Here is a 71,030-nt window from a genome sequence, read left to right on the forward strand (position 1 = left end):
GTTAATGAATGTATTTAGCCACCTTAACTGAAACAGGAGCTTGGTTGGAAAGAAAAACCTGGTGAAATGGGGGACAGGTGAGGCAGTCCTTGTAAGCCTTATTGATGAATATTTGAAATCGGAAAGGATCGGTTTGACTGCCGAGGTGTAATTGTTTTAGTGTACATTTACAGCTGACCATGATTATGGAGATTTGTGCTCACCTCCAGGTTGTTTAAACCTGATATTATAAGAAACCTCATAATTAAGAAAATAAATACATAAATAAATAAATACATGAATAATAGCATATCGGGAAATGAAGAAGGGTGCCTGGCGGAGGTTTTTCAGTAAACAGGAATGGCAAATATTGGCTATGGTACATCCCCAAAATGACTTTCAACCTTTGCTATCCTGTGAACTCCCTAAACCTACAACAGCCAACGATTATATGTGGTGGAACTGACAGCAGTTGGAGGCTCAAAGCTGATAATCAGTCTAAATGTTTTGTTAGAGTTTTATACAGTTTGAGGGTGGGGGAAAGCAAGGACACATTATTCTACTGATGTCCTCAGTATCAATTTACAAAATGTTTTTTTTAATAGGGATTTGTGCAAATTATTACATTTCTAAATGATCTACGTTGCTTTGATTGCTGGTTTAGACAGATTGGACAGAATATCCCCTAGTCTATTATGTAAATTTGAGAACATTTCAGTTTGTTGTATTTTGTCTCCTCCTTCTGGTGAAATATAATATTGCAGGTCTTTAGAAATGCATTCTGAAGATGGGAAGTGGACAGAATATGACCCTGAGGAGTCAATTAAGCAGAGGTTCTCAGTCTGGTACAGGGAGTTGGACTGGAAAACTCCGGGACTGGCATTAAAAACAGCTGCTCCAGGGCGAAATATGAACGGAAATCGGGGACTGTTCAGTCACTTCTAATGACTCAGTACTTCGTCAGAAGGTGGCGCCCTAATGCAGAACAACTGAGCGTCCCTCCCTGTGTTCTTATCTGAGGGCACGGGGTGACAGTTAACCTGAATGTCATATCCTTGAAGTCAGAAGCTCAAGTAAAGAGCAGGTTCTATCTCTCTCGCTCTCTCTCTCTCTCTCTCTCTCTCTCACACACGCGCACACACACACACACACACACACACACACACACACAAAGTGACAAAGATCCACATCAGCACTGAGAGCATGGCAGGTGATATATCTTTATAACAAGCAACTATAGGGTGTCACTTGTACATGGCATGTTGGGTCATGTGTGTTGTTGGGTCAGTAATACAAGACTGACTGCAAACCTGCATTCACTAAGATAAATCTGGCAACATAAGTCATTAATTCTCTTATGGAACGACCAGTTCTCTATAAACATACCCAATCTAAGGGCAGAGGTTTTTCTGACACAGAAACTCACATTGGTTGTCATCATAACTGCACAAAATACCACATCGCTTGCATATGACATAATTCAGTTCAGTTCAACTCAATTCACCTCAACTCAATTCAGTTCAATTCAGTATATGTTTATTTGTATGGCACTTTTTAGAATTTAAATTGTCTGAAAGCAGCTTTTACAGAGATTGGTGCCTAAAGAAAATACTTCCTCTCTTTGAAAATTCACAGAGATAAAATTTGCTGGAATTAGCTGAGGGGAAAAAAGACTATGCAACCCTTTGTGATGTACTAGAGGTGTACTGTTTGTCATTGTAATGGTTGCACAGTTGTTGTTTGCACTTTATTCCTGAAACCAGGTAATATCTGAACACAAATTTAGGAGAATTCTTGTGTGAGTTTCTTTAACCTAACTGAAAACCACTGAAGATTATCATGTTTGATAGAACAACACATGGTTTGATAAAAGGAACCCAATTGTTATCCACAGGAAGTTGCTAGCACTCTATTCTTTAAAGACCTTCAAAATGGTGGTAACTGTGGTTTTGTAAAATGGAGATTTCTGCCAAAACCAAAACCAACATTTGACTGCAAGCAAGATAAACGTTGTTGAACCACTGTGCATAAACATTAAAAGCAAGAGAGATCATGTAAACTCTAGCTGAGATGATATTAACATCCGAACAGCTTCTCTCAAAAGATCAAAGTCACCTGTTTAATACTACTACTACTACTACTACTACTACTACTACTACTACTAATAATAATGATAATAATAATAATACAAGAAGAAGAGGAACATCAATACTGAGGTATTTTGTCCCTTAGCCATAATCTGTGAATGAATGAACAAATTAATCTATTGAAGCATGACAGTTTAGTACATATACAGAATTCTTTAGATAATTTAATACACAACATCTGTTGTATTTTAAAAGGGGGGGTGGGGGTGGTAATGAAAGCACAATAAAATCAAACAATTTGATTTCACAAAAGTCCTCTTAAAAGTGTAAATGTTTTTTAAATCCCTTGAGCATTATTTGGTGTGGATTAGTATTACTGGAGTGTATTTTTTTTTACAGGTTTGATGAGTTCCTGTCCGTAAATGCACTCATCTCACTTGAGATATTTATCCCAGCACACGCTATAACCCATAAACTATAACTGCCCAGTCAACAGTCTATAACTCTGTAGTTATACAGAATATCAGATTATGATTCTATTCGGTAATGTCAAACAGAGGCCACGTGCGTGGTGACGTAAAAGCATGAAACGCAAGCTTCTTTTCAAACACACTTATCAGATCATGCGGGGCTGCCTCCTTCCTTGTTAACCTGTGTTCCATGCAAATATGGCAGAGGCTAGGTTTGTGTCTCTTGTGATGTGTTCTGAATAAAGATGGTTCTCTTTCAGGTGATTTGTTAACCTGAAAACCTATGTTTTTGTTAAGCTATCTCTAATACGTACAAGGATGAAACATTTATTAAGCCAAAATTTGTGTTCTCTCTTAAAAGCTTGAGACATTTGTTAATTGTTTTGTTGTTGTTGTTGTTATTGTTGTTGTTGTTTAGTTTTGTTTTTTATAATCTGGCAACTAAGGTTGACTACACAACCTTGCAAATTACCCCCGAATTTATGGCCTTTGTGAAGGTCTGATTTAGTCTGTGAGGAAAAAGGGTGAGTATAGTCTAAGTATACCAAGACACAACAATGTTAATAGCATCACATACAGGAATGCCATAAAGCAAGCAGAAATTTTAAGTAGAATTTCAGGTTATCTAAATTATTATTATTATTATTATTATTATTATTAATATTATTAATATTATTATCATCGTTATTGTATGGTAAGAGTGTTGTAATGTAAAGTGGCGTGTCTCATTATTAATATCAACGTCGTGTCCAATTATTAACGTCATTTTGGAGGGGACAAAGTACATCTACACAATACGAATTGTTTAGACCAACCGACACTATTTTTGGCACCGTCCATGGACTACTCCTCCTGGGAAAATGTGTCTGGCCGCATGCTTGCATAGACTTTTATGATCACATGACTGGAGGAGTATGAATTGAGTGTAGTTGGGAGAGGGAGCTGTTGAGAGCGGGGAACTGCGTTTTCGGGCGGGGGTTAAAAGACAGGCAACAGTATTATTTAAGCCTCCTTTGTAATTTACAAAATCTGTCCAAAGCCATCTTTTTGTTACTTGTGTTTTGCTTAATTTCTTCGGCATTGATATATATACTTAACTTTTAAATAGGGAAAAGGGAACAGAGAAAGGCACTGCTATGGAAATCCTCAGGTTTTCCGGTTGAAATATGGGGACCACGGAGAAGTAATGTTTTTGTTTCTGGCACTGAAAGAGCGAAATCAAGGTAAAAGCGGAGGGAGATCGAGGGGTTCCACTTTGTGACTCTCCTTCTGTCTTCTCTCCCGAGTTTGATTCAAAGTTAAGATCCAAGATGGCGGCCGACTCCGTGCAGGTAAGAAAACTAAATTCTGTTTAAACACTGGCAATGATATATTTTCTCAGCGTTATTTACGTTATTCCGCGGGGGCCGAATTTTTTTTTATCAGCTATTTTTCAAACAGCTGTTCATAATTTCAAATGACAAAGAAAAGAGTTTCCCATATGTCATTAAAGGGTTAACTGGGATAGAGATGCCAGGGCCTAGGAAATAATTAAACAGAACTCAACTGTTGCTCCCGTTGTTGTACGGAGCAGATTTTTTTCCGTGTTTTGCGTTTCTTTCGGTTTTGATCGGCTAAATGATAGAATCCCCCTTTTTGTCTTTTAAGACATATGTAAAATCATAGGGAGTTACAACAATAACACCGAAACTGTCACTATCTAAATTTATTGCGTTCTTTCTCTATCATGGTCAGTTCTGAATACTACAGACAACTTGTACTTAAATTGACGAATGTGTTATGGAGCGCAGTATGTTATGGAGCGCATTCCACGCTTACATACAGTTGACTAATCCCATTGGGCTACATGACGTTATACCACCTTTTAGTGATGTTGCGACAGACAGGCTACATGAAGTGCATTTCGTTACTTTAAACAAAAGTTACAGTTTTCTCCTACAGCATTGTGGTCCTCCACTGCAAACTGTCCTGACAATCAAGACTTTTCTTCGCATGGAGACAAATTGGTGGTATCTCCTAGCTTACAACAATTACATTGTTTGATCACTGACGAATACGACGATTTGCATTTAGCCTGTCAGTTCCCCGCAATTGTTTGTGTTAACATTGACTTTGTTTGTGCTAATATTATTCTTGTCGGAGATATTATGCAGAAAGCGGAAAAAAACATGTGAGCTACTGTAGGGTCATGATCAAGTAATGTTTAGTTAACACTTAAGAGATGATGAAAGCAGTTTATGCATAAGCTGTTTAGGTACTTATCTTCTCTAGTGAAAGAAAACTCCATTTGAAATCTATTAATAGCATCATACCCTGCTGGCGCCTATATCAGTATGGCAACCTGTATGCAAAGCTTCATATTGCTGGACCATATATGAGCACGACAAAAGGCAGCCTTGGAAATGCCTTGGTGTAATACCTGGTTGTTTTTATTACAGCTCCAGTGAAGTGGGTATTTGTAAGTTGTATCAAAGGATAGTGGATAAATGTCAAGTTTTGCCTATTTTTATGGTAGAAACTATGCCAGACTCCTTTCTGTGCAAAATGGCTTCAAGAAAAGTCCATTTTTCTTGTGGTTTAGTAGCCTTGCTAATGAAATAAGAACACACTGTGAGTCTACCTTTATATCTTCTGATCTCCAAAAACTGCTGCAGGTTGCACTGAAAAATGCAAAGGCCTATATTCAATTTATTGCCTATATTTTTATCAAGCTTGGACTCATTTAGCTGTGTGCTTGTGTTCATTCCAGTTGTTTTGTTGAGGATCTGGCATTGCCCTTACTAGATAATAGGGTGTTGTGCTGTATTTTATGTGAATTTTGGCCTTGACATTGGCAGCCAATGTGGTGCTGACAAGACTAGCTTACATGAAAAGCCCAGCTAAAGTGCTAGTTGCTGCAGTACAGCTTTGAGTTTTCCGCTATTCAACACAGGGAACAAACGGTTTACTCCGTCTAAATATGGAACAAAACTGGTCATTAACAAATTACAAGCACTTTTCGCTGTGATGGATTCAAACGCTTGTGTCATTTTGTTGGTTTGGGTGGGAGTAATTGCAGTGTTTGGCTATGGTCTCCGCCCTCCCCCCTCTTAATTGTAGTGCAGCGCAACTGAAACTTGTAGAGTTAACTTGATACCTCTTGACCAAAATGTTCAGTGGAACGTAGGTTCCCTCCGAGATGGGAGAACTGAGACAGGTACCCATTTGAGAGCAGTCCTTATCAGCTGTAAGGTCACCTGAGTCATTTAAGGAGATGATTCATTAACTTCGAGTGACTCTTGCCTTAGGGTAGGAAGCTTTGGGTAGAGAAAAAAAGGGGAGGGTTCCTTTGAAGGACAAGGAAATGGATTGTTTCTTGTATGTGTTTCTCAAGAAGATGAAATTATGTTTGTGTGTTTGCATTCCTGATAAGGTGATTTTTTTTTTCCATAGTGACTTGCAGTTGAGCGTGTAGGTTTCAGGTAAGCTGTAGCCCAAGTGTGGACCTAGCTGAGGAACACATAGAAACGTGAACAGAAGACCAACTAAGGGATATAAAAAGGGTTATCTGTTATCTCGGAGTGACTTAAGCAATACTTTAGGTCAATTGTGTTTTATTGTGGTCGAGTCTAATGTTAGTAGAGTATTAGACTCGGTTAAGTGTAGGTAAGAGATGGCATGACTCAGGTCTTAGTCCCATCCAGAAAGCCTTCAGGCTTATCAGTTTAATCGTTCAGATACTGTAAAAACAAAGCATTCAGCATTATTTGAGGTGGTTTTATAATTACTCTTTAGTGTTACACACACAACATGGAATATATCACTGACTTAGAATCTGAATCCCTTGTCAGTTTTACACGAATCGGGCATCAGGTGTTTCAGGTTATCTCAAAACACTGTGACATTTGTGAGAAATGACTTTGCTGATTTCATATTTTCCGTGTTCTATAGGTGAACCTAGCCAGTGGACCCTAGTGTCTCTTCAAGTGTCTCTAACATGGCTTCCAGTAAGCAACTTGTTTGCTTTTTTTTTTTTTTTTTTCCCCCCAACTTTTTTTTTTGCTTGTGATGTGTGTTGTTTTTACTTCCAGTGTACTGTGTCTGTCTGTTTTCTTTATGAGGTGGTCACTAATCTTAAATGTTTTAAAGTTTAAGTTTGAAAATCTTTCAGTCTAAAACATAAAATACCAGTCCATACCAATTACAGTCTTGTTTCTCCTCTCAGTATGCATGCAAATTCTGACTCGTCATTAGGCTCAGTGTTCGACCGGGTGAAAGTGCAGCTCAGGTGGAATGTCAGAGATGCCTTGTTTTCTGTAGTCAGGGATCAAGGAAGTCATGATGAAACTAATGGATTAAGCAGTTGGCTTAGACCAAAAGGGCTCTGAACACAGCTTAAGATGTCAAACTCATTCATATGTCTATACGAGTAAGTGAGGTAACCGATAGTAAGCTTCCCTCTTAGTTTGTGATTGGATCACTCACTGTTCAAGTGTTAGCCAATGAGCTTGAAGTGCTCCATTCATTCAGCTGGTTTGAAGTATAAGACAGCTAACAAGTAGCTTTCCCTCAACCACAATATCAGCTGTTCTCAGGTACTCCTACTAAACATTGTGTGCCCTTTCTGGATTGGAAACTGACCAACCAACCGACCAAAACTGAGTGTCTTTTAGGGACCAGTCCTGTTGTTTATTACTCTCCATGTAACTACCAGTGATTTTTGGTGTGAGTATTATCTTGTTATGTAATGTCACCGCTGTTTGCCCCGGGACTCTAGATTTGTCCTGCTCGCAGGTCTTGTTGCTGGGTGGGGCAATAGGGATTCTGGGAGGGAGGCCCATGAACGGAGTTTCTTTCCCCTGAGTGTGAGTCATTCTCTTAACATGCTTCAGTACACAGGCGGAGGAACAGTTTCTGCTGGTTGTTGCCATATTTTTCTTTCTTTCCTTCTTTCGTTCTTTCATTCTTACTTTCGTTCTTTCTTTCTTTCTTTTTTTTTTTTAACTTAAAGAAGCATGGGTCTTCTCATTCATGAATTAGCCTTTCTCTCTGTCTCACCCTCTCTCCTCTCTGGATGGATGTTTTGGGTATTATAAATGTCTGGCTGACAGTAGAACAAAATTGTTCCAAAGTTCCCTTCAGTTTACTTGTGAGTCATCCCCCATGAAAACACGCCTCTTTTCTCAACGTGCGTGTTAATTGATTTAGAGCCCTCCCTACGGGAAGGTTTAGAATAATGGTAGTGAGAGGAAAGGAGGAATTCCGAGGAAAGAGTTTCCCACAGTGTAGGTAAGCATCACGGTGGAGGTTGCTCAGTCCTAAAGTACTCACTCAAGCAGGCCCCACCATATCCCTTCCTTATGATGCATCTTTGTCAAAATAGCTTCTCTGACGCCAGGAAACACCAGGCCCTTTGTACATTGTGTCATCCTGTGCTTGCCACGTCCCGGGCTAAATTCGACATGCCACTCTTCCTCGACGGGAGTCAAAGTGTAAGAAGAAGGTACGTTGGTGTTGCCACACCACTTAGGACTTGGGCACTTTTTTTTATTTTAAGAGCCACGCCACATGCCACATCCTCCGTCACCCTTCTCCATCAGTGCTTAACTGCAGTATCTGGGATCTTATCCAGAGTTAGGCTTAGCAGGATTTGTCCTAGTCAAACTAGCTTATGGGCTATTCTGATTTCCACGTTGAGAACACCTACTGCGAACTGACCATTTCAAGACAAGGTCTGAGCTGTCATGGTGGTGATGTGTCTCCACACTGAGTTTCTTTCACAGGTTTTGTGAGACTCTTTGTTTGATTCCAGAGATATTGGAAGAGTGAGCTTCCTTGGAAAATGCTTGGCTCAGTCTGTGCAGCCGGAATTGTGGATGTATTAGTAAGAGATTTTATTTTATTTATTTATTTATTTATTTATTTTGGTGTATCGAAGCTGTAAAATTGTACTGTATTTTGATGATCAATATTTGTGTACAGACGATTGCTGTCTTTTGTTTCTGCTCTCTTATGTAGGGGGTTTTGCGGTTGTGCTGTGAATGACTTCAGTGTCCTTGTCTGTGATTTTTCTGGCTTTCATACTCTTGAAAATTTAAGGTCACCACAGTCTAAATGCACCTACTTTCGGAATGGTTTTATTTTAAATTGTATAGTTTCAGTTGGCCTTTATTTAGTTCATTGTGGCTCTCCTGTCCTTGATTTGTAGATGTTTGCCTCAGCAGTCAGGGTGTACTTGTGTTTGTGTGTGTGTGTGTATGTGTATGTGTATGGGAGTGAGTGAGTGCACCACACCCTTCTGATAGCAGAGGCTGTGAATGCTAAACTCAGTGTTTACTATGCAACTGTAAATCACATCCAGCAGTCTTGCTTTAGAACAGATCTCTTTGTAAGTTACATTAGCAGGGTAGCTTCAGTTCAGGGAAACCATATGTTTGTGTGAACTCTGTGGGCCAGTTGCAATATGATGGTGTAAAGGCAGTGTACCGAACTGAACTCTCGCTTGTACAAAGTTCACTGTTTGGAATTCTCCTCAGTTGGAGTTTTTGAATGTATGTGTTGGCGTAGTCGGATGAGCAAGCAAGAATGCTTTCTTTATATCATGGCTCCTAACTGTTTACGATAGGTTAAAGAAGGAATTCTCTAACATCCAGACCAGAACTCTAAGCTGTTGATTTAGAACTTAATTTTACTATCACAGATTCTCATTACATGCAACAGGTTTGTAAAGCTAACACTTCTGATTTTGCTTTTCAAGGGGTTCATGAATGTACTACAAACCCTGAAGCAGTTGTGTTAAAGCTTGACAAGAACAGATGCCTCAGATGTTTCGTTGTTTTTTAGAACAAACTGGGGAGAGAGAATTTGTGAAGTGCTTTATGCTATGCTATAAAATGGATGTATGCTCAAAAATTGCTAGCTAACTACCGAAGCGGGGCCTCATCAGGTCAGACTTGCCAGTGTTGGCTAAGTGTGTGTGTGTGGCCCTCAGCTGTGGTGTGGTGTGGTGTGGCAACATTTCTTGGCATTGTTTGGCTGTTGGGCTTTTGTTTGTGTTTAGGTACGTGGTAGTGGCACTGAGAGGCCCTGTGCTTTCCCGATGCTAAGATTATCTTACACTAATCTGAGTAGTTATGCAACAGCCTTGTCGGCTGGACTGCCCACACGACCGTACTGACACCTGTAAAAGGTAGCTCAAGAACTTCAATGCCTCGTTTTATATGATGCGTGCATGTATGTCCTCTTGAAAATGTCTCAATTCAGATGTCTGGCTGCATTTTGAAAGATGATGACCCTCAAACCTAGATGCATTGTATAACCATTTGAGGGTGTACAAGTAGGCTGAACTTAGCATTTCTGAGGTGCAGATCTTGGCCTGGTTGCTGTGTACCTTAGGCTCTGGTCCTTGACTGAAAAGTATAATGCTCACAGCGGAGAAAGAAAATGAACATGAACTTTTTTTTTTTTTGCTTTTATTCAAGTAACTCATCCCCTCTCTCCTCCAGGGTGATGCCAGAGGTCAGATGGTTTCCGAGAGGCTCGGCTTAGGCCACAATCTGGACTTGTCAGACACCATGGTGCAGCAGAAGCTGGACGAGATCAAAGACCAGATCAAACGAGAGATCCGTAAGGAGCTGAAGATCAAGGAAGGCGCGGAGAATCTGAGGAAAGTCACCACAGACAAGAAGAGCTTGGCTTATGTGGACAACATGCTGAAGAAGTCCAATAAGAAGGTTGAGGAGCTGCATCAGGAGCTGCAGGAGCTCAATGCACACATAGTGGTGAAGGACCCTGAGGAGCTCCTAAGTAAGGCTGCATTCCAATATACTTGCTGAAAGATGATTTCAATCAGATGAGATCATAGGACGCTGTAGGGCAACTCATTGCTTAGAAGTCTAGAGACTGCAAGCTGCCATTATTGGTCATTTCCAGCTTGTGAGCTCCACACAGTCCCACAATTGGGGAAGAATTAAGTGATTGCAAGCTTTGAAGATTTGAATATTTTTTTTATTGTAATTGTTATCTGTTTGTAGTAAGCCTATTTTTATAGTGTTGTTGCTCTAAGTTTAACCAGCATGTAGCCTCTTTGAAGCTGCAGTTATTGTGTAATATTTGTGCTCATCAGTACAGGGCAAATCTTTCTTTACAAACTCTTAAAATTCCTCCAAAGTTCAAACTGGTAATTAACTGAAAGCTGGATGTTTATCCTCAACAGAAGCTGTTCATTTTTCACGAAACTGTCAAGAAGCAGTGTTCACGTGTCTGCCATGTGTGTTCACTTTTCTCTGCATCACATATTTTGTTTGAATGGTTTGTTACTGCAGGCGTAAGATAAAAAAAAAAAAAGAAAGACAAAGCTATTAATATTCCAACCTCATGACAGACTTTTTTTGCTGCCTTTTTACTGTCTTATTAATCATCGTTATTATGATGAACAACATACCTAGTGTCTTCACAGGCAAAAGAATAACAAACAGTTGCATGAATATAGAGAGAAGAGAAGTGGATCATTTTCTCTCTCTCTCTCTCTCTTGCTCTTTCCTTGCCGTTATCAGGCCGTGTTTGGGTCTGTGCCTGTGCGGTCATTAGGAGGCTGAGGAGCTATGGTTTTGTTTCAGGCCTATGCATGTGATCAGAGCTGAAACTGATTACATTCATATTCCATATCTGCCAATTGAAGGGCCAGAGTCCCCTGCTGCTGCTGCTGCTTAGGCTAACAAGACTCAGCAGGATTTACATTTACAACCAAGCGTTATCTCTGTGTGTGTGTGTGTGTGTGTGTGTGTGTGTGTGTTTTAGGGACAATTTTCTCTGTCTTGTTGGTAGAATACGCACAAAATACCACCAATTAGACTTAGCCGGTCGTTCTCGGCAATCCCCAAGACTAGAGGCACATCAGTGAAATGTCATCGCTTTTTTGAACTCTGCATTTCATGCATGGATAACCAAAAAATGAGCATTGACTACTACAGCTTAACGACTAGACCCTCTATGCTCCAGTACAAAGGTGTGAGGATAGCTGTGTTTCTGTGTATGATCTGTAAACAGTGTTCGCTCTCATTTGATCGGTAGAGCACATGTAGTACTCAAGCAGCTGTTTATAAGCCCTGTTCTCAGGATGAGGGAGAGGTCATGCAGTTGGAAGGACAGATTAGGAAGGGGGGGGGGGGTGGGTGAATTAGGACAGGAAGTATCTGTCAGTCTCAGGCCCTGATAGTGAAAAGCTAGGTCAAGTGTCGTCTGTGGTTGAAACCAGCTCCTTGAAACTGACCGGTAACAACAAAAGCCATACCGTGAACCAATATCAACTAGCGTTTTCCAGCATGTCCACAGTGTCATTCTAACCTGATAATGTTGACATATTTAATTAGGTTAGTCCAACTACACATTTGCCATTCTAATGATAGCAAATGATTGTGCCATTGGCCACCGACTTCTAGAAAACAGCATAATTCTGGCTGACTTTTCCACTGTAATTGAGAGAGATTTGTTGTCTTGATGCTCTCATTTATTTCAGGCGAAAGCCCCTGCAGCTAAAATTGACCACAACATTTGTTTAGTCCTTAGTTGTAAGAAAGCAGTGTTTCAAGGCCCAGGATCAAAAGTGACTCAATTTGCCTACTGTTACAAAAGTTTTAGTCACAGGAAACGCACTGTTTGGGTGAGAGCAAGGAGCCCCATTCCAGAAGAACAGGAAAATTCAGCTTTGAGATTGAGCAAGAGGAGATTGATTTGTGAGGGAAGACCTTGAGAGAAATATCAGTCGTTGCGTTATTAAAGAAAAAAAAAAAAAAGAGGGCAAGGCATCACTGACACACTCTTTGCATAATTTTCTCGTAAACCTTATTATTCACGTTCTTTTTGGTATTGCTCTTTTTGAAGTCATGCATATCCTAGCTTTAGTCCTGCGTATAATGACTTCTTAATTAATCATGCATTCGTAATTAATCAGGACGTCTTAATTAGACTGTTTGCCGTTTATTTCAGTTTACGGTTTATCTCAGTGCACAGGTCATTCTCTGTTGCTATCACTCATGTAACCACACCTACAAACAGACCATCAAACATCTTTGTGTACATTATCAATGTAAAGGTGGTTAATGTTTAAACGTTCTTCACATACTGAATGTCAACCTACTGTGTTGAAAAACCATGTTTTGTGAATATAGGTTTAAATATGTTCTGGTCTGTTTCTTTTACCGCTTGGATTTGGAGATTTCAGGAAGGAAGTTTAAATTGTTTAAATTGCACAGAGCACCCTGGAAGATAGCGAAGGGTAGCTGCCTGCCTAACTACACAGTCTGTACATTTTGTTAATGCAAAATATTCCACTACATACAGAGAGGGTACCACGAGCCAAGAATGCCCAGAATAGACTTTCTGTTAAAGTAAAAGAGCATGTATTCTCTATGGGAAATTCCACAAAATAACTATCTAACTAAAATGGTACCTTTACTCCGGGTAAGGTGACACTCCAGCTCTGACACTCCATTTAATGTGTGTTACTGACATTTTGGCATTGTTTGCTGTGCACATAAATGCATTCCTCTTACATGCTGTGTGTTTGTGTAAGTGAGACAGAGAGTGAGAGAATGAGTGTGTGTGTGTGTGCGTAGTTCTCGATGCAGGTGTATGATTAGTGTTTTTGTGTTCTTGTCTCAGCATGAGGGAATGATCTCATCCCTCTGAACCTCACCTCTGTGAAACAGGCAGGGGGAAAAGGCTAGATTATGTTTGTGCAAGGGCTGCAGGAATTGGGCAAATAGTTTTGGATTAATGCTGAATTTGGCTCTTTGCTAGATCTAATGGCTACTCTGTTAAAGTGCTGGACAAAAAACTGTAGATTGACATATTTCCTGTTTGTGGCTATTAATTTATCCTTTGATTTGGAATACTTTATATAAAATACTTATTATTATGCTGAGGGTTAGCAACTTGGAAAACTGTGGAAACTGGGAAACTTTTTTAATTTAGCGCATTTTTTCAGCTGAGGTCTGTTTTGTCACTGTGGTGTTTACCCAGGTTTCAGCAAGTCTTTTTTCATCTCCAGTGGGAAATTCTCACAGACAATCTTTGAGAAACCTTGGCTTTCTCTCTCTCTCTCCTGAGAGAGTTTGTGTGTGTCACTTGTCAGTACATGTTCTTGCCATGTACCACCTCATTAAATTGTCAGTTTTGTTTATTGCACAACCGTTTTGAATAACAGTCGTAGTTTCACTCTGTACAAGTTGTATTTCAAGTGAAGTTTAGTTTGATTAGGGTCAAAGGAATGCTTTTCATAATGATGCATTGTGTTGGGATATATTGTTATCTATCAAATTTATTTCAATTTTTCTTAGTATTTATGCACAAAAAACCTTGCAGTAAAATATCATGCTCTCCAAGCATGTTATTGCCACAATGAGTAGGTCTTTTAATTAAAAGCGTTATTGCTGGAATTTGTTGGAACTTTAACTATTGACAATTGACTGGTACTACCAGCAATAGAAGAATAGCTTTGTTGGAAACTGATCTTAACTTAATGATATGATTTGATTAAGTGTAATTTGCTAATAATATTTGGTAAATCTAGCCCTCAACCTACTGATGGTCTTTTTTCTTTTTTTACCCCTTCTCACTCTCTCTCCTTTTTTTTTTTTTTTGCATAAATTCTCCAATGTTACTGTTACGGCCCCATCTGTTTACAGCAGCCTAGGTAGTTTCCATCTGGTATACACAGATGGATACTTCCCTAAACTAATGATCAGTTAATATGGGTAGAAATGTCCTTTTTGGGGGGGGGGGGCGGGGGCGGGGTCGTTACGGCTTCGATGGTGAAGTAATATTTGTCTGTGGTTATTTTTTCCAGTGTCCCCATGCCCCCTTACTCCAGATACCCCCAGTAGTGAAGCACGCGTGTGTGCCAACAGCAGCCGCCTCGCAGCTCTGAAGAAACAAATTGATATCGAGCTTAAAGTCAAACAGGGAGCTGAGAACATGATACACATGTATTCCAACGGGTCCTCCAAGGTAAGCTGTGTGGGTATGGGAATGAGGGTGGGTGTGTGTTTTAAAGGGCAGCCACTAGTGGCATGAATATGAAGTTTCTCAATATTTCTTTTAATTTAAACACATTTGAATTATTATTTAAAAACATTTAGTAAGTATGTTCATAGTAACAGAATAGCCCAGATAGCACAGATACCATGATGCAGCGTAAACAGCTTAATCTATCACGTTCCATGTCACTATCCCTCACTTAAGAGCTATACCTGCCATGCCTGTAGATTCAGTGATAATATACCATACATGACCTTAATGTCCAGGGTTATTGAAAAATATCTAAACCCAGTTTCACCAGAATTATCTATCAACAGTGATATTTGTCACCCCTCACTACAAAACCACTTCCTAAGCTGTGGTCTGTACCAAGTATTCTAAATGTGCAGAAACAGTTGTTGGAAGGTCTGCATTTCCATCTGCAGCCTAGACACACTGACAAAGAGATTATTGTAGAGGACTGCAGTACTAAACCCCAAAAGAAGGTTTCAAACTCAGAAGCCGCCCAAGGAGCAGATAAGCACTTTGATCTGTAGGCAAGATTGTGTATGCTCCATCCTAAAAAATGAAAACAGATGGTACAGCAAATGTTCAATACGCTTAGCGTCGATGTTTGTCGTATAGGGGGAAAAATAGATGCTAAAACAGACAGCCATTTTCCTGGTAGACAACCTGACCTGAAAGCCATTAACATTAAGACCTAATAGAAGTAATTATACTTTTAAGTACTGAGTGCGATTTGCTGGATGTAGCTTGTTATGGGTGGCTGCTGTTAGACAGTTAAACCAAAGGAAATGGAGAACAGAGTAAGTTGTATCTCTAAGAGTTAAAGCCTGTCTTCCTCCCTCCTCCGTAAGGACAGGGCTGTTAAAGAACTTATGAGCTTTTTATTCAGTGGTCTAAAATTGCTCTCACAACTCAAATGGGTAACAACCAAGGAGCTGACGGATGATTGGGTGGTGAGGACAAGCAGAGGGAAGAAGAGACGGTGGTGCGAGAGGACGTAGGTGGAGACAGAGCAGTGGAATTTGAGTCAGAAAATAGAGAGGAAGAGCATGAGGAAGAGAGAACTGTCCCTTGGTAGAACACACACTGTAGTCTTAGTGTCTCTGATCATCTGTAGGTGAGGATCCACCCTCTGTTTCTCAACTTTTTCAAAGTACAAGTTCAAGGACTGATTCAGATCTTATCATAAGGAACAGACCTATGAAATGAATGGTCCCGAATCTGTGTGTTTGCTGTTGTCAGACTCAGTTTAATAGCTTTATTGCCCGTGTAGTGTACATTTAAAGGATACATATCTTTGATCAGGCTTGCTTAACCAGTGACTAATGGATATACATCACGCACAGAAACACACATTATATATAAAAAATACATATCACATTTTTTTTTTTGCCTCAGCTTGTATTCCTCAAATGGGCACACAACAAAATCAGGCCGTTCCCACACTAGAGCTATGAGTTATGACTCATTGCCCCCCCCCCCCTCCTTTTTTTTTGTATTTGCAAAACAGTTCAAAGTATCTCTTTGCCCTGTACCATGTGTTGTGGTTGTCATGTCTGATCTGGGTATGAAACACAGTCTAGGCTTATGGGTTCTCCCAGCCCCCATACACTTGTGCGTGTGTGTTTGTTTGTTTGTGTGTGTGTGTGCGTGTGTGTGTGCGTGTGTGTGTGCGTGTGTGTGTGCGTGTGTGTGTGTGTGTGAGAGAGAATGTAGTGCACTTCCTGCAGGAAAGTCCTGAGCCCTTACGTCAGCCCACTTATAGCGAGCTACAGGAAGTTAAATCTCACACCATGCAGCATTACCTAGGATGTTTTTCTGATTTGGTATTTGAAACACCCGACTTATTTGGGCCTGTGAGAATTTTATATTGAATGGGGATTCTTGCATGGTTTGTGCAGTCCTAAACTATGTTTTCTGATTCATTTAGTGAGGTGAATTCTGTTTCAGGGTCTTGGTTTGTTGTATCCTCAGCCTTTTGGCAGTGTCTTAGCTGGGGGATTAGATTATGGTGTTTTGGTCCAAGACATCTGTTAAACTACACTGTTTCCTGTGAAACGTACTTTACAAATAAAAGTGAATTGAACATTCATATCTTGGCTTTTCCTCTATGAACCATTCCAGGACAGGAAGCTGCTTGCCACAGCACAGCAGATGCTTCAGGACAGCAAAACGAAGATTGAATTCATCAGGATGCAGATTCTCAAAGGCAGCCAGACCAGCGAGATGAGCACCGAGAACAATGATGGCATGGGTCAGTCTGTTCAGTCACAATAGATCGCTAATGTCTGTAGAAAACATTGTTACTAGGCTTTGCTTTACATGGTTGTTTCTTCTCTGCTAAAGCATACAGTGCTGATGAATAAGTGTCTCAGTGTCTACAACTGTTTCAGCAGTCTTTGAAATTTGACATACACTTTAACTCCCTGTCTTCCAGTCTCTTCGACCAAACCTATTATCAGTCCACTAGACTTGCGTTTGGAGGAACTGCGACACCACTTCAGAATAGAGTCTGCAGTTGCTGAAGGTGCCAAGAATGTCATGAAGCTGCTGGGGTCAGGAAAGGTCACAGAGAAGAAAGCCCATTCAGAGGTCAGTATTAAAGTTGCCAAGCTCTGTACAGGCAGAATAACGTGAGGCTGTGTAGAAAGCTCCTCTTTAAGCAATAGTGTGATGTATCAGACAGACTCTCTCTATGAGTTGTGTTTCTTTAGAAAGCCACGTCAGAGTTAGAGGGTTGTCAAACAGCTTCAGAGAAAAGGTTTATACACCAGTAATGCAGAAAGCCGTTTGGTCACAGGATGGTGTAAAATGTTACAGACCCTTTCGCAGGAGTGTAAGACAGCAGTGCAGATTACCAAGAGCATGTCAAAGCTTATTGCAGACTGATATTTCACAAACACATCACCATAGTAACGTTTATTTGTCATGCAGTCACATTAATCTATTACCAGTTATTTACACTGAAGACGTCTCGTGTGGTTTTTGGTTGGCTGTTTTGCCAGCAGTGTAACTCTAAAGCTTCTGTGAAAGTTCCTGGCTGAAAACCAAGTCACTGGTTCCCAGAATGGATTGGGTTCTTCGCCATGGTGCATTAATTAGTGCGTGGCAATATATTTATTAAATGTTTTTGGATTATTTTTCGATTGTACTTATAAAGCAATTTATATATTTCTCATCTAGTAAGTCAGACTGAGCTGAAACATTCAAGAGTGAACAGGATCTCTCTTAACAGAGGTCACAGAAATACTAATAGTACAATTGGAATTATGTGCGATTTCTCAGTATCGACAGCAGCACTAACAGTATGTACCTCTGTTTGTCCCCTTTAGGCCCAGGCCCGCTACAATGAGTCCAGTCAGAAACTGGACCTGCTGAAGTATTCTCTGGAGCAGAGACTGAGCGAGCTCCCCAAAAATCACCCGAAGAGCAGCCTGATCATGGAGGAGCTGACCATGGTTGCGTCTCCTCCCCTCAGCCCTAGACAGAGCATCATCTCCACACACAACCAGTACAGCACTGTCGCCAAACCTGCCGCTCTCACTGGTAACTCCTCTATGTTTTGCCCACTGTCGGGCAACTTCTTTCGGGTGCATAGGGACAGATTAATAAATGGTGAGTGTAGACGGATAGACAGAGAGCAGAAGGATGTCGGGATGTACACAGAAAAAGAGCTAGAGAGAGACCAAGACAGGAGAGAACAGCAAAAGAAAAACAGAGTGTTCCGAGACCATTCCAACATTAGTTTTCTGACTCCTCTATTGCTCTTTTCTCTTACTTATAACTACTGCATGCTATGTTCAATGTCTGAGGACTTTTCAGGGATGAATGTGGATAAGAGCATAAGGGGATAGGTAGATGGATGGATTAGGAGTATAACAAGGATTGTAGATGGTTGGGTGTGTGTTGATGGAGAGAAGTGAAGGATGAAGGACTGGATGTGGGCGGACAACGTAGAAAGGAATATCGTTTACAGTCAGGCATTCATTTTGCACTGTGGTATTATGGTTCCTTTGCTTACCTCTCCCAGAGTTTGCTGTGTTGGTTCTGATTCCGTCTGTTTGTGGCACAGGTACTTTAGACGTTAGGCTGATGGGCTGTCAAGACCTTTTGGAGAACGTTCCGGGTCGGACAAAAGCTGGGTCGGTGGCTTTACCTGGCTGGAGCCCCAGTGAGAACCGCTCGTCCTTCATGAGTCGCGGAACCAAGAATAAGAGCGGCAGCAGCCGCAACCTCTCCAAATCAGAGGAACTGTCCAGTTGAGTAACACGTGATGCCTTTGTTATATGCCCGGGAAAAAAAAAAAAGCTATTGAATTGTGCTGCATATATTGGAAGTATTATCATATTTATAGATGGTTGTACTTCTTGACTTTTTGGTGACTACTCTGTAAAACTGTATGTTTTTAAAGTATTTGTCAAAATGAATGTGGGTGATACTTCCTGTCACTGACTCAGATGTACTGTATATTCTCCATTTCATCCACTGGAGACAGACAGGAAAATGGACAGGAAAACCACTCTAAGATCCATTTGGCTCCGAATAACAGGAAAAAATAGCTTGGATTGTTACAGTTTGAGTCTTTGATGATCTAATTGACACTGATCCTAGATGGACCATTTTCCCTGTAGCTTTATAATATGTGTCCCTGTCTGTCTCAGAAGCAGCCATACCAAGTGCTTCACACCCACATGCAAAATACTGCACTTAAGCTGCTGTTTGAACAGCACTTTTGTGTGTGTGTGTGTGTGTGTGTGTGTGTGTGCCTACACGCGCGTGTGTGTGTGTCTGTGTGTGTGTGTGATCCTGCGTGCGTTCTTACGTACGCGCGCACGCGCGTGTGTGTGCATACACTTATTCATTGCATATTTGTGTATGGGCATAGACTAAGTTGAACTCTGTGTGTATGCGTGTACCTTTAGATGAGATCAGTGCTGTACTGAAGCTGGATAACACCGTGGTGGGCCAGACAAGCTGGAGACCAGTTGGCAACCAAGCCTGGGACCAGAAGTTCACACTGGAGCTCGACCGGGTACTTCTAATGTAGACACATACATATTTAACATAATCCCCTCAATACAATAACAACCACCACACACACACACACACACACACACACACACACACACTCCATCCACAATTAACTTTTCAAAATGTTAATCCCAGATTGGCTCAGTTCTTATGAAACCCTCCAACAGGCTCCCCAGTAACCATAACAACAGTGATCAAATTTAATCTGTCTGCTTACCATGATAACATTGTTGTCCTCTTGTGATATTAATGACTTCTTCACAGTGGTATTGACCAAACAGGTTTAATGAATTTCAGGAAAGGGGCTTTTTTTTTCTTTCATGCCTGACCTCTTCCTGCTTCACATGAGTGTAAGAGTTGAAGGTGGACTGAAGGGCAGATGCCTTGTTTGTTTGTTTTTTTTTTTTGTTGGGGTTTTTTTTTTTTTCCTCTCTGAGTTTTTTTTGCCCTTATTGCTGCATTGACATAGTGACAAAGAGTCAGATATATACTGAATGACCCTTTGGGGGAAAACAATGGGACCAAAGTTTAATTCACTGAAGTGATTTCTGTAAAAATGATACAATGCATAGGGCTTTGTTACCATTGTCCGAGAGCCTAAATACTGTGTAAACTGATCGTTCATGAAAGTATTGGGTGGGGGATCAAACTGGTTTACAGATTAACACTCTAGGTGGACAGTGTAAGAGCTTGTCACTAATCTGCAGTTGTGCAAGTCGCTCTGAACGTTGCAGACAGGTGTCTCGTTTTTTTGAGCACTTGTGAAAGTCGGGCTTTTGGCCTGATCGGATTTGGACTTTTTCCAGGGAAACCCTTGTTCCAACTTTTGATATTTTTGTTATGTAAGCAAATTTGGCGTGATGAATGACATTTTATTTTACAAACCCAGGCCAGAAGGACTTCAGTACTGAACAACGTGTCTTTGGGCACTGGTCCTTGTTAACTTTAGAAGTGTTGAAATTTTTCCACATTCTTAGGTAAATATTTAAGGTTGATGTCAACATAAAGGCAAGTTAAGATATCGTCAACGAGAGTATGATGGCATCAACTAATATCAACCTTAATTTCTATAAATGATGTCACTTTTCTACATTGGGCTATGTTTTGTTGCCCACAGTCACGGGAGCTGGAGATAGCTGTTTATTGGCGGGACTGGCGATCTTTGTGTGCTGTGAAGTTCCTTCGTCTGGAAGACTTTCTAGATAATCAGCGTCATGGCATGTGCCTCTATCTAGAGCCACAGGGAACTCTTTTCGCTGAGGTACTGCCCACTTAAACGCCACAGTGGTTACTATGGAGACCAAATGTCTCAGAACTGAGAGTAAAACTTTGTTGTTTTGTGCCTTTTGCGCAGGTTACTTTTTTCAACCCAGTTATTGAAAGAAGACCCAAACTACAAAGGCAAAAGAAAATTTTCTCAAAGCAACAAGGTGTGTTTCAAGCAAAGTCGCCACTGGATTATCATGTTATGTGTTTGCCTGTTACTGTGTTACATCATTTTGCATGATCTTGGGCCATCTCTAAAGCACAGATTCTTTCATATGATCATGGACTGTCGTCATGGTTTTTGTAACTAGGATATAACATAACATGAACCTGCGACCCACACACACCCCCACTCCCCTAAACCGTCACTCTCTTCTCAGGTAAAACGTTCCTGCGTGCTCCTCAGATGAACATTAACATCGCTACATGGGGTCGACTGGTGAGAAGAGCCATTCCCTCAGTAAATAACTCCTTCAGCCCACAGGTGGCTGAACTCAACTCTGAACTAAACCCTGAAACTGGACCCCTCAGTCACCCTGAGACACCCTCATCACCCAGGTACACACACGCGTGTACAAATGTGTACAAACACACTCACGTACTCTCAGTTTCACTCAAGACCTCTTAACCAGATGTCCTAATCATCTTCAAAGTCTCGTACTGAAGCATATCCATACTTAATTATTCCGTGGTCATGTGCAGGGGTTTTTGTGTGTTGGAATTCTCTGTGAGTGTTCTGTGCTGTGGCTACGTGTCTGACAAAGATCTGCAGGAGCAGGCATGCCCCCCCAGGCTTGTGCTAAAAGTGAAATTGGCATGTTGTCAACCCTGTTGTACACTGATCCCCCCCCCTCCCTCTCCCCAGTGATCCCACTGTGACTAAACTAGACTTTGACAAAGGAGCCACCCCTCCCCCAAAACGTCATTCCGTAGCCGTGGAAATTGTGGAACCTCCCCCAGAGAACAAGGCAGAAGATGGAAAGGAGTTACAGGTCTGTAAGACCAACATCATTTTTGTGTGTTCAGCGGAAGAGAATACAACATTAGACAACATAATCCAGTGTGCCCTTTTCTTCGCTAATAAAAATGACATTTAAATTTTCATGTGGTACATATAGTTATTTATAAAAGCACAAATTTAATAAAGACCACCCGGTTCTACTCAGAAGAATGTGTTAGCAGTTCACATAGCAGATAGTAGGTACACAAACGATGTGGCATAAGTTTGACAGAGGTCACATTTTGTTAATAATAATAATAATAATAATAATTTGGAAATGGAATTATTCACTGCTTCTGTGCCCCCCGCCCCTAGGATGTCTTAGCTACTTTTGATTTCCTGAACGACAGTAGGAACAGCATCGTGGTCAAACCGGACCTCGATAACCAGGTAGAGCACCAGGAGCAGCAGCCCAGTTTAGAACTGACGACTTTAGAACAAAAAACTGAAACAAGGTACGTTTCTTCAACCTCTGACACCAACACGTTGTTTTGTTTTGAGTTTTAGCCTCAGACACTTGAAACTTTTTATGACTAAAATTGTTTGTATGGCTTCAGGGAAGAAGAATTCCAGTTTAATCTCACTGACTTTAAATGTGTGGCGGTTCTTGGACGTGGACACTTTGGGAAGGTTAGTGTCCCTCACCTCTTCTGCTCTCTCCCTGTCTCACACACACACACACGCATACACACGCACACGCACATGCATACACGCACGAAATCTCTCATTTGGTAGGAGTGCCTGAGCTCAGATTCCTCTGCTTTGATCTGTGACCTGAATTGAACAGGTGTTGCTCGCTGAATACAAGGTCACAGGAGAGATGTTTGCCATCAAAGCTTTGAAGAAAGGAGACATTGTAGCTCGAGATGAAGTTGACAGGTAACTGACCATGTGACCAAGTCTGAAAACACACTGCGCCACCTAACTTGCCACATAAGCATCAAAAGAAAAAGGAAATGTTTAACTGTTTTCAAAGGGTTTGGGTTTCTGTTGAATGCAGTCCTTTAGATCACATTAATATGGATCTCACTAATACCGATGTTGACCTTTACCTCGTACTTTGCGTGTCCTCAGCCTAATGTGTGAGAAGAGGATCTTTGAGACGGTCAATAGCGTCCGCCATCCCTTCCTGGTCAACCTGTTCGCATGTTTCCAGACCAAGGAGCATGTTTGTTTTGTCATGGAGTATGCGGCAGGTGGAGATCTCATGATGCACATCCACGCCGATGTCTTTTCAGAACCTCGTGCCGTGTGAGTGACACATTTCACTCTTGTTACCATAGAAATCATAATGCCTACCATTATGTTGCTTATTATTGCAGGTCACTGAACTCTATGTGATGTTCTACAAATTTCTGGTGTGCATTTTTTTTGTGGGCACTTGTATGTTTTAAATTTACATTTGCATTTGTTATAAGTTTGATGTTCTTATTGATCAAACTTGCAAGCTATTCTAATTTCTCTCTTCCTCCTGCACTGCCCACAACAGCTTCTATGCAGCTTGTGTGGTTTTGGGACTGCAGTTTCTTCATGACCATAAGATAGTCTACAGGTAAAGGATTACAGTCTATGACTCTGATAGTGTATCAGTACAGCTCTGTGAGTGTGCTGTTCCTTTTTGAAGTGCTGATGTGTGAATCTGTGCTCACAGGGATTTGAAGCTAGATAACCTGCTGCTGGACACTGAGGGATATGTGAAGATCGCTGACTTTGGCCTCTGCAAAGAAGGTAGGAGAGTGTGTGGGAATGGAATTAAGCTAGTTTGATATTACTTGTTTTTGTTATTATTTTAAAGTCTATCCAGCATTGTTCTCTGTGATTGTTTCTTTTTTGTGGCATGAGTCATTCAAACTGTCGGTTACTGAGTTTCCACTGTTTGTACCTCCCTCCCTCTCTCTCTCTCTTCCCTCCCTCTCTCTTTCCTCCTCTTTCTTTTCTTTCAGGAATGGGCTTTAGAGACCGCACCAGCACTTTCTGCGGCACTCCCGAGTTCTTGGCGCCCGAGGTTCTGACTGAGACGTCGTATACACGTGCAGTGGACTGGTGGGGTCTGGGTGTGCTTATCTTCGAGATGCTGGTGGGAGAGGTGAGCTGTTTGCACAAAAAGTTCAAAGGTCACCAGACACTACTCTTTTTGAATACACAGTAAAAAAACAACATGACTTTTTACTTTTTGAACGAATATTTAGATACCTTTGTTATTTTTTGGGGGGTTTTTTTGTTGGGTTTTTTTTTGGTTGTTTTCATTAGATTTTTTTAAATTAGTGTTTGGGTTCTGAGGGCTTGTTAAATGAATCTGTCCCTATCTTTCTGGCTGCAGTCACCCTTTCCCGGTGACGATGAAGAGGAGGTGTTTGACAGCATTGTTAACGATGAAGTTCGTTACCCACGATTCCTTTCGACTGAAGCCATCTCCATTATGAGAAGGGTGTGTGTTTTTGCTTTCTATATATAGAGCACTTAATCCTAAAACAATGTATCACCATATGAAATACTTTTCTAATGGTCAATGTTTATTATTTCATGTTTTGTGTTTATTTTTACAGTTGTTGCGGAGAAACCCGGAAAGACGTCTTGGGGCAGGGGAAAAGGATGCAGAGGAAGTGAAGAAACATCCATTTTTCCGAGTAAGTTCCTTTCATTCATTCTGATTTTACCCTATTTATGAACAAATACTCCATACATATACAGATGTATACGCATACACCTCACAATCATTCTTCCTTTTATCCCCAGACCGTGGATTGGAATGCTCTGCTAGCTAAGAAGGTGAAACCACCGTTTGTCCCTACTATAAAAGGTCGCGAGGACGTTAGCAACTTTGATGAGGAGTTCACCTCAGAGGCTCCGATCTTGACTCCGCCCCGCGAGCCCAGGGTGCTGACTGGCACTGAGCAGGACATGTTCAGTGACTTTGACTACATCGCTGACTGGTGTTAGCCCCGCCCTCTCCCACACCCCTCTCTCTCTCTCTCCTCCCACACATACACAACACTGTGAAGCAAACTGCATAGCCGCTGCAATCCACTACCACAAGCAACTTTCTCCTTCAAGGATTCACAGCAGTGAACGTTTTTCCTGTGAGCAGAAACTAAAGCTAGCTCGAACCTTTATGAACACGCTAAAGCAGACATGCTCCCTTAAGTCACTACAGCAGCCGTGCCCTCTTAAGCACACCGCACAGTGAACCTCATCACCTTAAGGATACACTACAGCAGAGGAGCTCTCTTAAGGGTAACCTACAGCAGACACTACCTTAAGGGCACACTACATAAAACTGGTTCCTTAAATGACTCAATCCTTCTTTATTGCCTCTTCTGTGCCATTAAAGGGAGTGGCTTACTTTTTTCCTCTCTTTTTTTTTTTTTTTTTTTTCTTTTTGAGAAAGTGAAAAATGAAGTTTTTATTTTGTAAAGTGAAACGCGTACCTGTAAAGAAAAAAAAAAAACAAAACTAATTGATCACGAGAAAACATCAGTAGCCAAACGTGATAGCGTTCTCTGGGTTTTTGGTCACCGCGCTCGGGTAATTTAAGAGGGCCCCATCATGACCGTCTCATTCCCGACAGAATCAGCAAGGTGTTTACGATTTTTACCCACACCCCTCCGGACAGGGCGTCTTGAAACTTGTGTACAAGACATAGAAATGAAGAGAATGGGCTAACCAAGTGAGAGAATACACTTCAGACTGCTAGAAACATGGCTATCATGATACGCCCACAGATAACACTAATAATGACCCCTTTAGAAGACTCACTTTTGATCCCCATATTTATTTCTTCCTTGTGATGCCTTAAATTCTTTATAGATAAAGGGCTTCCAAACAAAAGACATCAGGTACTGAAAATCCACCAAAGTGAGCTGCCAAAATGTTCATGCCAGCTCTTTGGATTTAAGGAGACCACGGCCAAGAAATTACCATTTACAGATGAATCATTTTAAAACCTCGTAAAGGCAGGTTTTCATTGAAAAGAAGGAAGTTGCAATTGAATTCTCTTCAGTCTTTGATTTTCAGAGCCCTGATTTCTCACCCATATCAATCATCTTACTCTTAGCTTTGGAAAAAAAAATGTAAGTTATAGTTTTATACTGTATTTTTAGAACATTAGCATATTGAATCTGCTGTATGGTTTGACTTTTTTTTTTTTTTAAATATATGGATGTAAGGATATGTGTATGGAGAATGATTCTGACCTTCTCAAAAGGAATGTAAAAATGTATATTCACAGACAAAAAAATGTATATTTTTGGCGTGCGGTTATGCCAAAGTGAGACTGTATTTTGTAACTTGTGTTTTTCTTTTTTTTTTTTTTTCTTTTTTTTTTTTTTCTTTTTAAGACGTTCGTTGTCAGTTTCCTCTGGACCATCAGTGGAAAAGGTGAAACACAGGCCTAGGCCTTCAGTGATTGTAAAACATAACAAATCAAAAGCCCCTCAACAGCTGTTCATTGGATTGAATTGTGCACTGTTATTCTGTCATTTGGGAACTGCTGTTATAAATGCTCCTGTCGATTTTTGACCCAAGTGAACACCCCCCCCCCCAACTAGTTTGTTCCCATTCCCATATTCTCTGAGATCCATTCCCTTGGGACTGTTTTTATGAAGCAGCAGTTGTGTTTTAGGCTTAGAGAGCTATCGTGGACTCTTGCCAGCACATACCTAGTGCATCTCCAAAAGGGTTTTTAAATACACTCTCGACATAGACTGAGGGCCTGGTAACCGTCTGTCTTCTCCTTGAAGGGTTTCACAGAGGAATGTATGCTCTGAATAAACTGACGAAGAACTCTTGCTTGGTGTACGTTTTCTCTGGACTGTCCTTTATTATGGGCGAGGTGTGTTTTTTAAATGACAAACTGTGTGAATCAGTAGAGTGGAGTTGTGAATATATAGAGACCAGACACTTTTAAGAATGTTCTTACAAGCAAAACAGCCCACCAGCCCTGGTAACAGAAGCGTGAACACTTTAGTAAACGCTACAAAGAAGTTTTTGTATCGAGTTGACTAGGATTTAAAACCTAAGGCAAACGGAAGACAAAACATTCATATGTTGTTTATTGGCAGTGGTGTGCATGCAGTATGTAAAGTGATACTGCAGATTCTGAGTGAAACAAAAACAGCAGAAGGGAAATCTCTGCTTGAGTCTTGCATTCACTGCCAGGAGAGAAGGAACTAAAAGTGATGCAGCTGGTTAAACTGGACTAGCAGGTCACGTCAGGATGTGTCGAAAGGGTTACGGTGAGTCATATGGCACCTTTGTTGGCTAGGAATTCAGCAATGCATTTACTAAAAAGGTCTGCTCTTCTCTCTGCCTGTACCCTATCCTCCCTTGTTGACCTAGAGACTAAGACCCGATGTTGGAACAGAAGGTCCACAGTAAGGCATCATACAAACATTCATGATACCTCCACTGTCAAAGTAATTCCAGACCATTTTTGGTCATGAAATGACTGCTTTTGGAATGGACTCAACCATATACAATTTGGCCAACTTTCAATACACTCCCATAGGTTTTAAAGCAGGTTTAAAATATACTATCAAGGTACCAGATTTCTATTGGTCCCCACAATCTGCTACTAAATTCAGAGAGACCTAGGGTTTGATAGCACTGAATTCGATAGAAGGCCTAACATTTGCCATGCTACAACCTTTTGGCAAACTCTTGCCCATGTAATCTCTTGGGGAAAGTCAGGACACAAGGACAGATTTCCAGACAGGAAGATGAAAAGGAAGCTGGGATCCAAGGCCAGAGAGAGAGAGAGAGAGAGAGAGAGAGCAGACTCCGCCCCACAGCGCTGGGCCTTTCGGGGGCTTGCCGTAAACTGCCCCTTTCCATCCGGCTGCAGGAAGAGAGCAGTGAAAGAGTGGGAGTGTGGGTGCCTCAGATAAATGAGAGAGAAGGAGAAAAAAAAAAGTCCCAAAGATCCCAAATGAAATGAAAGTGGTCAGTTAGTGTGGAGCCCCACACAATCCTGGTGTGGGACAGAGACTTGGGAGCAGAAGAAAAGACAATATGAAAAAGCTCTCATGCATGGACTGGATCATGTGACCAATGGGCTATTTTAAAGGTCATGCTAAATTTGAAGCCCTCAGTGAAAAATGTTCATGTTAAAACCGGATTTTTGGTTCAATCCAGAAATTCTGTAAGGAAAATGTGTTTTCTTTAATGATGTAATGCAGAATATTTGAATCAAACTGTGTATTGAAGGAAATGAGAGTCTAGGACATGACAACAATCTTGTCTGGCTACGTATACATTCGAAACCTTGAGTTCCCTTAATTTTAATGAGGGTTATTTAAGGAACTATATGAGTTCCACACGTCTACATGAGTTATTTAAGGAACTGCATCTTCTTAGAATTTTAAACACCAGAATCAAACAGAACATTTTAAAGCTAAAAAACATTCTTCTCCTGCAAAACCATTTTAGTGATTTCCTGTGTCATTTACACCTGGGACATTTAAAAATATTGATTTAAGGCATGCTTGTTGACCCGCACCTAACTTTACTGAAGTTAGAACAAATCATTTTAAAGAGAATACTGCCACCTAGTGACCAAAGAACAGAAAGTGAGAAAAGTCAGTACAGCTTTGACAAGGATATGCATTTTACTATTTGAATTAGTTTGTTGTTTAGCAGTTAAATTGATATATGAAAGCACAGCTGGAAACTTCATGTTTTATTTTCATTTGGAAACATCACTAAAAGCCATCCAACTCAATTAATCAACCCAACAAATTAATGTTTGTAATCGAAATTTGCTTTTCAAAGCACTGAAGTGGAAAGATAGCAACAACTTAGGAGAACCCAAATAAACAGTTTACAATCCCAACCAAATTTACTGCAATACAAACAGCTGAAAAACAATTATAATAAATAGGAAAGCAATTAAAAAAACACACAAAACTAATTCTGGAGACATTCTCAGTTAAACCAAGTGGGAGTGAAATTTAAACCTTGAAATCACTGTAACTGATGACAAAATAGGCACTATTTCAGCAGATGGACTATGGTGTTTAAGAGACGAAATAAACCCTTAAAAGGGAGATGATAGAAGAGCCCTTTATCTTCCAACACTACATCTGACATCAATTTCTATTCCAGTTCTTCAGTATGGTCTCTGCAGCATCCAGAGTACTGTCTTCCTGCAATAAGAGATACAAATGGACGTGTTAATTGAATGCAGAAACAATGCAGTTTAAACCACCAAGACAATGCATCTATGAAAAGATTTACACAGACACAAATAATGTACATTAAACTATTTGAAAAGAAAATTTACAGGGTTAGTAGGTTATGTTACCAAGAGCAGTGTGTGTGTGTGTGAGTGAGTGTGTTTCACATCAATTACGCATTCTGGCATTTCTCATTGCATGCTCCACAAATTGTCTGAACAGCCTTTTAAACCAGTGCTTACTTTGATGAAACACAGACGGATGTATTTCTCAAACTGCTTCTTGGAATCGTCTCCACAGAATGCTGTTACTGGAATGGCAGCCAATTTCTAGGAGAGGTAAGCATAATACAAGAGAGAGGAAAAAAAAAAAAAAAAAAAAAACACGGTACAACTCAAGGCATAATAATTTACCTTTTTTTTCAGTATTTCTTGTAGTTGAAGTGAACTGAGACATACAGAAGAAAAAATTTATATTTTACCGTAGACCGTAATATCTGCATGGTCACACCATACCTTTTCTTTGATCATCCACTTGATAAACTTGTAGTCATATGGTTCATCATCCTTAATATGGGACAGGTCCTGGTCTGTATACAACCAAAAGACATATAGCAAATGAACTGCAGAGTCTGGATTAGTGATTTATATGATTCTATTGCATTTATACAGTGAATATATGAATAACCTCATTAGCCAATCACATGATACTCATTACTTATTCAAACCAATCCTATGCACAGAATGCTTTTTGGAAAACCCAACAATAAAGAGAGACAAGTCATACTGCGTTCTGATCTTTTAGAAAAACAACCAAAAAGGTAATAAACAACTCAAGCTCTTATTGAGTCCAGCCTAAATAAAACAGTACTGAAGGGTGTTTCCACGCACTGAGAACCGTAACATCCACAATCATGAAGTATCCGCCCTCTGGGATAATTGGAGACATGCCAGCGTCCTGCAGGATGCCGGCCAGACGGTCTCTCTTCACCTCCAGTTCAGTGGCCAGGGAGGAAAAGTAACAGTCAGGCTGGCCCATCAGCTCATAGTTCTTCAGCAGTCCCTGGGCCACAGCCTCCTACTGAACAGAACATATACAGCTGGATGCACTTCATTCTCATCTCCCTGAGAATCTTCATCTCTAACAGATTTTAAACAGTGGCCATAGACATATAGACAGACTGACAAGACAGAGACAGACAGACAGACAACTAGCTGCACCTATATGGAGACAGCAATAATCTGAATAAAAAGGAAAAGGAGAACAACTATAAACTGCAATGAGCAGATGAGTAAAAATGTCCAGGAAAAGTCACTTACTATCAGGTGGGAAAAAAACCCTGTGGTTTGACTAGCACTTGCCTGTAAAGGAGTGGGACAAGTGTACAGGCTGTTCTGCATTACAGTTTGTAGATGTTTAATCAAGTGCTCTGGGCCTACGGACCAGCCAAGCTGAAAAAGAAAAACATTTGGAATAACACTGATAAAAGCCCAGCTGAAGAAAAAAAGAGAATAAACAAGAATGAATAAATGATTCCATGAATGCAATACAATGAATCAGCTGATGAGTTGTTGAGTAATTACCTTCCAGCCAGTGACACTAAAGGTTTTCCCTGCACTGCCAATGGTGATGGTTCTGTCCCACATACCAGGGAGAGTCGCTGTACATAATACACCACAAAAAGAAAAGAATGACCGAAACAGAAATGACTAGAACTCCTCCCAAATCAGACTTATAGCCCATGACCGTCATTGGGCCAAAGACAAAATCTGACAAAACGTGATACAGACCTATCTTTACATGTTCATGACCCTTGAATATGAGCCACTCATACACCTCGTCGCTGACGCACAGTGTGTCGTGTTTGATGCAAAGGTCAGCAATAACCTGTAACTCATCTCTGGTGAATATCTGGGTCAAAAAAAGAAAAATCAAGCATAAAACATTAGCACTAGTGAACGGAAAAAGTGCAAAGAAAGAAGTAAATAAATAAAAAAAAATGTAATTCCATAAACTCACTTTCCCAAGGGGGTTGTTTGGAGTGTTGATTATTATGGCCTTTGTCTTCGAGTTAAATTTACTGGCAAGTTCATCTTGGTCCAGAACCCAGTCCGCACTAGAGATGTTTTTTTTGGTGCCGGATTTCTATAGTTATGGTCATTACAATATTACATCAAAACACGACTGGAAATATATTTCAACGCAGGTCATTTCAATTGCAAACATTAAAAAGACAAACTCACCAGTCGCAATGGTATTAAAACAGGCTTAGCCCCAGCCATTCTAACCATTGGGACATAACAGTCAAAAAAAGGTTCAATAATTATGACCTAGAGTAGAAAGGAAACAGCTCATCAGCACAGAAAAAAAAACAAAAAAAAACAAAAAACAGTATTTCTCAAAAGGAACTTCACCACATCTTACCTCATCTCCCTCTTCCACCAGTCCCTGCATTGTGCTGAATAATGACCCATAACCGCCTACAGTCACCAGGACCTCTTTAAAAGGGTCGATCTGCCGGCCATGTACTTTCCCATACACCTGAGCCAGGGCCTTCACCAGGGGTGGGTGACCCTGTTCAAGGGAAAATGCTCTTTCAACTAACTTCAATACAAACACATTTCACATCACTACATATTTCTGAATGATTTGACCCATGAAAGTAAGTTTTACAGACGGGGAATAGCAATTACACAGCAGATTGTTTTCTGTAAAATAGTGATACTGATTGTTAATATCGTGTACAAATATCTAGAAAGATAAATGAGTGAGGTCATTTTTTTTTAAAACGTGTTTAAAACCGGTGTACTGTTAGTCATGGTATTCCTAATGCACCAAAAACTGGACACGTTACAGGTTTCACACTCGCAAGATACGTCAAAAATGTGCAGATAATGTCAGTAAAGTCAAACAAGGTGTTTTTGCAGTGAATGCAAAGCTGCCCTACAAAGCTTCGAGTGTACTGGTTCAGTTTGTCCACCATGGCAGCCTGTGCCAGACCCTCTTTTATGTAGATGGGCGGGGGGATGTCTGGGTAACCCTGTCCCAAATTAACCACAGAGGGGTCTGCAGCCAGTGATGTGAAGGCCACCCTAGGGCAACAGAAAGACCACAAATAATCAGATGCAATGAATATACACAAGTATAACTAGTGGTGTGGTAACATCGTCACTAAATTTCTTACCATACATTCTTGTCCAGTCCCTCAATTCTTTTTGTGTTCTTATGTTTAGAGGATGCCATTTTTATCTAGTACAAGAGGAATAAATCATCTGATAACGACTTTGCAAAGCAGACAATAGTATTCACACGACAGTAAACATTAAAGAACATACAGAATACACTTACATGAGAAGAGGAAAGGGTTCTAACTGAATTACTTCCAAACAAACGAGTAGCAGATCGACAACATCTAATAAAATGGATACTCATATCTGCAAAACAGTTTCGTTTAACATTAACCATGCTATGTCAAAATATGTGAATTTGATACATCGATCGATGAAAAGATACAACTTCCCACGTGAGTTTAACCTTGCTCACAGCAAACTGGCAACTTGTAGAAACTGATTCAGCAATAATTGAAAATGGGGCAACATATTGCATTTTTAAGATCAGTGTGCTGTCGATTATCAAACATCACAGTTACTAATTAACAAAATAAAGCTAAGCTTGCACTCTAACCTCGCTGTATTTCCACAACCGTCCGACCCCAAAGACAAGTTACCGAAGGACAGGAAGAGAGTCACATACTTAGACATTATGGAAATTTAACGATATATTACAGCCTTTTCAACTGAGAACATCCTTAAGACTAGCTGAAACAATTTTCTAAAACAAGCAATGTATTTACCCTTTAAGATTACTCACTTATTTCACAGCTATAGTAAACGTATTTTGCGATTCGCTTCGCACGATTCTGCGTGATGTCCCATATCCCGCCCTCATTTCTAACCAATTGGGTCTCGTATTTATTCTGCCTCTTATTTATTCTGGTCAAATTACGATATTAACCATAAAGTTTCAATTTTTCAATTCTCACAATTCCATTGTCTTAACATATAATGTTGTTATAACTGTTATACTGTAAAAATTCTGATTACACATGACGTAACTACGAAACGCCTGCGGACAAACCTGTACAAATTGCACAGTGATGAAAAGTAAACTGAACGAAAAATATTGCCTAAAGCGCAAAACCGAACGAAACTTAAAAAGTATTCTGTGCTAGAATACAAATGATCAATTTATAGCTTGCAATAGTGAAATTAATTTGAAAAAATCACAATGTTGCAATTAAATGCATTTATCCATCATATTTAATACATATACTCACACTAGCTCCTTTGCCTCTGTAATCCAGAATGAAAGTGGAACAAATAAATCTTGCAAAAGAGGAACCTTAATCCAGTGATCAAAGTCATGCGAGTCATGTGGACTGTGGTCAAACTGTCCGGGAAAGCCGGGTCGAACAACTCCGTTATGAACAGCATGCGCAATTATTCTATGCTCTTTGGTACAATCATCTGAATACACCGATTGGAGCTAGAGGAATGTGTAACTTCATCGAAAAATTGTCAAGTGACTGTCATAGCCATATTTAACAGCGTTCTGAAATCACAGTTAATAAGGAATATTGTCTTTCTTTCTTTCTTTCTTTCTTTCTTTCTTTCTTTCTTTTTTTCATTTTCTTTCTTTTATTTATCTTTTTTTATACTGGAACACAGTTATTGCATAAATCAGAATAGTCTCAGGGACTCTCTATGAGTGTTTGCTCATAGGTTAAAATCAGTCTTAATACCAGTGCAGCAACCTGATTGAAGCTGGGTCGACCAAGAGTCACGAGAGTGAATATGACTCAGCAACAGTATTTTAGGAAAAAATACTCTCAAATCAATCTAATGTCAACTAGTCTCAGACCGCAATCATCACAGATCAGAACACAGACGTGCACACTGGAAATGAACTGTTTTACTACCTCTCCATCTTAATATATGCTTGGAACGCAGGTTTGATTCCATAATTTTTTAAATGTTTTATTGGAGATTTGTAATGCACGTGCAAAGTTGATATATTAATGGTGATATCTGTGTGTCATGTTATCCTACTCTCCCCAACTCACTACCTAAAGAAAAGAAACTATTAGAGGGAAACAGGGCTGTAACTTAATGTGTGTGTGTGTCTGTGTGTGTGTGTGTGTCTGTGTGTAGGAAACAGTAAATCAATAAGTACCAGTAACTAAAATGCAGCTGACCCCTCGGATCCCAACATAGGATGCAGCCTTGGTAGTCCTTGCATGCTCTGTGAGCAGATAACACTGAATGGGACACTCTACATAGAACTATGGCTTCCAGGTCCTGATCTTGAGGAAGGAAAGCAAGAGCTGAGGATAAAAAAAATCCATTGAACTTTAACAGTTTTAAAGTATTTATTTGCTTAGACTGAACAATTTCCCCAGTAACCTCAAGAAAACAACTTTACAACTTACCATATAGGGGACACATTAGATTTAAACTTGAATTATTATTAGAACTATTGTTATTGATACTTCATAGTATATAGATACATCAATAAGGTTATGTGTGCCTGTTAGCGACACCAACAGCCTCTGGTCTGCTCCAGTTAAAGACAACATTATGGACACTCAGCCATCATATTCATCATATTATGATTTGCAGTGATGGGCTGAGACATAGATTGAGAAGGACTTTTTAGTTAAGGGAGAGACCCTCACAGCCAAAGAACAGCTGAAGACCAGTCCCCACGATTATGATGAACATGGTGATGTGCTACAAGTCATGATTTATCAATCTGTTACATGCTCCTGAGGTGAGAATTGACAACATACCCAGGTGTAAGAAGCTTCTGAATCTGTCCCTCATAAACTTTTGCCTTTTCAGAATCCTTAGTGTGCTTAACATCCCCTGGGGTTTGGTAAAACAGCTTCCTTAATCACTTTAAAAGTGGTGCATCTCTGGTATGAAGGAGAGGAGCAGCATGGAATGTGCTATCAGTGTAAGTTCATGCTGTCCTCACTTCCAAGGTTTCCACAGCTGTCTGGTCCTGTCGTGAGCACTCAACTAACTTCTTGCTGTGCTATAGAGCAACTATGGTCACTTAAAATGTTAGAATATGTGATTACATGGCTGGAGAGTACAGGCTCTGCTGCACTGGCATGCAGCAGCTCAGGATCTGACTGGAACCCCTCTAGCTCTGAATGCCCAGCTGCACAGCCCACCAGCTGGTTGAGTCAGATAAGTACTGTGGCTGCAGTCAGACTCAATGTGTAGGAGATGAAAGCCTCGGTTGAAGCAGGGAGGAGAAATGCTTGAAAGGTTTTTTTATTTCAGACATTTGTGGACAGCTTGATGGTGTATGGTTATGTATGACGGGTCTGCTAGAGCTTAACAAGAGGCTATTAACACTCCAGTCATGTTGTGTTTCACACCTGCCTCCGACTGAGAGGAGACCTCAAAGTCCACTGATGCTTCTATCTGACGTGCAATGTTATGGAGGATCATTCCAAGTGACAAACACTCGTCTCTGCCTCTGAGGCTGAGGTGATGAGCCACCACCAGGAGAATGATGCCTCTTTCCGGAACATCATCCTGAATGGTCTAGATCTCCATTGACTCATTGCCAATTCTTAGGGTTAGGGGAACAGCCTTCAGTTTAACTCATCTGGTGGAGGTTCAGTGTGTCAAATAGACACAGCCTATGGAAAAGGAGACCATTAGGATGCTGGAGCATTGATTAGACAGTGGACTGGAGAACCCAAGGTGCATAATGCTGTTACTGTCACAAGATTTGTGTATACGGAGTGTGTCCACATCTCCAGTGTTTCCTGCCATCCCTTATTCACTCAATGACGTACTCTGGGAGTCATGGAATGATCCCTTTACACCAAGAAAATACTCATCCTGGCTACAGAAGTAAAGCAAAGCCTACCTGTAAAGGAGTGGAAAATGTGCACAGGCTGTTTTGCATGACAGTTTGTATATGTTTAATCAAGTGCCCTGGCACTATTGACCACTCAAGCTGAAAGAGAAAAGGCACTTAGAATGATGGTAATGGAGGTCACTGTACAAATAAATAAAAGAGAACATATGAGCAAGTAAGTGGATGAAGGAGTAAGTGGATAATGAATGAATCTTTTAATCCATCAATATCATAAAATGCTTCAAATCCACACACAACAGTTAATGCATTGCTGAGTAGTTACATCCCAACCAATGACACAAAAGGTTTTCCCTGTACTGCCAACAGTGATAGTTCTGTCCCATATATCAGGGAGAATTACGGTTCAAAAATGAACAGAAAAAAAACCCAACAAAACACACACAAACACACACACATATATACACACACACAAAAGAATGACCAAACGACAAAAACTATAACCTCTCTGAAAACAGACCTACACTGTGTGATACACTGGGTTAAAACATCAAAAACGTTACATAACTATCTTTGTATGTTCATGACCCTTGTATATGAGCCACTTATACACTTTGTCACTAAAACAAAGCATGTCCTGTTTGATACAAAGGTCAGCAATAGGCTGTAACTCATCTCTAAGTGAATATATGAGTCAAAAAGAGGAAATGAAGCATTGATATGGCATCAGCACAAAGGACAGGAAATAGTGCTGACAAAGAAGTAAATAAACCAAAATTAAAATACCGCAAACTTAGTTTCTGCAAACTCACATCCAAGGTGACTGGGAGTACCTGTCCCTCCAGTACCTGGCCTGGCCGTATCCCCACCGTGGTCGTGGCCTCCTCCCACACACAATGTGCTGCCACTGACTAGGGCAAGGGCTCTTAGGTCCCCCTGGGCTCCTCACTAGAGTATCGGCAGGCAAAACGTCAGTCTGAGAACTACAACGTGCTGAGTCATAATCCTGTGCACACTGATGAAGGAGTGGATATATGACTGGGAGACAGTCTGCATAAAGTGTGAATTCTGATCCGGGTCATATTTAGTTTAGACAAGACAAAGACGAAGTTTGGATTCTGGATCGGATTAGACTTTTTTCTAATTATGGACTAAAACACACGTACAGTACAGTCCCTCAAACCCTTCTATGATCAATCTCTTAAAGTTACATTCACTGCCAGGTTTAACTAGGTGTAGAAAATTGTCATTTCAGTGCATTAAGCCAGAAAACTGAATTGTTAAACACTACATAATTAGCTGACAGTAAGCGGCTCATGGCTTGGTAAGTAAAAATAAAGTACTTATTATGTATTTTTCCAGCAATATGCTACTAGCAAAAATGTAAATCAAGGAACAAAATCTGAATGATGGTGGGTTTACTCCTCCAGTTTTCAAAACCTCCTTAGTATAAAGCCTTTTTTTTGTCATATGGATTGCAGCCCCTCAACACCTATATTTTCATTTCCCTTTTTCTGTTGGATTTTGTTGCAAATGAAACGTTCCTTACTGTATCACTTATTTCTTACTTTTTGGGAACCTCCTTTCTATTTGATCACTGACCATGAGGTCATTGTAATTGATGAGTGAAAGATCTACTTCATTTAAAGTTCTAAGCTGATCCTCGGAGGAAAATGTATTGTCTATAAACATTTGTTATGGCACATTGAAGTCCAAGGTTACATTGTCTACTTTTCTTGGTCATAGTTGAACTAGTTTTAGATTTGAATGCATTTTCAGTTTTCAGAGAACGATCATTTCTCTGGATAGACGACACAGTCCAAATTTGCCACAAAATCTTTATTTTCTTATTTTCTAACTCGAGTAAGGTTTTCGGAGATGGAGCCCTCTTGGGCACGATTTGCAGTCCTAACCCTGTTGTTTTAGGGCGATTTTTCCAACAGTGTGGAAACATTTTAGTAATATTATCTTTCTACGTAAAATTCTGACACCAGCCCCCCGCACCGACTGAGTCCAATGAGTTTATCTTGTTCTTCTAACACCTGCCCCACTGATATTCAATAAGACGTCTGCACATTTATAAACCAAACATATGCATGCACTGATCTGATCCGTCCACTGATCTAATTTCTATACCGACAATTTTCTAATAGTTTAAGATAAACGATTGGTTTCCTTCACAAAGCATTATTTTAGCTAATGTATATATCAATTCTGACGTTGTTGAGACCTCTGCGATAAACAGCTTCGTTCTATTCAGGGAAAGACTCGAGCGATGGCGTACACATGTACCGTAAAGCGTTGTATATAAATGCATTAACAAACCTAAAACTTGGAAAACTTGACCTGGCTTCCCTGGGCAGTCTCACTCCTGAAAGGTATTTGACACGAGAAATTGACATTTTGTCAGAGACAGGCACTTGACAGGCCTAGTATATGAAAAAAGGGTTATACAATCGAGTAAATGGGAGCAATAAAGATCAGAACTTAAAAGGGTATTACAATTTCAAACACCAGGTGTCTCCAAATACATGAAATGACTGTGGCACTCGAGAACATCAGGAAAATATGGGATAGTTTTCAATTAGGCACAGAACATAGTGTAGGCTATTTATCGTGGTGCTCTGTTACGCTGACAAAAGAGGTGTACTTCTATTTTCGGGAGAAGAATTGCGCCTATTCTTGTTACTTTATGGGTTTTTTTGGCCGATCAATTTAAACTGAACCATTATGTGGTTTAGCTGACTGAGAGTTGGATGAAAAGTTGGTAAAAACCAAGAACCAAGGTAATCAATCTAAAGTAAATTAGTGTAATTGATCAGGCAGTAGATGGTCTTGGCACTGTCAAAAATCTTCCCAAAAATCGTAGTCGAACCATTTGCTGATCATGTAGCTAGCTAGCTGGAAAATTCGACGACCCAAATTACAAAGATCATTTGCAAGTAAGACATATTACCTGGCTGAAATGATCAGTTGCTTAATTACTTCAATGTCAATAATCATTAAGACTACAAAAGCGAACTAACAGATTATTTTTGTCACCTTTCAAAGAGTTCCTATCTAGACTATTTGGCGGCTCAGTGGTTAGCACTGTCATCTAACAGCAAGAAAGCCGGTGGTTCGAATCCCTGCCGTCCCAGTTCCTTTCTGTGTTAAGTTTACATGCTAGTCTAGCTCATTGTGTGTGTGTGCTCACTGAGTTTAGGATGGGTTAAATACTGCTGAGTGTGTATGGCAAATAAAGTACTTCCTATCTGATAGAAGCTCGTTTCCACCACCTGAAAATAAAATATCAAGTCATAATGCCGTAATAATGAGAATGTATCTCATAATTATGACTTACTATCTCATGAGGCGTATTGTTGTATCTCATAATTGAGACTTTGTATAACTTTTTTTAATTATGAGATAGTAAGTCACAATTATGAGATACATTCTATGAAATACTAAGTCATAATTATGAGATAGTAAGTTATAATCATGAGATAGTGAGTCATAATTATGAGATACTAGCCTAACTCATAATTATGACATAGTAAGTCATAATTAATAATAATAATAATAATAATAATAACATTTATTTAGAGCCCAATATCACTATTTATAGTCTCAAAGGGCTTTACATGTCTATAACAAAGTCAAATCAAAATTATATCATGCATAAGTCTTAATTATGAGATACAACAATACGCCTCATGAGATAGTAAGTCATAATTATGAGATATGTTCTCATTATTTTGACATACTATGTGACTTTTTTTTTCAAGTGGTGGAAATGAGCCTCCACAGCAATCAACTGATCTCTCTATCCTAAATAATTTCCCACATTTCAAACACCAGATTACACTTTGAGTTTTACACTGCATGCTCGTATTTTGTTTTTGTGTTTTTTTCTTTCTTTCTTTTTTTTTTTCTTATTAGCCTATTATGTATCCATAGCAGGCATTGTAATAGAATCTGCTGAAAGGAGAGGTAGCCTAATTGGCCCTTATCTGATCTGTAGAATGAAATTAGCCAGTAACCTTGAGTTGACATGTGGCCCCAAATGTGTCTCTTCTCTGCTGTTCTTTTCATTGAAGAAAAAAAAAAAAGATTTAATGCACTCACAGCTCCCAGCATCAGCGCCACAGGATTCAGCACTAAATACGCATTAGCACTTCTAGCCTTATAGTTGAATCATTTCTACTATCACTCTATTCATATTGACAATCCATATATTTCCCCTGTTAAAAGTTATTACCAAAGTTAAATGGGCAACTTTTAATTAATGGCACTCATTTGTGAAGTTCATTATGTTACTGATTTATTTATTGCCTCAGCAGCACATTAAATATGAATCCTGAAGGATGAGTTTTCTCAGATTATCTCAGCAGTATGGGCCTTTTGGGTCTAATTATCTAAATTAAAGTGAATTCGTAATGTTTTATATTTTTTTTTTGGTGTTCTCTTTGGCATTTAATATTTAATGGGCTTCCAGTCAGCACTCTAATAAAAAAAAAGAAACTCAATGAAGAGGCAATGAAGAGCACAATGAAGAGCCTCCAGCAAAAAGAGGAAAAAAATGTTTTATTTTTTTCTCCTCTCTCTTTCCCTGTCTTGTTCCTCACTGTGGTTTTATGGAGATTAAATGCAGCTCAATGTCCCCTTTGGTACTTTCTTCTTATTATTTCCTCATGTTTTGATAAATATTGAACAATTACCAGTTTTTCTGGAAAGGCTGTTGATATGTTGTTTAGCAGTATTGATTAAGACTCTAGGCTTCATGAATGCTGCTAAAGTGTCCAATTGGTTTATTTAATAAAAAGAATAAGAAAAGAAAAAAAAAAAAAGCAACACAGAGCTTTGATGTGCCACGCTTGTTTTCTTTGTGCCATTCAAATGCTACATTAAGCTACGTTACAAATGCAGTTCATTAAGCTTCAAAGTAATACAAAAACACGTAACATCAGTTGTAACAACATGTAATATCAACTGTATGTTTGAGAGATAGCCTACATTTTTCATTCATATGTTTAGCAGTTGTTTGTTTCAGTGAAATATAATTCTGGTTCAGTCCTGTAATGTAAACGGAGTTAGACTGGTAAACCTAAAGTGGCACTAATCCCTAAATCACAATAAATTGGAAGATTTGGTTAATTTCATATTATAAGTGTGTTTTAGTGGATATAGGCATAATCTAAGTTTTTCCTAGTTTGAGCCTACGATTGTAATTGAGTTGCATAAAGTATACTTCATAAAGTTGGAAATGTTAAATAAATTGCTAAAATGATAGCATAATTTTAAATTGATAACTGAACTTAAAAAGAAGACATTTGTACCATGTCTTTTGGCATGAATCTAAATCTATATTTTAGCCCTTCTATTATATCAAACAGGTTATGAGTTTATAATTATAATGAGCTATAGTCTTTTCATATTAATATTTATTCTTGTAGGGTAATAATATCCCTTGTCATCAGTGATATATGGTTTAGAGAGTCATAGATTAATGAGTATTCAATACCTGATGTTTTTTGACTAAATGTCAGATTTGATCATTAGTTTCTCTTTTAGGTTTCAGAGATGCTTTCAGAAGGGGAGCTGAAGAAGTTTGCAGGTGGGCAGTCGCTCTACCGCGTTCTCCAGCCCTGGTGGGATGTTTTTTGCCACTATCTCTCTATCATGATGTTTATGATCGCCACACTTGGTTGCACCCTGCAGGTCACACTTCGTAGGATTGTTTGTATTCCATGTCATAACCTCTGTGAAAGGAACTGGGGCCCCAAGGGACCATTAATGAACAACAGCATCACCAAAGCAGACTTCTCGCTTATCTCTTCAGGTCTTTATAAGCTCGATCTACAGCAGTATGCTTACGTAGACGCCGTGTGCCATGAGCAACACCTACACTGGTTTGCCAGATTCTTCCCTTACGTGGTAATGTTGCAAACGTTAGCCTTGGTTGTTGTGAGCAACTTTTGGTTCAACTACCCTAGTACCAGTTCCAGGCTGGGGCACTTTGTCTCGATCCTTCACAAGTGCTGTGACTCACCTTGGACCACCAGAGCTCTGTCAGAGACTGTGGCTGAGCAGGGCGGCGCTCATCCTTCCCAGAGCGCTACTGACCCCGAGGCAAAGTTGTCTGCTACCAGCAATGAGAAGCGTTTCGGAATGGAGTTGCTTAGCGTTCTGGGTAAAAAAGAAGGAGAACAGGCAAAGGCCATATTTGAGAAGGTGAAAAAGTTAAAGGTTCATGTGGAAGACAAAGATATCATCTATCACACCTACATGAAACAGATTATAGTAAAAATGGCCATTCTGTCACTCATTTTAACCTATGTCCCATACGCAGCCACATGTATTTCATTTGAGATTGACTGTATGGTTGATTTGCGTGCATTGATACCTTATCAGTCCTTTCACTGTGTACACCCTTTGGCCACCATTTTTTGGTTTCTCTCCCTGGTCTACACAGCACTGGTAGTTGTTTATGGCTGTGCTTGCTTTTATAGTTTCTTGTGGATGATCAGAAATTCTCTAAGGCAGTATTCATTTGATGCACTGCGTGAAGAAAGCAGCTATAGCGATATTCCTGACGTCAAGAACGACTTTGCCTTCATCCTTCATCTGCTGGATCAGTACAATCCGTTGTTTTCCAAGCGTTTTTCGGTGTTTCTGTCTGAAGTCAGTGAGAAAAAGCTGAGGCAGCTGAATTTGAACAATGTTTGGCCCCTGGAGAAGCTCTTGCAGAAGGTGGTACAGAATGCTCAGGGCCAGGTGGAGCTTCACCTTATGCTGCTTAGTGGAATTCCTGATGCTGTGTTTGAGCTAAGGGACTTGGAGGTTCTGAAATTACAGCTAATCCTCGAGCCCAGGTTACCACAGAAGGTAACACAGCTTGGGAGTCTCAAAGAACTTTGGATTGACCATTCACCAGCCACAGTAGACAGTATGGCCTTGGAGTTCCTGTCAGAGAATCTGAGGATCCTGAGGTTGAAATTTACAGGGGGAGGAAAGGCCCCTCGCTGGGTTTTCAGGCTGAAAAACTTAACTGAACTTTACTTGTATGGAGACCTTCTCTCAGTGGGAAACTCGGATTTTGTGAACGACTTGCCCAAGCTAAAAAACCTGAAGGTACTTCTTCTGAAGTGCAGCATCTTTTCCTTGCCTAAGGTGATTACAAATTCAATGTCTTCACTTCAGAAATTTTACGTGGACAACGAAGGAGCTCAGCTCAATGCAACACAGAGTTTGAAGATGATGTCACAGCTCACTTGTTTGAAGTTGCTGAACTGTGACCTTCATCGTATCCCAAGTTCCATTTTTAGCCTGACTAACTTACAGGAAATTGATCTTAGAGGAAACAACCTCAGAACAATTGAAGAAATTATAAGTTTCCAACATCTTCAAAGACTTTTTACTCTGAAGCTCAAAAACAACAATATCAATTACATTCCAATACACATAGGTGTATTGGAAACCCTGGAGCAACTTCATCTTAGCCATAATTATATCAGTTGTATACCTGCTCAGCTTTTCTTGTGTAGCAGACTCTGTTATCTAGATCTGAGTCATAATAAGTTGTGTGTCATTCCTGAAGGCATACAAGACCTGAAGAGACTGCAAATCTTGACCCTTTCTCAGAACAAAGTAAGTCATTTCTTTAGGTTCACTCCTGCTAAATCAGTTATAAGTATCAGCCTTCCATTATCACTAGAACATCAGATACCACATATTTCCCAGGCTTTTCCACTTTAATTTTTGCAGAAATCACTCCTTTACTGTTATGTACCTTGTCAGTCACCACTCCACCCACAGCAATACAGTCTCTTCCTCCCTTCCTCCCTCCCTTACACACACACACACAAACACACACATACAGTATTGTTCTCACTCCTCCATGTTTCAATTCTTTTGCATTGGTACAGTGGTTGTTCCATTGGTAAAACACTTAAACATCAAGACAGTCCGATTAGTAAATTTAGCTTTTGTGTGATAGTGATTCTCTGCTTGAGGCATTATTGTTCAAAAATCGGACGTTTGACCATGACAGTATTTTTGGAGCTCAGTCTGATTCCAAGTAAGGATAATAATTGAAAGTTGAATTCTCTAGAGTTATGACTAATGCATTTATCTCTGCTTCATATCTGGTTTAGATTGACAGGCTTCCAAATGGTTTGTTCCAGTGCAAAACCCTTCAATCTTTGTACTTGGACCACAATAGTCTGTCCACCCTGCCACCTTTAGTTAGCAGGCTGACTAACCTAATTGTATTAGACTTGCGGGGAAACCAGCTGGAAAGCCTTCCAGCAGAGCTAGAGCACTGTCAACACCTGAGACCTGGTGGCCTCCATGTGGAAGAAGGCCTGCTTAATTCTCTCCCTTCAAATGTCAAAGAGAGATTCCAGAGACCAGAGAAGGAGCACATAAGCAAGCCTGAGACTGATGGAACTGCTGATCATTCCAACTGTAACCTGATGATCTGTAACACTGGCTATGGGGACACTGGACTGGCCTGTTCTCTGTGACCTTGCAAATAGAGGATACTGGACAAAAAGAAAAAATTTACATGTCTGAGCATGTTTTTCAAGTTATTTTTTCATTGTATGTAGTTCAGTTTGTGGTTTATTCTAATTCTGAGTGATTTACATATTGTTATGCTGTTTCAGGTTTAGTTAAAATACTTAAGAGAAGACTTAGAGAATTGTACTTAATAGTGCCATTGTTGTTTATTTTGATTACTTCACTTCTTTGGGCCAGTAAATGCTCTGGACCAGAATGACATAACTGTGTAACGCGATATGGTAATAAACATTACACTTATTGTTAATAATTATCATTATTACACACTGAAACTTTTTCAGATAACATGTGATTGCATAGTTTGTTTATGTTATAGTATTGGATTCATTAAAGTCAAGGACACATCTTGCAGTAGAGTTCTTCATAGTTTATTATATCAGACATACTCTTCGGATTCCCTTTCTGTTCTCTGCATTTTAATGACGTGCAGAAACAATAGTAGTCAGATTTAGAACATATAGAACCTATTGAGTGATGGGAGTGCCCACAATGCTCTGGCGAGAGGAAATGAGTATATTTAGTTGATCCTCTTGTCCGAAAGGAAAGGATGTGACCCTGAGAGGGGATATCACAATGTCTTGTGTTAAGGATTTCATATGGGTCACGGTCAGACAGAGCTTTATTTACCGTTAAAAGTCTGCTCCAAACCGGAAAGAGGCCGTGGTGGCCCTGTACACAATATTGTCTTTCAGTTTGGAGCCCCCACCCTGCCAGCGAAAGGCAGTGCAGTCCCTTCATTCACCAGCTGAAGTAACGGAGCGGGCCGACTGAGCCGCAACCGCAAGGACATGACGCTATCCTCTGTGATTATTCCTTGTCGCTGTTGGTGAACTAAGGACTGCCGAGTACAACTCAGGGTAAGCTAAAACACATTTTCGAATGTTGTCATGTCTGGTGATGTAATGGTTGAAATTAACGAACTGTTTCTTCGTTCACTTTTCATGCTCTGTCTGTATTCTTAGCTGATAAACGCTTGGATGAAATTGTAACATTTTGGCGCATTGTAGCTACTGTACATATAAAACTTCCCCCTCGTGGGTAAGGGGTGCCTCGTTTTGAAAAACGTGATGCCATTCTATTTAGATAATGTTGAAAGTACTTTAATTTTGCTTTTCGGGAGAGAATTTTAAGTTTTTGTCAGTGGACATGGAATGCTGTTTTTGCTCACGAAATCGGTATATTTGGAGATAAAGAAGTCGACGCCTCTGCTCAGTGTCTAAGACTGACTAAGAACTTCACACGCGGTTACGCATTAATAATGTCTCTGGTCTGTAAAGTATTTGAAACACATGGCGATTGTAGTGTGAGGTTACCATTTATCGTGGTTCAGTTTGAATACTGTAATGGCCTTAAGCAAGAAAAGCTAGACATTTTACATATTGTAGTCAAATTAGTAATCTCTCATGAAGTATTAAGTGTCTTAAACTTTGTCATTTAATAGTTGGCATTTGAGTTTATTCCACTCAGGCTAACAATAATATCAGTTGTGCATTTCTTCAATATTATGGCAAAGTGAAGAGGAAAAATATCACAAAGGTAGTCACAGAACTCATCTAAAAGCTTAACGGCATTCATCATCCTATCAGGGCTGCAGGACATACTGAGTGTTTTTCCATTGCCTAAATGGACTTACAATGAACAGAACAGTGCATCCTGGAGACTAGAGGTGATTCAGACAAACATTGTCTTTTAGCTCGCTTGTGTCTGAAAATGTTACTATTTCCTGTCAGGAAAAGGGAGTCCTGAGGATAAGACTTGGCTGGTTTGCTTCTGGCCTTACCTTTCTTGTAAGAAAGAAACAGCTTTGTTGGAATGACTCTTCAGAATTGACCGTAGAAATACAGTTAGGATTTATATCTCTCGGAGATGCATGTGGCTTGCCCAGCAAAGTGCACCACCGATCAAATCAGTGAAACATTTTGATCGCATCCATTATGAATCAGTTGAAATGGGCTCAGAATTGAGATATCCCACGGCATCTTTTCAGTACTTTAGATACTCTCCGCCAGGAGTCAGTCTAAAAAGAACGATTATGACAGTCTAACAAATTATAATGAAAGGAAAGGACATTTACCAAATGTCACATGCTAAAAGTTACAAACACTGTTCCAACTGCGGTTAAATTTCTAATGCTGTTTTTTATCTTGCTGTACTTTATTTGTTGTGGTGGTGTGCTCATTAGTGGTCTAGCTTATTTGCATGCTTGGATTGCTATACATATAGGAAACAACTCCCAACAGAGATATATATGTTTTTGTGCTTCTCTTTCATCAGTGAAACACTGTTGAGAGGTCCAGTGATTTTGTGACTGTTGATGTTAAATGTCTAAATATTTTTTTTTTCACATACTCTTGAGCACTGTTTAGGAAAGCATAGACCACAGAATAAATCTAGACATTTGTTTTGACCCAGATCTTAAACTTCAGGGAACAATGTGTCTTTCAAACCTAACCAGGCATGACGACATAATACAAAATAATAAATTACCGGTTCGCTTTGACTCTGCATCCTTAGTCAGTTGGTAGCCACAGCTAAGAAAAAGACCTGAGGCCTATTCTTTGAGCACATTTATTAAATGATACTTTTTATCCTCAGCCACTGCCAAAAATCAAACATTTGCATTGCGAGTAAGCAGAGTGAGGTTGTGTTTACACTCATAAGTACAGCACTGAAGGGTGATTTTTTTTCTCCCCCTGGAAAACAGCTGCATGGGGCATTAGGGTCATTGTAGGTCCAAGCAGCCAAATTCATGAGTTAAATATCCATATGGTGTTAGTGGAGTGGACAGTGGTTCTCACAGTACTATCTCACGGTACTCTCTGGTACCCTAGTTAAATGCTGGTGACTTCTTTGTATTGTAATTAATGTATGGATGTCTATACTTAAATTATACGATGAGTTAATTTAAGCCCAGCACAGAATACACAAAAAGGACGCTGGCATACTCCACAGCGAAAGGCTCTGTAGGTGAAAATACATCCAAATAAACATGCCTGGGTATTTGGGATTGCATGGAAAGTTCCAGCTGTGTTGGTTGTTTGTAATGGAAGGAGAGAGCCATTGCTGACATCTTCTTTGTAATCTTAAAGTCATTGCAGGCATGTTACATCATAAGGCAGTCACATAATGTTGAACAGTCGTCTGTGAGTGTTACACAGAGTGAGAAAGAGAGATATAGACATGTATATACTGTACCAGATCAGCCATTTGTAATTGATGAGTCGTGTTAGACTTGTATATACAGTCTTTTTATGCAGATGTGACTGCAATATTCTGCCACATTGTTTTGTCCTAGAAACACTTTGTTGTGAAATGTTTAGTCATTCCTGTGGGACTGTGCAGAGTTTGTCAACCATGAAATTGTTAATTGGATCAGCGGCCAAGAACTATAGCCCATGTAGCATTAGCCACCTTAATAAATCAAAGGGGGATGTTCTATTTTGTTTTATTTCATGTTGTGAATTGTCACTGAACTTGGATTCAAAAGTGCTTGTCGATATGTGTTATTGTAGTTTCCAAGGAACAGTGTTTTAGAAATGAGAGAAAACCAGGGGGAGAAAGAGGAGGGAGAGACTGACATAAGTGCTCTTAATATGATATACCGGAACACTCACTTTGAAATGGACAATCATTATGGACTCGTAAAGCTGTCACAGTCGCGAAACTCATGTGAAATTACTTTAGCGCAATCTTTCATACCTCAGCTACCAGAAGTCTTATCACTTTTCTGTGAACTGTCATAACACAGTGTTTTGACAGTGTTATGTCTGCATTGTGAATCTATTCATGTAGGTTTAGTTGTTCACTCCAAGATGAAATATCTTGTATGCTTGAGTCAGCACATCCACACCCTAAATTTGGTACTCTATGCTTTTAGCCTTGTAATATGACCGCAGTTCTTGGGCGCTATGCTATGTATATATATATATACTGACTGCAGCTCCAGAGATACACATAATGAAATAGTTTTGTTAGAACAAATTGCATGTATTACACTCAAACCATAATTAAGTGAGTCTGGAGGTTTGTAAAAATGAATCTGTGAGGTTGACCTTTTAACCAGTGGAGGTTAAACACTCTCTATTTCTCTTTCTCACACACTCTCTCCCTCTTTGTGTGTGTGTGTGTGTGTGTGTATGTGTGTGTCCTTTAACTTTATGCTCCATTGCTCCCTGATCCCTTTATACAATCTCACCTGTCTCACAGACTTGTGTTCTCTCAGAGTGATTAATGACTGTCTATGCGAGGCTTTTGGCAGAATTAGAACGTTATTCCTCTCTGTGGCCCTGCATGCAGCGCTCTTATTGCCCATTAAAGAGGGCTGAGAGAGAGGGAAAAAAAGCATTCTGAGAATGGTGCTACTGGAGGTTTGGGGAAAAAAACTGCTCTGCTTAGCAAGATTTAAGGTTTAAGGAAGTGCTTCAAAGGAACTTGTCTTTTTGTTGGTAGCTCAGATCTGCCCCGGTAATTTGTGATACAATTGACTCATTAAATCTTTTCTTAGGTTTACCAAAATACTCTCTTTAGTGATTTACACGATACCAGTTATAATACACATAGTATATTCTCTTTGCTTTTTACAAAGGATAGGCTATGTATAAATGTGAGAAGAGTTCTCAGAGAAGCTGGTTCCTCTTAGTGCAACATTACATAGTATAACCACCAAAAAACATAGTAATTGCTTGAGACTTCAGACAGATCTGTTTAGAAATGCTTGCTTTTGAAATATGTAAAACTTTTATTATCTGTCTGAATAACATGACCAAATTTAGAGTTTGCACAGTAAACAATGTGGCCCCTCTTCAAGGAAAAAAGGAAAATGAATTACAGACAGACTGAAAAAGAAAAGTGCAGCTGTACTGACCACAGAGTCTTTTAGATATGTCAGTCTCTGTTCCCCTTTTGTTTATTTATTCTGTTAGCACTGGCTGCTACAATACCCATATCATATAGACATAGATAGATAGATAGATAGATAGATAGATAGATAGATAGATAGATAGATAGATAGATAGATAGATAGATAGATAGATAGATAGATAGATAGATAGATAGCTGATGGATGTGGATTTAGTTCATTTTTCATACCGTTAAAAAGTGAAGTAGAGTGTGGAATTTATGCACTGTATCTGTGTCCCTACAGGAACCATGATTCCTGTGACGGAATTCCGGCAGTTCTCAGAACAGCAGCCAGCATTCCGAGTGCTGAAACCATGGTGGGATGTGTTTACGGATTACCTCTCAGTAGTTATGCTCATGATAGGTGTGTTTGGATGCACCCTGCAGGTTTGTGCAAGACTTCTTCTTTTTTTTTTTTTTTTTTTTACTCATCTGCACTCTACCTATCTGTCTGTGTCATAGCATGGGATTAACAAGTACATCTCTGTGATTAATTCCTTGGACTCAATCAGAGTTCTGTGTTAAATTAGCAGCGTCTCTTTATTCAGTCATGTAATTTGACATATATACAAACTGAGGAGCTTCAAACAGAAACCCCAAAATAGAGGCTATCCTGTTTTTTTCTCACTGGATGTTTACCGTTCCGCCTTCATCTGTTCTGAAGGTTGTTGACCTTCGTTTAATTGCAGTTTAATGTAACCCCATAAATAAACCCGTAATCATAGGTCCCTGCAACTCTTTCAAATGAGTGCAGCAAAAATTTAACTGCTCTGGTCCACAGTGAGCGACTTACAGTCTTTCACGGTGAAACTCTCAGGAGAAAATAAGGCACTCAGTCCCACAGGCGGGATTCTTACAGCTTCCCTCAATTACAAAAAGTGCAGTGTTGGACAAGGCAAACACGCATGGTGTGGTAAGAGTTTACCAACGGAAAAAAGGGGAAGAATTCTAGCGACCCTGCATGAGAAAATTACCCCCGTTGCCCCTCCTCTTCCCTTCCTCATAAACACAGAGTTATTCCGGCTGTTTGGAGCATGCGCCCTTACCCTGTGCCCATCTGGGATGGGCGGTGCTTCAGCTGCTCCTCTCACACACCCTACTTCTGAGTAAATTCCTGTAGATAATCCTAATTATTTTTAGTTAAGACAAACACCATTGACAGGAACTTTGTGTTTGGGTGGGAATATCCCCTATTCTCCCTAGAGGGGTCTTTCCAAAGAGTTGAACTGTTTAAATTGCTTGATTTCAGTTTGTAAATAATGAGATGACTAGTGTCAGATGACTTTCAGAGTTTAAGTGGTCAAAGACAGACCGGTCAAGACAGTTGTTATTGTCCTAATTAATATTTTTCCTGCTATTATGTGGCTGAATGTCAGCAACGGAGAAGGGGAGAGATAAACACTAAGCCCAGTTAAAAGCCGATGTTAGACTGGACGGAGCGTGCGTGGGTGTGAAGTACGTAATGCAGAATTCAGACTGAATGGCGACATTAATAAATGGCGCGAAGAAAAAGAGAGAGAGTAAGGACAATAAGGAGAAAATGAAGGAGAGAGAGAGAGAGAGAGAGAGAGAGAGAGAGAGAGAGAGAGAGAGCGAGAGACTGAGACAGCGATATGATTTTGCTGATTTTGTCCCCCGAGGCCTTGCTCAGCAGACTGATATCCGTCTCTATTCCTCCCTCCTCTTGTTTATGTTGCTGTTGTTTGCCTTTTATCTCCATGCCAGTCCCAGACAGACCTCCATGTTCTACATAAACCAGATGCTAATTACACCAGTAGACAAGGTTTTTACACTGCTAACAACCTCCAACCATGCTACAAGAAAATGGCCTCTTTTATCTAAAACATTAGGGAGGTAAAGAATCGTGTGTGTGTGTGTGTGTGTGTGTGCGCGTGTGTGTGTGATGAATATGATGTATGTGATGACCCACTCCTTTTTCAGAAGGGGAAAAGGGTGCGTATGTATGACTATGTCTCCCTCTGGAGAATTCAGCTGTAGCTCGTGCGTTCATCATCTATTTCCTGACTGAGTCATTGTTTTACCTTTGATGTCACCACACAGAAATAGACTCTAAGTGGGAGGATGCTCCAACTGCAAACTTATAGTAATGATAAAGTGTGTCATTTTACACTTTTGTTTTTATAACAGGATGACCTTAAATATTACAAAGATTTATGGAACACCATTTCTGTCATTCACTTAGCAGTCACTCATTTGTCCTGGGTATAACTCAATGAATTAGATTGTTGAATAATATTGCATTGTCTTTATTTCCTGACTGAGTCATTGTTTTACCTTTGATGTCACCACACAGAAATAGACTCTAAGTGGGAGGATGCTCCGACTGCAAACTTATAGTAATGCTAGAGTGTGTCATTTTATACCTTTGTTTTTATAACAGGATGAACTTAAATATTACAAAGATTTATGGAAATCACCATTCTGTCACTCAATGAATTAGATTGTTGAATAATATTGCATTGTCTTTATTGCCGTTCAATTGTTGTTGTGGCTTGTGTGATCTTCTTTCTCTTGTTGATATTTCTTTTTCTCCTTTTCAGGTAATGCAAGACAAAATCATATGCCTTCCTCAGAGGACATCATCACCAAACCAAACGGTGCCATTACCAAATCAAACAGAACTCATCGAACCATCAGCCCCTGTGACCCCAGTGCCTTTGGTCCATGAGATGAAGGGTCTGAAGACCAATCTCGACCTACAACAGTACAACTTCATAAATCAGATGTGTTATGAGAAAGCATTGCACTGGTATGCCAAGTATTTTCCTTACTTGGTTCTCATTCACACCCTTATATTTATGGTATGTAGCAACTTCTGGTTTAAGTTTCCTGGATCCAGCTCCAAAATTGAGCACTTCATCTCCATATTGGGAAAGTGTTTTGACTCCCCTTGGACTACCAGAGCTTTGTCTGAAGTCTCTGGAGAGAATCCTGAAGAAAAGGATAGCAAGAAAAATGCAACCAGTAGGCCTAACCCTAATACATCTGCTGGGGATGGTAACCTTGAGAGAACCCAGTCTCTAAAGTCCATTCCAGAGAAGATTGTAGTTGACAAACCAGCACCGAGTGTCCTGGACAAGAAGGAAGGTGAACAAGCTAAAGCTCTTTTTGAAAAGGTCAAAAAGTTCAGACTGCATGTGGAAGAAGGTGACATACTGTATGTTATGTATGTTCGCCAGACCGTACTCAAAGTGTTGAAGTTTATACTTATTATTGCTTACAACAGTGTCCTGGTATCCGAGGTTCAGATCACAGTAAATTGTAATGTAGACATACAGGACATGACAGGCTATAGACACTTCTCTTGCAATCACACTATGGCTCACCTTTTCTCTAAGCTCTCTTACTGTTATTTGTGCTTTGTGGCTGTCTATGGATTTACTTGCCTTTACACTTCTTATTGGCTCTTCTACCGCTCACTAAAGGAATACTCATTTGAGTATGTAAGGCAAGAGACAGGAATCGATGATATCCCAGATGTAAAGAATGACTTCGCTTTCATGTTACACATGATCGATCAGTATGACCCCCTCTACTCCAAGAGATTTGCGGTGTTCCTGTCTGAGGTCAGTGAAAACAAATTAAAACAGCTCAACCTAAATCACGAATGGACTGCAGAGAAGCTTCGACAGAGGATGCAGACCAACACCAATAATAGGCTAGAACTCCAACTTTTCATGCTGTCCGGACTCCCAGATACCATTTTTGAGGTGACAGAACTGCAGTCCTTGAAGCTGGAGATTATCAACAATGTCACTATCCCTGCTGCTATAGCTCAGCTGGAGAATCTTCAGGAGTTGTCCCTTTATCAATGTTCCCTTAAAATCCACACCGCTGCCACGTCTTTCCTGAAGGAAAATCTGAAAGTGCTGCGAGTGAAGTTTGATGACAGTCGGGAACTCCCACAATGGATGTATGGACTGCGTAATTTGGAAGAGCTCTATCTGATTGGTTCCCTGAGCCCTGATGCTTCCAAGAATATAACCCTGGATTCACTGCGGGAACTGAAATCCCTTAAGACCCTGTCCCTGAAGAGCAACTTCACAAAGATCCCCCAGTCTATCGTAGATGTTTCTAGCCACTTGCAGCGGCTGTACATCCATAATGATGGCACCAAACTGGTCATGCTTAATAACCTGAAGAAAATGGTGAACCTCACTGAGTTAGAATTGGTGCATTGTGACCTGGAGCGCATCCCACATGCCATATTCAGTTTGATCAACCTTCAAGAGCTGGATTTGAAGGACAACAATCTCCGTTCCATCGAAGAGATCATCAGTTTTCAACACCTGCGCAAGCTTACCTGTCTCAAACTGTGGCACAATTGCATCGCCTACATTCCCGAACACATCAAGAAGCTGAGCAGCTTGGAGCGCCTGTACTTTAGCCATAACAAGATCGAGATCTTGCCCTCCCATCTCTTCCTCTGTACCAAGCTGCGCTATCTTGACCTTTCCAACAATGACATCCGTTTTATCCCCCCAGAGGTAGGTGTCCTTCAGAGCCTACAGTACTTTTCTGTGTCCTGCAACAAGATCGAGAACATCCCAGACGAGCTGTTCTTCTGCAAGAAACTTAAAACCCTCAAACTAGGTCGGAATACGCTTTCCTTGCTCTCACCAAAGATTTCAAACCTGGTTTCATTGACTCACTTAGAGCTGAAAGGAAACCATTTTGAGCTTTTGCCGCCCGAGCTCGGCTTTTGTCGAGCCTTGAAGCGCAGCGGTCTCGTTGTGGAGGACACTCTCTTTGAAACACTTCCATCCGATGTTAGGGAGAAAATGAAAACGGAGTGACTGGTGGCATCTGCAAAAATATCAGCAATTTGAATCTCACTGTACCCTAAGGGCAACAACACTCTTTATCAAACTCGAGTGTTAGACTCTTTGCTGGGTATTGTGTATATGGGTGAGTACCTGCTTTTACATATATAAAATAAGGGACAATATGTTGAGGAATATAAAATGTTCAGCATAAGAGTTATATCATAGGATAGATGGAAAAAATGCCTTATGTAATGTACCATTTGTGTGATGCAGTTTCTTCATAACAAGAAAAAAGGTGTCACACTGAATGTAATGTACACCCATGAAGTTACTTTGACACAGTATAAACAACATGAGCCTTCTTTCTGATGACAAAGACTCAAAGGCAACATGGTGCATGTACCATGTACGCAAAGTTTGTTTGCCAGTCTTTTGTGTGTTTGTTTGTTTATTAATCACAAATACCGTTGTAATATGAGTTGCAGTATTCCTTAAAGGTTTCACAAGTCAAGTACTGTACAGTTATTGTTATGCACTGGAAACTTCAACATTCCATGATCTCATTCTGTGATTCCCCACATCAACATTCATCAATTCTTTGGTGCAACCTCTCTTAGTCACATAAGAGAGACAAGCGAATTATGTTTTTTCTACCTTAATCCATATAAGACTTCAATTTAATAAAGGTAAATCAAAATGCTGGAGGTTAGTTGAAACCTCAGTAGGGAGTGCTTGAAGTTTGCACTGGAATTTCAAACCTCTGAGCTCTGTTTGCTTTTGTCTATCATGTATTACCACAGTTATGACCTGCATTGGTTATATGAACTCCAGCCATTCATTCTTCTGGTCCTCGTTTTATGAAGAGCCTGTAATTAGAGCAGTGCTTATATTGGGTAGCTGTCAGTAGTAAAGTACTGAGATGCATCAGGCATAAACATTCGATACTCATAACTGTGGCACAAGTATCAGAGATAATCAAACAAATCCTAAAAGGACAGTGAAGTCAAAAGCAGTGATAACATAGAAATGATATATCATGGAGTGCACGAAAGGCCTCAACTGTATATGCTACAGTGCATTATGTTTTACTATATGGACCCTGTCTTTACCAGAACAGTGAGTCACATTTCATACTGTGTTTTGAAATTGTAAAATGGCAGAATGGTGCAGTGTTATCAAAATACGTCTGTATGTCCTGTTAATTTTCTATCATAATGACTACCATAACTTGTAATATCAGAGGTAGTATTGTAGTCACGCTCAGTATGCAGTTTAAAAGGACTCAGAGTGCATAATCCAGCTTGTTCCCAAAGTCTCACCGCAAAAGAATATGCAAAAAGATCCAAAATGCAAAAAGATCCAAAACAGAATTTTATAGCCAATTACAGGAATGTATTTACCAGTGAAACCTTTCGGTTGCCATGTGTGCTTTCTGAGTCACCAACCGGTGAATTTGATTGTATGGCATTTAAACTGATTAAGGGCTACAAAATGTGCCTACAAAATTTAGAGCTTTAATCATTGACTCTCTCATGCCAACAACTCTTTATGGCCTTACTGCCTTTTTAATGTGCATTTTTCTACTGTCTTGTCCTGCTGCATCCCGTTCATTTGCATCAGGTTTCACATACACAACATGAAAAGAATAAATATGATATTTATCTGGAAAGAATGTGTTCTCTGTATCTTCTTTGCGTATCGCTGCTTTCATCTAAGTCATGATGCAATTGGACAAATATGACCTATTGTATGATAAAATGTATTAAGTGCATTCTAACAGATTTGTAGCACAAAAAATAACATTGTACCAGGCATAGTGTAGTGGTTGTTTCTTTTCCTACTGACAACCACTATGGTGGCTGAGCAAAAATGTCTGACTCTCCACATCCAAAAAAGTCCAAGAGAAAAGTCCACAGAAGGATGTTGCCCAAAAAATAAAGAACTATTTATTTCAAATGATAAAAGAATACAACGCTTAGAAGTTCAAAACTTGAATGAAAATAAGGATTGCTAAGATACACTAAGGATTGACTGAAACAAATCAGGAACAGTGGCAGTGGCAGCCTGGGCCTGAGGATGTGAGGTCAAAGACTGTCTCTTCCTGCTCTGGCCACACCATCCAGTAAGCATCACCTGCCTTTATCTTCCAATGACCCATCCATTCCAGCCACTAGACTGGGGTTGACTCAACAAAAAAGAAGTGTGAGACACTGCAAACCCAAATATAATCATTTTGGCTCCTAGACATCCGGCCCCTAAATGTTTTAGGCTTAACATAAAACAATTACTCAATAGGAGCCAGTAAATAATTTGGAGAAAAGACATACATTACATATTTTTTGATCCAGTCATTAGTGCTCTAACACGTATGTTTTGACTTGTGGGTTTTACTCTGTCGTGTTTCACGTTTGTTCCTTCAGTTTGTCTTGTCATTTCACAGCCATCATTTTGTTTCTTTCGCATGATGAATCTGCATTCTGTCTTCAGAGTAAACAAAGTACTTGCTTTTTTTCATTCAAAGATTAGTTTATTTCTGAAATATCATATCTGTATTTCTGAAATATCATATCAGTCTGCTGTTAATATTTTACATGTGATCCCTGTAGTGCTCTCTGAGAGACAACGCATTGACGTGGTGCTTTTGGCTGTCTGCTGTTTTGCAGAGCTATTACTGAGCCCAGTAATTTTCTTATGGTTAATCAGATTTTAGTGATGCAGTGTTGTATAAACATAGCTTCCCCCTATGCTGCCAAAACTGGCGCTGTACCTTTAAGTAAAGCCCATATGATACATAATGTCATTTCCAGTTTATAATATCTTCATTAGCATGTGAGCTATCGTAGGAAGAAGTCGGCCACAGACAGCAGTTAGGTGTTTTAGGAGTATAGCCTCATGAGGTAATGAAAGTGATCTCTAAAATATGTTATTTTACAACAAAGGACCAAAAACACAGTAACTCAAGGGGAAAAAATGAGAGAGATGGGCCTCCTATTATACCCAGCTGAGGATCAAGTTGGGACACTTATTAAACGGCTCTAAAATAACAAGCTTCTCCTAGGCCCATTTTTAGCTGTGGGAAGGGGAAGGAGCTGATGGTTATGGACTGTTTCTGACTGAATAACCAGCTGTACTCACTATGTGTACATGTATACAACAAAGGACAATGTTTACAAAAGGGTTGTACAATATAGCCTATTCAATATTTGATTAAGGGTGACAGAAAAGTTTGCTGAGAGAGATAATATCAGGCACAATCGTTTTGTATGTGAAGCAACTTCTCCTTTATCATTTTCACTCATCTGTTTGGAGAAGTGACAGAAGGCCGCAGAATGTCCTGAGGGCTCAGCCTGTTCCATGTCAATGGAATTTCCAATATTATGAAGGTATGCTGTATTTTTCATTAGCATTACCAGTATAGCCTGTTTGTTGTTGTTCTTTTCTGATGCACTGTTGTCCTACATTAGACTCATAATGGATTTATTCCCAAGAGAAGGTGTAGAAAACAAAGGGACAAACAGGGAGAGTTGAGCAGGAGGACTGAAATAGTATTAGCACAGTGGCACTTTTGTATTTCATGTATGTAGAGTGTAAGGAAGTATGTTAATGAGGTATATTAGTAATCTCCCTTTTTTTTATTATTTTTCTTCTGCAGTTAATATTATGCAGCCTGCTTTCCTTTCCAGAATGTTCATGTTGCATGGCCACAGTCTCCATTTATGGATTACTGAGTTTTTAGCAGACAAACCACAGGCTATGTCTGTGACGCCTTCCTGAAGCATTCAGTCCTTAATTGACTTGTATTGTATCATGTCCTACCACATTCACGTCTTATTGTTTCAATCCTATCCCATTCTATTTTAGCCCATCCTCTCCTACCCTGCCCTTTTCTGAATCTGCCTTATCCTATTCCATTATGAAGTAAAGGGCAAGCCCCATGTATGAAGATCTGAATCTCTGAATGTTGTCATCTACCAAAGACATGTACCTGTGCTGCCCTCAATAGGCCAAAAGAGTCAATGTGTCAATGAGAGTGCAAACTTATGGACAAGCCCTTGTGGTTGAATGGAGTCATTTTAGATCTCTGCACAGCAAGCAATTGAGTTGTGGAGTATGAGAGATAGACTTTGAGACCTGAGCGTATGGTGGATTAGGTGGATTATTTTGCATTTGTAGGTAATGTGTGTGTGTGTGTTTGTTTTGGAGGTAGTTGGGCTGAGATGGATCATAGTTTCTTTTTGAAACATGGTCAACAAAGCTGCCACTGTAGCAGTCTCATGAGTGTCATTGTGCAAATATGACAATGTGGTTGTACTCCTCTGACACACATGCAGATATATCACTGAGTAAAAATTATTATCAAATCCAACATGAAAAACATTACATCAGTAAAGATGGACATTGAAAACAATTTTGAATCGCATACCCATAATCATGACTCTATTCTTCATTCTCTAAATGCTCAAGAAGGTTAGAACTTTGTCAGAAGGTATAAATTTACCTGCATCAGTGTCAGTTAGCATCTCCAGAGTTTGATAAACTGTAGGCCATTAATGGAAAGTTATATTTTCACTTAAAAGAAATTAGGGAATTTAATTCCCTAGGTGGCAGTGTCGAGCTACTAATTGCTCCCTGCTATTTTGTACAGAGTACAGTATGGTTTCGTTCCATGTTTTTCTGAGCTTGGCTACTGACTTGTTTTACTGTCCATGTATCTTTTAAAGTGCTTTTAGCAACAATGTAAAAACAATGCAGAATATCATAAATGATATGCACAAATGATGATTTATTCTTTGTGTCAACTGTTGTTTACTGTTAGTTTTATGGTTGAGTTTTGAAGCAGACTGTGGTGTACTGAGTGCATTTAGAGTATGGGTTAATGACAAGGGCTCAAGTCTCATTTATAGAGATCTCCTTACCACAGCCTGTCATTGGCTTGGAAGAGCTTTTCAATCAATATTTCAAAGACATCTTGACAGGAACTGTGTGTCTACCAGATCTAATCAATGAAAAGGGAAACAAAAGCTTTTCTGGCACATGTTCTTCACATGCCTCTGCATCTTCTTTTTCTTCTTCTATTGTCATTACTATTTTCATCATTGGCTTCTTCATGATGAACCCTTGTGGATGAAGAGGCGGTAATAGTAGTAGAAGGATCATATTTTTATTATCTCTGCACTTTCAGTGTTACTGATACCGCGACCTACTGAAATTAGAATGCAAAATTCTGTCTATGAATCATCAGAATCAATCTCAGCAGTATAGGTGTGTTCAAGTGGCAGGTGTGTCTGGTGTGTCTCTGGAAACTCTGTGCATTCTGACTCTTTGCTGTCACTCTGGTTGTCATTGCAATACTGAGTCTCACCCCTGACAGCTCTCATCACCCGGTACTCACCTTTAGACATTATGATTTCAGACAGGGTGTGTGTGTGTATGTGTGTGTGTGACACACAGAGAGAGAGAGAGAGAGAGAGGGAATATGTGTGACAAAGTATAGATGTGCATGGTGTGTAGCATGAGGAAGGTGAGTTATCTGTCTCCATAGAGAGCTAACACTTTGTACGTGTTTCACCGGGATGATGAGCTTGTCTCGTTTCTTGAAATAGGAGAGAAAGAAAAGTAAGGATGTGATGTCGCAGGTATGAATAAGTGCTGTCAAGTGCACTGGGTCAGCAATGGAGAGATGAAAGATGTATCCGTCCATCTCTGATGAGAAATGTGATGCTTGCAGTATGGGGGCTTTCATCTAATACATCGAACAAGACTGGTGTCTCACTGCATCAGAAGAAGTAAGATCAATGCTCAGCCTGCTGAGGAGAAACTGGTATAAAATGACAAAATACTGGGTGTAACATACTGAATACATCAGCACATTTGGAGCTCAGAGCCATAAAGTTGCGTATGTCAGGTTTTGGAGCATGTAATTGATAGAATTTCACTGTTGTCGTCATATATTTCTCTGTCGTTGTTCTATTATTGTATGTGACTGATTTGTGAGTAGCCAGACTACTGTGGGGCTGGCTGGACATTTCTTTGTCCTGTTCTTATTCTTACTGGGGGGAGGGGCTTTTATAGTAATCCCAGCCCACCCTTTCATCTGCTACAGACAAAACAGAAGCCACAGAATGTGTGCCCCTCACGACGTAATCCTCTTCTGTAGTCAAAACAAAAGCATCCATCAGTTCTTGACAATATACTCCTCTTATCATGGACGAAAAAGGATGGTCTTAAAGATGCAGTTATGGGATTGTGGACTCTGATTTACGTTTCCTTTTAAATTAAGATCATTTATTTCTGATTATGATTAATTTTAGACCAAAACTAGCCCCTCTGTTGGAAAATTTGTCTTTGATTAACATTTATACCTCACACACAGACAAGGATGACTAGTCTCTTACCATCCCTAAGGCCTGGCAGTTAGATTCTATGATTGTACTGAATCCAGAGTAAACTTAAAGGCTGCAAATAAGCTACATCTTTCAAAGGCAAGTGAACAGCTAGCTCCAACTGGACATCTTAGGACTGAAACAATGTCTCTATCAGAGGCGATGCAGTAAAAGTAACTGCAGAATGAGAAAAAGCCTCATTTATAGCTCTCCAGAGTGAAGCCCTAGTGAAGCTATCATTACTGAATGGAGCACTAGAGCAACCATTAAAGAACAAATGTAAAAAGGAGGGCTGTGGTATTACTGTTGAGTTAGCATAACGGACAGTGCAGCAGTGCCACATTAAAACATGACAGGTTAACAGAAGTAAATATGCAGTTTGTTCACCTTGAAGAACAGGCATAGAGAACATCATTGTGCAGAATATTATATAATTGTACATAACAAGTCAGACTTTGAGCTTGAATTTATAGGTAACTGCCAAAGTAAAGGAAACACTTACATAGGGTTAAAGTCTGATCCTTGGCCACCACAAAACATCTGAAGAGCTTCAGTAGATCTTGGAAGAGACTCCACAAATGTCTGGAACTTTATTTGAAGGAGACATATTTCTTCCTTGAGATGTCCCAATATTTGGAGTTTTCATAGTAGCGGTGGAAAAAAGGGACCACAAGTGACTACTCCTAAACCTTATATAAGTGTGTAGCTGGGTTCAGATCAGATGACTGATTGACTGATACATAAGGTTTACATAACATACGGTTTACATTGTTTTCACGTTTACCAAACCTGTCGGTAAGCACTCCCCTCATGTGTATGGTGGCACTGTAGTCTTAGGAGAGACTGCCGTCATCAGAATAGAACTGCCTCTCTGTGGTATGAAAGTGATTGTTGAGAATTGTTTTGCATTCATTGGCACTTATCTTAAGGTTGGACCATTCATGATGACACAGCCTACTCATTCCCTTGATTTGTATTTGCAGTCAGCTGATTCACAATGGCTCATTGCTTTTGCTTTGCATTTCAAATCGGTTCATGAAAATCACAGTTGAGCAGTGTATGCTTTGGCCCAAAGCTGACACTGGTTTAAGTTTATCATATCTTTCCCTCATATCTTCCACGTCAATATCACCTTAACCGCTGCTCCACATGACATATCAGTAAGTTGAGTAGTCTTCATAATTCCACCTCTAGCTAACTGTGTCCTAGCAACCACCCCTCTTTAAAAGTCACCGAGGGCGGTTTTGGAACCTACCTGCATAATTCAGAAATGTTCTAAATGAATTAACATCTCTAAACACAGCTAGTTCCCAAGGCAGAGAAATCTCCTTTGCCTAAACTTGTACTTTGTTTTGCAGTAGAAATCTCCCCAGCGATGTAATTCCAAGAAGAGCTTTCTTGTCCTGGTAGATGGTTTAAGAGAAACTCCCTCTCTCCCTCTCTTTCTCTGTCTCTCTCACACACACACACAGTAACTCACTCTTTCACTCTGTTTCTCTTTCTCCCTCCCTCTCTCTGTCATTCCTTCTCTGCTGCCCATGGCTTCTGTGACTCTCATTTAAGTGTGGGGTTTTGGCCTGTGCATTATTTAAAGTATAGCAGCTTGAACAAGCACTGCAGCAGGTTCCACAGCTCTCTTTGGCTTGATTAGATAACTGATGTCCCTGAAGAACACAGCATTTGCTTGTGAAGAATAAGCTCTTCCTGAAGGAAACTCTGACCACACACATGGAGACAAGTTTTAGTCTTGAGTCTCTTTACACTAGACTGATCTGCTTAAAGGGCACTGGAAAATAACTCGCTCACTGGTAACTTCACTTTAAAATCAGGATTAAAACATATCTAGTGTTCGATGTGAGAGTGACACTAGACATTATTGTGTAAATTTCTGTCTGCAGACTTGGTCTTCTAATATTTCTGTATATCTGAAAGTGTTGTCAAATACTGTAAACTTAATCAAGACTTGCCAAAAGTTAATCTTAAATATGTGAATTAGCATAACGAGTAATTTGCAAGACCTAGTAAAACTGAGTGAAAAAGGCCATGTGGCTTTAATAATATAGAGCAGTTTCTGCCCATGCTTCTTTACAGTCTTGTCATATTTTTATGGATAATTTTTAGGGTAATTTGTGGTTATTGATGAACAAATTATGGTTAATTTTTTAAACTTCAAATACAGGAATTCAGACTGATTACAGTAATTTCAGTAAACACAGTAAGCTCATTCTGGGGCTTTTTTTCTGTTTCATGGACATAAGGTACCTGGCAAAGCCATCTTTTTCAGCCCAGTCTTTTTTTCCCTAATCTTTTTTCAGTGTTGACAACTGGCTTGAGATTTTCATCCCATACAAACATGTATCTTGTATTCTCACTCCCCTCTGGGCCTGCTCCCAGCCTAGTCTCTCTGTACCTCATCTAGTTTGAACTGGCTGAAACCTGCCCACTCCAACCTAACAGATGAGGGCTCAAGTGTGTGAAAAACCACACACTCACAGGATACAAGCCATGTAGAGCTGGAAGTGGGATGTAGGATTCACCTTGTCACACTGTGTTCCCATCGGGTCCAGAGACAAACACTTAAGAGTTGTTTTTTGTTGTTGTTGTTTTATTCAGTCTTTTGTGTTTTTCAAAATGGATGAATGCCCATGCATTTTCAAACCCTATATCAGCCCCATATGTTCAGCATGATCCCCATCCAAGCTGTCTCAAACACACCTTCCAGTTAAGTATTCACACACTAAACGCATGACAGTTCTAACAGGTCTAACTGACCTAGGGGCATGTTTACTCCAAAACAGTAACATTTTCACTGCGGTGAAAAGAACCACTAGAGAGACACCTACCAGTAATGATTTACGGTAATGCTTTTTTCTTGAAACGTAACTTTGCCATAGCTGCATACCCAGTCGTCTTTAACCAATTAGTCAGCCTCAGCTGTGACGAGCTAAGAGTTCGCCAGGATGTCAGACAGAACGGGAAAGGCAAAGTCACCATAATCTTCTTATTTGTAGCCATATGGTTGACTTGGGGTAAAATATAATGGATTTTTGGACATATTAGCGAAGCATGTTGCAAATAAATGTTACGTTTAACCTGGGCTCCTCTTTGCAACACCGAATTTGTGGACATCAGAAAACTCGAAGACCAAGGCTGGCCATCCTATTCTAATTGTTAAATGTCAGTTAGAATAGGATGGCCTTCTAACTGTCGGCTCGGAGTGGCTACAGAGCCTGCGGTCAAGCCTATACCTCGGTCTGTCAGATATATACTCTTAGGTCAGAAAATGTAATACACAAGACAGTCGTCTGCACTTGCAATGGAATCATCTTTCAAATAATCTGTTAACATTATGCTTCTCGTGCTAAGAGTATACCAATACCAAATGAAACATCAAGAGTACAATCGGCAATATTCTGCGACCAAAATAACTTCCTGGAAATTATAGCATAAATAGATTACAACACATCATAATTGTAAAGCCAGTATTAATGTGAAGACAAATCCTTGAAAAACCTGTCGGCATTTCTGAGCTGCTCCATAATGAAAGGGCCTAGCGTAGACTGTTGTTTTCGAGGAGGCAGGACAAAGTTTCACTGTACAATACGTGTTTCGTTGTAGTCCCAAGGACAACGGGACTTAAAATATTGAGTACTAATAATGTTACAAGACACATGTGTCCTAAACCGGCTTTTGTTGCTTGGATACTTCACCGGAGAGGTATCAATGCGTACCATGCCGCTTAGAAAACTTAAAGACCGCCCTCGCAGACTTCCGGACTGTTACTGCCAATATAATGTTACTTATTATAGGCGGTCGCTCAGCCTGTCAGCGCCGAATGACTATGGACCTACACAAGAATTAATTTTTGACAATGATCACTCTGCCTTGAGGTAAGTGAAACAGTGTGTTTTATACGCATTTTCTCTATACGATCAAGACGGAACTAGGCAGATTGGTCTGAAAACTGGCGCAGACTGGTTAGTTGTGTAGTCGGCGCACGACGCTGACTGTACGCTACATGAAACGAAACGGATGGATGGTTCGGAAACCTGAAAAGATAGAAAACACATAGAATGTATGAGGCCATTGGCTGAGAGAGTTGGTTATTCGGTAACATAATATCCCAGTAAATCTTGGTTAACCCGCCCAGATAAACAACCTTTATTATTTTAGACGTTTATATTAAACAAACGTGGAGACAGTAAACGGGCATCTTGATACAGCTAGAATATTCTACATGAAATAACGCGAAATGTCTACATTTTAATCGTGTTCTAAGGTATTACGTATTGGGGTATTGACGTTAATACTTCGGAGTGGAGCTGTGTCACATTGACTTGCACCCATTAGCTTACAGTCTATGCACACTGACAACACTGGCGAATCACAATGGCGATGATGGTTTTGCAGCACGCACGATTTCCAACACCTAGTCACGCAATATGGTTTGGTGGATTTCTGAAGAGCGGTATCATTGTAGCTGTCACGGAACATGTCCGAAGGAAAAAACTGTAAATGTAACACTGGGTGTATTTTTTCCTGAAGTCCTTGTAGTCGCCGTTTGATACAGTGAGTATAACGAACGGTACTGCTGCAACAAACATGTATTATTCTTGTATTCTAAGTCCGTTAAAAGTGTAAATAGTATAACACGCCCTGCTCAAACAGGCAACAGAATCCCCACCTCTCCTTCCAAAGCACAACGTTTTTCCTTTGAATAGTCTAAAATGTTGTGGAGTTACAGTTACACTTGTTACAACATGGCTTCGGCACTTTTTGATGTAGCGTAGCCTGCTGTAGGTTGGTGAGCCATACAAATCGCTAACACAATGCAGAACGGAATTCTTAATCATTCAATTTATCATTTGGGGTAGTTGCATATATAAAAGACAACGTAGAGGTTTAGATACAATTTAGTGATCTTCTCCTCTAGTTGTAGTCATGCAAACTTAACATGCAGAGTATTCACAGTTGTGTAATTTTGACTGAATCTATAAATGATACTTACTGACTTTCTTGAAGTAGTCTGTGGTTTTATTCTGATATTCATAATCATGTTTTATGCCTTGCACTGACATTGAGATTTGGAGTAATATTACAAAACACTGAATTATTTATTATTATTATTATTATTATTATTATTATTATTATTTAACACACTAGCCTGCTAAGTTGTCTCTGCTGAATTGTTGACATTTGTATCCGACTGCTTTGGGCCTTAGTAATTTTAACGTCATAAACTTAATCTTAAGTGTGAGTATCCTGTTCCTTATTGTTGTGCTGCCCAAAATGCGGCTTCAGTTGTTGGTCTGGAAGTACTTACTTTATTGAACAAAGAAACTACTACTTCAGAATCAGTTTATTTAGAAAAAAGATCATTATTGAATGAAAAGACTGATCTGTACTTTGACCCAAATCAAATTAGATTTCTTTTAACAACTCTTTTTCAGTCCCTGCCGGCACTGTGGTTTTTACACGCATGAGCTGACAGTATGTACAACACAATATTTTCATTCACGTCCCTTGATGGCTTTTGCTAGTCAAGACCCAGGACTGATAGGACGAATCAGCCTCATACTTACTGATGTATTAAAGCCTTGCATTGGTAGACATATGGTAGGTTCAGCCTTGATCAAATCTGTTTTTGTACCTGAGGCACTGATTGGATGTTGATGCTGTCACTCTGCTGCTGTTGTTGGATGGGCATGCCTTATGTACAGCCCTACCACCATGACCTACTTAAAAAAGAAAAATAACCACATTGAGGTTAAATGAAGTTGACCATGAAGGTAATGGCTTTTCTGTGGATATTGTGTTACCCAACAGTGATTACCAAATGGATGTATTCAACACCACTAGCTGGTTAGAGGTCTTGTCCAAAGTACCCTAGTACAAAAGAAGTGAATTGATGAGCGTGAAACAACATATTAAACCATTTTGTTTGGTTACACTTTGTAGGCCATGCCCATTTAATGGAAAACTAAGTTACTTTTTGGCCTACAGTTTCAAACTTTGTTTCGTAGGTTGTTCTCAATAGTGTTCACAGATTTCTTGGGTATTTTTGGTCTTGCTATAGAGCTGTGACTCTTAGACTCCATTTAACAACTGTGATGGTATGCTCTGAATCACTGTTGTAGCTCAGATAGGACTGATAAAACTACATGTTCTGTTAATTCAAAGTCCTGATGTTTGTCAAGGTTGTGAAGTTGTTTTATCATTCTATCTAGTCAAATGGTCCCATTGCAGGTTTTGAAAGTTAACTTCCCCAAATTCTCAACTGACGCATGCACCAGTGGCTTTCTCTGAGGTCCCTGATCACAGCGTTCCACCATAGCAGCTGAGAGTCAGATTAGAAAACATGACGCAAGCATCCACGTGACTGATCCAGCCACACTAAGAACACATATCAGATGAAAGATCTTAATATACATCTGGAAATGATTCGAGCAGACGCAGAACTTGGGCACATTGCTGTGGTTTTTATTGTCTCCCATGTATGTGGAGTGGAGAGCAACTGCAGCATCTGGGAAATGATTGTTAGCTTCTTAGCTTTTGAACAGAATTTTGTGTGGAATGGTTCAGGACATGTGGTTCAAATGAATGGCCTTAAGAAAGTGTTTGAATATCTGTGTGTTTGTGTACAGTTTAATGACAAATTATTGTCTACTGGAAACATTGTTTTTCCCCATAGCTAAGCATTTAGGTGTTGCTATGACTCCTGGATGAATGAGTTTTCAGAGCAGGACGTACATGTTTAATGAACTCGACTGTAAAATGGAGTTTCTGGAATTTCATGCACACTTTGTGTCTGATGTTTTTTCTCAGAAATTGACAGGTGTGTTTCACACGTTCAGACCAGGGTACACAGGTTGTCCTCAGTTTTATGATGTCTTGTTCTGGCTAGTTCTGCTTATTAACAATTGTTCATTTAGGTTTGCATTTCTTTTACTGTACTCTCATATACTGTAATATCAAAATATCATTCTCAAAACACTTGCAAATGTGCTGCATAAGCAAAAAAAACAACCAACTAAACAAACAAGCAAAAAAAAAAACAGTGGAGTATCAAGACACGTGAAACACATGTATTAAGCCAAGTATGAGTCATAACATAATGTTATGGTGATTCGGAAAAGCAGACTCATTAAATGTCTGAGACAAGCCTGAGTCACTATGGCAGTTCTAAAACAGAGTATCTTTCTCTGTCTACTAAATTGTTCTAATACGATGGTGTCTATATAACTTTTCCATAGAGCCCGAGATTTTAAAGAAAGATAGTGTGAATATTATGTTGTGTGAGTTGTGGGGGAAACTATGAGTCAGATGTGTCCTGGAAGTCCCATTTTAATTAAATCTTGCACAAGTTCTCTGTGAGTTCATATATAGCCTGTTTGGTAAGTCTGATCCAGTCCTCTGTCTAGACTTAATTGTGTTTTGCTGGTAGACTTTTATTCATCTATTAACTGACGGTGTAGTAAAGGGAACTTCAAGGACTTTGTGTCATATATTGGTTGTACTAGAGTGAGGTGATGGGTTATACAGAGGTTTGGACTCATGAACACAGATGTTTTAGTGACCTAATGAGCTGACAACCAGATGTTCCCTTAGGCCAGCCATTTGGTCACTCCATGAAGAGCCAGTCCTTTTGATTTAAAATAACTGATCTCTTGCATTCAAATGGACTTTTTTGATTTAAAATGTTTTCATTAAGTGGCAGTGCAAAGTCATTGGAGCCTACTTTTAATTGTCTCAATCTCTCATTATTTAAAAAGATACAACACAAAGAATCTTAAAGGTAAAAAGCCTGGTAAAAACCCAGTTGGAGAGTAATTCTGTCTGCTGGTACTGATATCAGTTTGAGTTAGCTAAATAAGCTGTTGTAGACTGCAATCAAGTTAATTACAGTAAATTACAGATTAGTTTCACTAGATTCATGACATGGAGACTTTGCTTGGTACTTAGAATGCATGCTAGAATCACATCCAATGTATTATTCACAGAAAAGATATCAGTGTGTTATTTATGTTTTGAACCTGCTATGAATGGTTAATGTCCCTCTGGCAGTAAAATGCCTTACCAGGCTCACCATCCAGTGCCATTCATATTAACTTCATTTTAGAACCAGACATCCCAACTAACTGTCCATTTTCCCATTAGTAAGTCTTAGACTGAGCTACTCCATTGTTCCTTACGGATGATATGCTAACATCAAAGCCAATATGACATCCCCCCCTCCCCCAAGCACGGATAAAGCTTGAAAGAAAAATTTCCCGAATACACAAAGACAAAGTAGTACAAAGTAATGACTTGAATAGTTGATCCGCTGAAGGGAAGGAATGTGATTATTGTGAGTGAAGCAAGTCTGAACTCTTATTTCAGTAGATTTCAGAAGCTTGAAAATATGCAGCACCCTGTTGAGCTTGGTTATGCCACTCCCATAAGCACCTCAAAGCATTGTTTAGCCTTCTAGGAACATATCAATCAAGTTTCAACAAGTTTCTGACATCATCTAGGTACAATAAGGATGAATGTGGGAGGCTTCTCACAGGAATTATCTTCTGTTTTGTTTGCATTCTGAGAACATTCTAATAATTTCAGGGTGCTGGTACCTTAAAAAAAACCCCACACATTTATTATGATTAAGTCAAGTGAGAAGTCAGAAGCAGGAAGGAATGTTCAGTTTGTAACTCCAACTGTCATTCACCAAATTAGGAAAATGGATTCAGAAAATTAGCAATGGCTATAGGTAACAGAAAAAAGAATCACAAGATATAAATTCTAACACTTCTTTAATGGCAGAGTAACCTGTTATCTGGGTAAACCAATGTAATGGTGTAAGGTTGCCATGTAGTAATGGGGTTTAAACCTGTCATCTGCTATGCCAGCTGCATTACTATCTATAAAAGAGTTCAATGCTCTGTAGCACTGTATCCCAACTGCACTTACTTTCACACTGTAAAATGGATAAATGACCTTTTGTAACTTCACTTTTTCTCAGAGAGTGAGAAGGTCATCCATTGTTTACTGTCGGATCGTGTTTGTGTCTTGAGTGTTCACGTGTAAAGCTCAGCCCTGTGAGAGAAGAACTGCAAGCATCAATACTGCCCATGAAACAAGGTGGAAAATAAGAGCAGAGACAAAGAACCTGATATTTAAGAAAACATTATTTTTGGCCACAGTTCATTTTGGAGAAATGTTGGCTTTCGCGCACTTTAGTCTACGCCCATAGAGAGCGAGAGATAGATAGGCTTAGACAGAGTTTTATAGTTTGATGACATGATATTGTGTGTGAGGGAATGCAGAGTTTTGAAAACTGATAAGCACACACTAGGCAGACTGTTGCCTCTTTTGCGAAAACAAAATATATAATCTTTATTATATTGAAATGACACAAAATACAGGTAACTGCCAAAAAAAGGGAAACACAAGTACAGTGCATTGACACAGTTTTGACAGCATGAGCATCTGCATAGGTGTGGTTCTAAGTCCATTTAGTAATAAACATCTCAACATGGTTGGGGTCATCAATAAAAATGCTGAGTTAGACTTATCACCTATAAATTTGGCTCTACTTTGACTAGAAGATGAGATCCCAGTGACTTTGAAAGACAGATGGCTGGAGCCTCTGAGAAGATTCAAGGCAAAACAAACAAGCAAATGTGTATCATCTGACTGCAAATATTAATCTAGCGTGTGAGCAGGCAATTTTTAAAAAAAATAATACTTTAAGAACTTGAGAGAAAGTAATACTATGGTTTAGTGGCAAAATGATGTGTTCAAGTTAGGCGTCCTACCGAGCAGGGTGTTTGTTTCCTATAGTTAAGGGTTATGGTGGCTGTAACATCGTAAGGGGCATTTTGCTGATGTGATTGAAATCCTGTTACCCCTGAAAGGCAATGTAAATGCCAGTAGATACCAAGCAGTTCCGAGTGATCACCTGATTCTTCATATGAAGTATATCTCCCTCCTTTTGGGATACAGATACTTTTATAATCTATGCCAAGGTGCACTGAAACTGTCCTGCTGGCTTGTGCTTTAGTGATACATTACTGTCGACATGTGTATATCTTGCTAATCCACTGCTTTTATTCTCTCCTACAGGAATGTTCACCCTCACGGAAGTTGCCTCTTTGAATGACGTCCAGCCAACCTATCGAATTCTGAAACCATGGTGGGATGTCTTTATGGATTACCTAGCAATTGTCATGCTGATGCTGGCAATTTTTGCTGGGACTATGCAGTTAACCAAAGACCAAGTGGTTTGCCTTCCTGATCTAGAAGACCCAGTTACAGCCCCACCAACAGGGCCACCAGAGACTACTTCTACAGATGCAGGAGGAAATCGGGTTACACTGGCAGCTGCACCTTTGATCAAGAAAGACCTACCTGACAGTGTGGTCCACCAAATTGAGTTTGCACACTCAGCTGCCATCAGACACCCTCAGCCCACAGGACTTAAAACAAATCTGGACT

At 39.8% G+C, this 71,030-nt stretch overlaps 5 protein-coding genes across 8 annotated transcripts in view; 4 read left to right on the forward strand and 1 right to left on the reverse strand.

Annotated features, from left to right (window-relative positions):
* Nucleotides 1–3,494: 3,494 nt before the first annotated feature.
* Nucleotides 3,495–25,199, forward strand: pkn2b (protein kinase N2b). The gene is made up of 22 exons (XM_030791472.1): nt 3,495–3,867; nt 10,021–10,321; nt 14,364–14,524; nt 16,685–16,814; nt 16,998–17,152; nt 17,893–18,106; nt 18,633–18,818; nt 19,483–19,592; nt 20,709–20,852; nt 20,946–21,021; nt 21,238–21,415; nt 21,723–21,849; nt 22,173–22,312; nt 22,415–22,487; nt 22,645–22,736; nt 22,932–23,108; nt 23,347–23,409; nt 23,509–23,585; nt 23,801–23,943; nt 24,178–24,285; nt 24,404–24,484; nt 24,594–25,199. The coding sequence occupies exons 1-22, from the start codon at nt 3,847–3,849 to the stop codon at nt 24,795–24,797; spliced, it is 2,961 nt and encodes a 986-aa protein (XP_030647332.1). The 5' UTR covers nt 3,495–3,846; the 3' UTR covers nt 24,798–25,199.
* Nucleotides 25,200–28,094: 2,895 nt separating this feature from the next.
* LOC115827565 (kynurenine--oxoglutarate transaminase 3) lies at nt 28,095–33,464 on the reverse strand. Of its 4 annotated transcripts, none has more exons than XM_030791446.1 (14): nt 33,366–33,452; nt 32,378–32,463; nt 32,214–32,278; nt 31,977–32,121; nt 31,454–31,603; nt 31,273–31,359; nt 31,049–31,174; nt 30,820–30,940; nt 30,613–30,689; nt 30,391–30,480; nt 29,920–30,106; nt 29,545–29,618; nt 29,272–29,358; nt 28,095–28,999 (listed from the first exon to the last, which is right to left on the reverse strand). In XM_030791446.1, the coding sequence occupies exons 2-14, from the start codon at nt 32,459–32,461 to the stop codon at nt 28,943–28,945; spliced, it is 1,350 nt and encodes a 449-aa protein (XP_030647306.1). In that variant the 5' UTR covers nt 32,462–32,463; nt 33,366–33,452; the 3' UTR covers nt 28,095–28,942. The 4 variants fall into 4 exon arrangements, with proteins under 4 accessions (XP_030647306.1, XP_030647307.1, XP_030647305.1 ...); XM_030791447.1 differs by lacking the exon at nt 33,366–33,452 and adding an exon at nt 32,900–33,004; XM_030791445.1 differs by lacking the exon at nt 33,366–33,452 and adding an exon at nt 32,714–33,004.
* Nucleotides 33,465–41,488: 8,024 nt separating this feature from the next.
* Nucleotides 41,489–44,433, forward strand: LOC115827259 (volume-regulated anion channel subunit LRRC8B-like). The gene is made up of 2 exons (XM_030791072.1): nt 41,489–43,555; nt 44,062–44,433. The coding sequence occupies exons 1-2, from the start codon at nt 41,489–41,491 to the stop codon at nt 44,431–44,433; spliced, it is 2,439 nt and encodes an 812-aa protein (XP_030646932.1).
* An 829-nt stretch (nt 44,434–45,262) lies between these two features.
* LOC115827650 (volume-regulated anion channel subunit LRRC8C-like) lies at nt 45,263–54,204 on the forward strand. The gene is made up of 3 exons (XM_030791546.1): nt 45,263–45,345; nt 49,632–49,774; nt 51,949–54,204. Exons 2-3 carry the CDS (start codon nt 49,637–49,639, stop codon nt 54,202–54,204), a joined length of 2,394 nt encoding a protein of 797 aa, XP_030647406.1. The 5' UTR covers nt 45,263–45,345; nt 49,632–49,636.
* A 10,174-nt stretch (nt 54,205–64,378) lies between these two features.
* Nucleotides 64,379–71,030, forward strand: part of lrrc8db (leucine rich repeat containing 8 VRAC subunit Db) — an 8,814-nt gene continuing 2,162 nt past the window's right edge. Inside the window, exons 1-2 of the mRNA XM_030791583.1 lie at nt 64,379–64,447; nt 70,659–71,030. The exon at nt 70,659–71,030 is cut by the window's right edge and continues 2,162 nt beyond it. Of these exons, the coding sequence (XP_030647443.1) occupies nt 70,661–71,030 (370 nt within the window). The 5' untranslated portion in view covers nt 64,379–64,447; nt 70,659–70,660. The remainder of the gene's footprint in view (nt 64,448–70,658) is intronic.

Source organism: Chanos chanos, chromosome 14 (assembly GCF_902362185.1).
Source record: "Chanos chanos chromosome 14, fChaCha1.1, whole genome shotgun sequence".
Classification (NCBI taxonomy): Eukaryota; Metazoa; Chordata; class Actinopteri; order Gonorynchiformes; family Chanidae; genus Chanos; species Chanos chanos.

Excerpts from the sequence above, each read along its gene's own strand:
- pkn2b (XM_030791472.1), top strand. The coding sequence starts at position 3,847 with ATGGCGGCCGACTCCGTGCAG. Across the intron at positions 21,022-21,237 it reads AATTTTCTCAAAGCAACAAG|GTAAAACGTTCCTGCGTGCT; the intron begins GTGTGTTTCAAG and ends CTCTCTTCTCAG. Across the intron at positions 24,286-24,403 it reads CCATCTCCATTATGAGAAGG|TTGTTGCGGAGAAACCCGGA; the intron begins GTGTGTGTTTTT and ends TTATTTTTACAG.
- LOC115827565 (XM_030791446.1), bottom strand. The coding sequence starts at position 32,461 with ATGAGTATCCATTTTATTAGATGTTGTCGATCTGCTACTCGTTTGTTT. Across the intron at positions 29,619-29,919 it reads TGTGGATGTTACGGTTCTCA|ACCAGGACCTGTCCCATATT; the intron begins GTGCGTGGAAAC and ends GGTTGTATACAG. Across the intron at positions 29,000-29,271 it reads TCCGTCTGTGTTTCATCAAA|GAAGACAGTACTCTGGATGC; the intron begins GTAAGCACTGGT and ends CTCTTATTGCAG.
- LOC115827650 (XM_030791546.1), top strand. The coding sequence starts at position 49,637 with ATGATTCCTGTGACGGAATTCCGGCAGTTCTCAGAACAGCAGCCAGCA. Across the intron at positions 49,775-51,948 it reads TGTTTGGATGCACCCTGCAG|GTAATGCAAGACAAAATCAT; the intron begins GTTTGTGCAAGA and ends TCTCCTTTTCAG.
- LOC115827259 (XM_030791072.1), top strand. The coding sequence starts at position 41,489 with ATGCTTTCAGAAGGGGAGCTGAAGAAGTTTGCAGGTGGGCAGTCGCTC. Across the intron at positions 43,556-44,061 it reads TGACCCTTTCTCAGAACAAA|ATTGACAGGCTTCCAAATGG; the intron begins GTAAGTCATTTC and ends TATCTGGTTTAG.